Raw genomic sequence first — 72,089 nt, 5'->3', positions numbered from 1 at the left:
TCGTATCATCACTAATAAGACTACTCACAAGTAACACTTCCCAAGTGTAACATTCCGATTTTGATAAAATTTGGTAGGTAGATACTACACATAAAATAACGGAATATGTGTTTTCTTATTTTCTGCGGAAAACCGGTTTTAGGGCAAAAGCCACCATCAAAAAGTTTGGAATTGACCCCAAAAGGTAAAAACAAATGGAGCGAAGTGAACGAAATTGTGCACAGATAATGTAGACGTAAAATGAGGGAATACGTGTTTCGTATTTTCCTGGAAAAAATGGTTAGGTGGGACACGGATCCCTCCAAACCTTTGATCACAAAATATCAAAAGTGCTAATAATACTAAGGCACATGTATCTATAGGACATGAAGAATTGCAATGAAAATTTGTGTAGGGATAATACGCAAAAAATAAACGAATACGGCTTTTTTATTTTCTGCAGAGAAACGGTTATACGGGCAAAGCCCACAGCCGAAATTTTGAAATTTGCCCCAAAAGGCAAAAAGAAGTGGACCGAGGTAAATGAAATTGCGCACAGATATGGTAGAGGTAAGATGAGGGAATACATGTTTCGTATTTTCCTGAAAAAAAAAAAAAAAAAAAAAAACTTCGGTGGACCGAGACGTTGAATGGTGGAAAGAGTGGACCGAACTAAATTGTGTGTAGATATTGTATATGTAAATTAAGGCTTTCCGTGTTTTACAAGTGTCCTATCCGATTTCTTCAAATTTGGCAGATTAACAGTAAGCACAAACAGTATAGCGTATTTTATAGTATTTCACGAGGCTCCTTTAACCCTTACAATGTTTCTCCACATAAACAAAAACGCGTGTCGATGTATTTCCTGTTTGCTGTTATGTCCCAAATTGAAGCAAATCGGATAGGAACACTTGAGAATCACGAAAGGCCTTATTTTACATATACAATATATACACACAATTTCATTTGCTTCGGTCCACTCCTTCCTGCGCTATTACGGGAATATTTACTTTTTCTTTTGGAGGGGGTCTTGGCCCCAAAACTGTTTTCCCCCATGAAATAAAACACCTTTCATTTATTGTTTTGTAAATTGTCCCTTCTATATCCTTTAGGAACTTCTGACGTATACTTATTTGCACTTTCGATATTTCGTAATCAACGGTTTAGGTCTGTGGCCCACCCAATCGTTTTTTTTTTTTTTTTTTTTTTTTAAAGGAAAACACGAAAGCATGTATTCCCTCATTTTACGACTTCAGTGTCTCCATGCAGTTTCATTCGCTTTGGTTAACTTCTTCTTGCCTTTCCGGCATCAAATTTCAAAGTTTGGGAAGGTGCTTTTGCCCCCTAAAACCGTTTTTACGCAGAAAATAGAACAATCCGTATTCGTTACATTCTTTTGCGGATTGTCACTATATGAACAAAAACACCACAGATGCAAAAAGTGCGGCCAAGTTCGTCCGCCTCAAAAAGTGTTTAGATGAGGATGGATGAGCCAAATTCCTTGGCCACTGCATCTGAAACGAACACCGGAACTTGGCGCGAAGTATCTAACATATTCGAAAAAATATGAAATGAAATCTTTAAGTTTTACGTCCCACGGTTATGCCGGTTAGGCTAAAGGAGACGGTGATAATGAGTAATGAATGAATGAAATGGTGGAATGAAGGAAGTGGGAGGAAACGGGGGAACCCCGAGAAAACCCACGTACACGGTGTTTGTCCACCACAAAGTTAACTTGGCAGAGGCTGGGATCGAACCCGGGACCCAAACACCAGAGGTGAACGCTCTACCACTGAGCCACCGTGGCCCTCTAACATATTCGAATACATTAAGATGTCTGTTCCTAGTTTCAAGGCCGGGATATTTCAGCCCTAAGGCTAGTGGTGGCCAAGGAACTTGGCTCATCCATCCTCATCTCAACACTTTTTGAGGCTGACAAACTTGGCTGCACTTTTGGCACCTCTGGTGTTTTTGTTCATATTTCACTTCTTTTTGTAGTTCACCATGTCAATGTCGTATATTGGGATTCTCAATTGTGGCATATTGTTGGATGTAATTAAAAATTGTACATTTTTAAAGGAGTCATAATGTGTCACATGCAACATTAGTTCCCAACGGCTCTCCCACCGAGAATCAAACCCAAGACCCTGTACAAGAAAGGCGCACATGCTAACCACTAGAACAGCGGGGAGGATTTATTCTATTAAATATCTGTCAGAGCGTTATGTCCAAACGAGATTCTAATTCATTTACCAGAACTACAAAATCACGATCGCTAATATCTCATTTGTCATTACCTAAATACGAAGAGTATCAACAGGTCCCAAAACTCTTGATGCTGAATCCTCGCTGCTACATCACTAGACATGGCTGGTGTTTCAATATACTTAGTTGTTCTCTACTTTTGCACATTGCGAAATTACGGAGTTCATTACATGACGCGCATGTTGCGCAGTTTCATACGGCCTCGGGTATTTCTACCAATGATATACACCTTTCAAATAGCTTGTAATCTTAATTATATTTGCCACCAACACATCCTAACTGTATATAAAACTACATGAACTGACATAAATTAAAGGGGTGCTTTCGGTTCACGTGGAAAGTTGAAATGATGAAGGGTGATGAAGAATTTCCCCATGTTATTTAAATGGGTCTTTTTTGGACCTGTAATCTCATGTTTTAGGAACTTCGAATTCTAATTTAAAAAATGAAATTCCGTATGCTTGCATGTTTTCGTTAGTATTACCTAAGTAAATCAGTAAAAATAAACAATTACAACTTTAGAGTGGTTTTATGGGAACTGAAAAATCTTTCCCATGGTATTTATATGAGACACCTTTTACACCTCAAAATTATAGGGCACTTCCTCTAGGGCTACAATGATTAAATTTGACATGTTTATAGCTTTTCGAAACTAACCGGCAGAGAAATTGCCAAAAGTGAATATTTTTAATTTTTAGGGAGTCTAAAGGGGAGATGAAGAAATTCCCCATGCTATTTAAATGGGTCTTTTTTGGACTTATAATCTCATATTTTAGGTATTTGAAATTCGAATACAAACGTGAAATTCGATATGCTTGAACGGTTTTGTCAGTATTACCTAAGTAAGTCAGTAAAAATAAAAATTTCCACCTGTAGAGTGGTTTTATGGGGAACAGAAAAACCGTTTCCATGTTATTTATATCGGACGTCTTCTACACCCCAAAATGTTTAGGTACTTCCGGCAGGATTAGAATGATGAAATTTGACACGATTGTAGCCTCCCGGGACTAACCTACAGGAAAATTGCTAAAAGTGAATATTTTTAATTTTAAGGAGTCTAAAGGGAGATGAAGAAATCCCCATCTTATTTAAATAGGAGTTTTTCCGGAATACAAAATTTTATCTTTTAGATAGTTGAAATAGGAAAAGAAACCTGAAATTCGGGAATTGTGAGCTTAAGGGGTGTGAGGAAGTAGAACGATCAAAGGCGAGGGTGTGGGGGCGAATCCCCAGGAGGGCAAATTCAGGAAATATGAAGAGCAAAGGCACGAAATTCACTGTTGATGAAAAGGCTGATACGAAAGAGATTCGCACACTGTTCACAGATACAGACACGAAACATCAAGAACATTTTTACACAACAACTATGGTAACCATAATATAACTCGTGGTATCAATATATTTACGAAATCGGTTACATTTTATTGCTAGTCTCACATAAATTCGAACAATTGAATTTCTCATTTCTTCGAAAACTTCATTAATTTTAAATATTCTCACCTCTACATTATCTTGCTTATCAAATTAATTTCAATATCTATTTAATACCAATGACTGCAATAAAGGAAAAACCTTCACCGAAAAAAGAAAAAACATATTGGCTTTCCTTGTCTGGGTTTCCAACCACGAAATTTAGGGCAGTATGCACGTGTATTAGCCCACGTTTTTAAAAGTTAACTTATTCACAGAACGTGCCTCATTAACTTGCTTAACTACTTATTACTATCTTTCACTTATTTTACTCGCACACTGAGAAAAAATGTATGTGGCGTACGTAAAAACGTTGGTTACATGTGTAAATCCTGTAGTTTTTGGACTTAACGTACACTAAACGTTTTGAAAAAATATATTTTAAACATACTTTCGTATAAGTGTTCCGAATAAAGGTACTTTCCGCACGAACGAAACAACTCTATGTAGGCGGTCAGGATCTCACATACAGATGACCGTATGTAACTTATAGCTGATGTACGTAATGTACGGAAGACTGTTAGATGTCAGACATCCTGCAAAGTCATCGTGTAAAATCTAAGCGGTAAAGAGGGCAGTACGTATATAGCATATGGATAACGTATGTTAAGTATTGATTTCTGTAGTAAACATAAGGATCCCGTATATTTGTACACTATACCGCTGTCCGGATAACGGATTTTTCTGTAACCTTAGCTCGGTTTTCTATTAACCTAGAACGACAGGGACACGAACATAGAAACATCGAGGAGAGTTAAGATTCCAAAGGCTCTTCCACCGGGAATCGGACCCAGGACCCCATACAACAAAGGCTCATGTGGTAGCCAATAGACCAGCGAGGAGGGCACCAACTCGGCTACTTGGACGATTGACAACATTATCACTATGCACATGACGTGTTCAATTACGGAGTCGTTCCCGATTTCTGATTCTAAGGACAGTTTCTGGCCAATGAAAAATTTTCCATTTCATTCTCAAGCCGTTATAGGGTACTTTCATGAAGAGTTTCGCATCTTTATCTCACTAAGAAGTACCTAATTGCTATGGTCAATTTTTCGCCCATAAAAATTCCCATAGTACATTCCTTAAATTAGGAACCTTTTACTTACACAAGTCATTGGATGATATCAATAAAACGGAGAAGTTACTCATTATTCCCAATTTTGTAGTAGTTACTCGCATTGGTATCAATAAAGAGAGAACTGAGCACTACTAGTCTCGGCTAACCTCGGAGAAGCCCCGCGCTTTTGAAGTAACCACATCTCTATTCTCGAGCCGAGTAACTACTCCGCGTTTGATATCAATAAAAATCAAAGACTCCTCTGTGATGTTAGTAACTTCTCCAAATTTGCCTAGCAAGCTAAATATGTGACTCCGTGCGAAATATGGCAAAGTATATGATTCTTTTGCTACGTACAAAAACTTATAAACTGCATAGATATGTTGCAAATGGAGATTACAAAAAACATTATAGGTCATGAAAGAAAATGTAGAGTCGTTAACATAACATTTTTAGGAGAATCAACCGAAATTCGGGGTGGTGCACTACGAAATGACGAAAAGATGCGGTTCTTTTTTACGTTACTTGAATGATCCGCGATTCCAGGTCGGAATGTCAGGGGATTCTGGTGTGGCTCAAAGTACTGTGTCTATGACTACTACAAGTGTAATTGATGCGGTTATTGCGAAATCTGAAAATGGATTGTTTCCGGAAGTGTGCGTAATACGCTAACAGCAAAGGCAGAGTGGCAAGAACGATAGTTGGTAAGAAATAATTTGGCTGAACTGGTGCACCTAATAAATTCTTAACAAAGAATTTTGCAATTGCACTGGGCGACATGACAATGCCCCACTTAGCGTAGATTAAATTTAAGGAGACCAACAGAAATAATTGTTACAAACTTAAAGGGACAGGGAAATAGGGACCAAGATGGCGGCAGGGTATGATATTGTGTCCGGATCAGCTAAATCGAAAAATTCTGTTTTGCAAGATGTTTTGTGTGCAAGATGTAAAAGAATAGTAAGAAATGGTATTTTATGTGATATATGTGATCGATGGAATCACTTTAGGTGTGTAGACATACAAGAAGGCGAAATTCCTGATGAAAATAGCGAGTGGCAGTGTCCAAAGTGTCTAAACAACGATAACACAACACGCGCGGGACAATGTCTAGACAAGAAAGGTCTGCAAAAATGCTTTAAATGCCAGCGAGTGGTTAAAAATGGAAAACAATGCGTAATATGTGAAGGAATGGCTCATTTTGGTAAGTGTAGTGGACTACAAAAAGGAAACTGTCCTGAAATCTGGGCATGTGAAAAGTGTAGAAACAGTAGTGAAACAAATGAAAATCAGAGTAATAATTCACTATATTCTGATCTAATACAACATATTTCCAAACTTAACAATGAAGTACAGTCACTAAGAGCAATAGTAAAGTGTCTACAAGATGATATTCACATTCTGCGACAAAATAAATCAGGTATAAATAGCAATCCCTATAATAGCAGTGAAAGTGCAAAGTACATTATTTTGACGATACCGGTAGACCTACCTTAGTTTCGACTCAATCGCAATACATGTATAGTGAAGTGGTTAAGGGCAGAGCTGATCGAGCGAGTATTTCTCCGACGACAAGAAGTAATACCTACTGGTCACCAAGCGTAAGTAGACAAAATACGTCAAATAGTGTAAAAGGCAATCCCGGAAAAAGTGATCAACAGAAAGACTGTCTAAGGGAAACAAGTTATTTACTCTAGTGATGTGTTGCAAAAAAATCAATCTCATCCTTCCGCTAATAAAGTGAAAATGCCTAGACAAACAAAGGCACATAAAATAAACAGTAGTAGTGACACACTAATAGATTCATCTGTGTTATGTACAAATAGATTTAGTGTTCTAGCATCACTTGAAACAGACAATATGTGTAACACGGTATCTGAAATGGAAACGGAAAATAACCAGGCAATGAAACCCCTAAGGTGTTTTGATACGACCACAATAAAGAAAAACTGTATAAGGGATAAACAGAATGGTCCTCCCCAAGTCTTAATATATGCTGATAGTCACGGTAGAAGGTTGGCTAGTAAGGTGCGGGAAAATTTACAGCACAAAATAGCAGTGCAAGGGTTCATTAAACCAGGAGCAAAAACTAGTGATGTATTATCTGGTGTTAATTGTGAAACTGTAGATAAGATGGAAAACTATGTAATATTGTTTAGTGGTACTAATGATGTAGCATGCAATGAAGGAGATAAAGTAATTAAGAAAATTAGAAGTAAACTCTCAAAAGTAAAATATTCTAAAGTCATAGTAGTTAATGTACCTCATAGGTTTGACCTCATAAAAGAATCGTGTGTTAATGTAGCCGTCAAAGACGTAAATACAAAGCTAAAATCTCTCTGTGATCATTTTAGAAATGTTGTACTACTAGATGTAAGTAACTTTAAAAGAGAAATGTACACAGAACATGGCATGCACTTTAATCAAAGGGGTAAAAATTACATCTGTCAAAAAATTTGTAAAATAATTGGCGAAGATTTACATACGAAGTCTAAATTTAAAGCACCAATTTCAATGCCATGGAAAATACAGGGAAACTGACTTTCCCCGACCCCGTGAGTATGAGTAATACTACCTGGGGCCGGGTGAAAACCTCAAATATAACAAAGCCTGTTGATTTTACTGATATAAATGGTTTAATAAAAGTTAAAACTAACGGTAGCTGGATTCAAAACTGCAGCACAGATATAGGTATGCAAGCTCTACTCCTATTGCACTTAAACATACAATCCATAAGAAATAAGCTTGCTGAACTTGAAACTTTTTTAGACCTCTTTCCTTGTGAAATACTCTGTGTGAATGAACACTGGCTCACGCCTGATGAGAAGTATATGTACGTACCAACGGGATATGAGGTAACAACCATTTTCTGTAGAGAAACATCAATACATGGTGGTGTAAGTATTTATGTTAAAAAGGAATTATTAATTGAATATACTGTTCTTAATCTACACCAATTTTGCATCAATCAAAATTTTGAAGTAGTTGGTATTTTATTTAAAAGTATAGGAATAATAATTGTATCTGTATACCGAACTCCTAAATCAGATGTGGATGTTTTCCTCAATGCCTGGGAAAAATTAGATAACTATCTCAGTAAGTACAAAAATTACAAATTATTTTATGTAGGGGATATAAATATTAATATTTTACAAAATACACATGTAAAAGCAACGCTTTGTAATGTCCTTCGGTCTCATAATTTCTACTATATTAATGACGAACCTACAAGGGAATTAGCATGTTTAGATAATATTATCACCAATGAAAAAAAGAATAGCGTATCATGTGGCACTGTGCAGCCTTTACTGTCTGACCATGAAGGAGTATGGCTTTTGTTTCCAGTGAAATCACAAAAGACTCGAAACTACTGCGTTACCAAGAAAATTAGATTATTAGGTGAGACTAATGTAAAAAATCTAAGGTCTAGGTTAAAAGAAACTGACTGGAATAATCTTCTTGTAGAAAGTAGTGGCATCACAGAAGCCTTTAAAAACTTCCTGGGCACATTAAAAGAATATTTAAATGAGTGCTGTCCAGAAAAGACAAAAAAGATTAATGTTTGTTTAAATAAACCTACTAAGAGAACTCCAAAGTGGTATACGCGAGAGCTTGAAACACATAGGAATAGAGTAATTACTTTATATGACATAGCTAAGACGACGAGATCAACAAGAGATCAAGAAAAGTTTAAAGCTGCTAAAAGAATGTACAGAAAAGAAATCAAGGCTGCAAAGATTGCAGCAAATGAGAAATGGATTAATAGTTCAAAAAATAAATGCTCTGCAGCTTGGTCAATAATAAACAAAGAAATTGGAAACAATGTTACAAAAGATAGAACATGTATACCTCCAAGTGAATTTAATAAATACTTTATAAATATGAGTAGCTTTGAGATTAATGACGATTCCACGGAAAATACGGGTAACAAAATAGATTTTAGTAGTATGCTACCATTACAATGTAAAAATAAAATTAGGTCTCACTTTCAGTGGAACTTCGTAAATGCCAGAACTGTTTACTCAGTTGTCAATAAATTGAAAGTATCCGGTAGCGAAGACTGGTATGGACTTTCTAATAACTTATTGAAAAAAATTATTGACTTAATAATAGAACCCTTGGTTTACCTACTAAATTGGATGCTCTTTGAGGGAATTTTTCCAGATTGCCTAAAATATACTATAACTGTACCAGTACATAAAAAGGATGATAAAAATGAGGTTAAAAACTATCGTCCAATCTCTTTAGTAAAGATAGTTTCGAAAGTTTTTGAACAATGCATCAAAGATCAACTATCAACTTTCTTTGAAGAGAATGAGCTTTTTCATTCCTCGCAATTTGGATTTAGAAAAGGTCGTTCCACAGTTAAAGCTGTTGAAAATATAGTATCACAAGTATTAGACTGTTTTGAAAATAATATGAATGTTTGTGCAACACTATTAGATTTAACTAAAGCTTTCGATACAGTGTCACATGATATACTCCTTTCAAAATTGCATTATTATGGGGTTAGAGAAAAAGAACTGTTTCTGATTAAGTCTTATCTCAGTAACAGAACACAGGCTGTTCGCGTTGGTAATTCAATTTCAGAATTTTTGCACGTAACAACTGGTGTACCACAGGGAAGTGTTCTGGGGCCATTTCTTTTTCTAGTTTACGTTAATGATTTTCCAAGTTTTCTTCCTTTTAACAGTGTTTTGTATGCTGATGATACAACTGTCTTAACCATTGATAAAAATTTAAAAAATATTCAAACTAAAAACACTCAAATGTTAGAAGCGTGTTCAGTATGGCTAAATTGTAATAGGCTGCTATTAAATGAATCAAAGACGGATGTTTTGTATTTTCATCTTAATAACAACATACATGATTTGAATGAGTGTCATTCTGTAAAATTGTTAGGAATCCACTTGAATCCAAAGTTAAACTGGAACATACATACTGAAAATCTATGTAGAAGACTATCTAGAGTTATATATTTATTACGTAAACTAAAAACTGTTGTTAGTGAAAAAATACTTCTGTCAGCTTATTATGCTTTCTTTCATTCTCTATTGCTCTACGGTATATTATTATGGGGTAATTCAACTGGTGCTCAAACCGTTTTTAAATGGCAAAAAAAGGCAATAAGAGTGTTAAAGGGACTACGTGATAATGACTCTTGCAGACCTTTCTTTAAAGAGATGCAAATCATGACAGTGCCCTCAATGTATATCTATAGCTGTCTCATGTATATTAAAGAAAACTTGGAAAATATCAGTACCCGAAATAAAATTCATTGCTATGACACAAGATACAAAGACGACCTCGATACACCATATTTCAGGTTAAATAAAACACAAAAGAGTTATAAATACACTGCGATGAAGATTTATAATCTTCTACCTACAGAAATTCGTGGTATGTGTAATAGAAACTTCGAGAAACACTGTAAATCTTGGCTCATTGAAACAGCTGTGTATAGCGTTTTAGAATTTGAGAAAGAGTTAAAAAAATAAAAAGTGACTAGTTATGTACTTATATATTCAATGTATATATTTTGTATAATCTCTTGACGTTGTCTATTGCAACAAATGTTGTTTAACGACAATAAAAATATTCTATTCTATTCTATTCTAATATACATTTCCGGATGCTATCGGAGCACTTGACTATACACACGTGGCAATAAAGAAACCTAGTATTTTGGAGATGAATACGCTAATAGGAAGAGCTCCTTCGTGGCTAAGCGATTAGCGTACATGCCTTTAGCATGAAGATCCGTGTTCGATTCGCCCATAGAAAATTTCATAGCACATTCCTTAAACTTCGGATATTTTTCATATTCAAGCCATTATAAGCTACCTTCTTGTAGACATTCACATCTTCATCTCATTGGGAAGTCTAATGGCTACGGACAATTTTTCGCCTATAAAATATTTTCCATAGCACATTCGTCACATTTCGGACTTTTCCCATACTCAGGTCATCATAAGATACCTTTGTGCAGAATTTCACGTCTTATCTCATTCGGAAGTATAAAATCAATGTGATGAGTGAGTGAGTGAACCGATTTCTGCTTCACTAAGGATAGTTTTCACCCATAAAATTTTTCCATAGCACTTCCTTAAATTTCGGACACTTTCCATACTCAAATCATTATAAGGTACCTTTATGCAGAGATTTATCCTCTATCTCAATGGGAGTTTCCTAATCAATACTATGAGTGTGTTAGTCAGTGAGTGAACCGATTTCTGTTTGGTTAAGGACAGTTTTCACCCATAAAAAATTTCCTTTAGGACATTACTTAAATTTCAGACCTTTTTCCATTCAAAGGTCACTCAAATTATTGTAAGGTACCAATATACAGGCTTTTACGTCAATATTTCATAAACAATTACTTAATCATTGTGACGAGTGAATAAATGAACCGATTTCTGCTTGGCTAAAAACAGTTTCTCACCCATAAAAAATTCTCATAGCACATTCCCCACATTTCGGACTTTTTTCACACTCAAGTTATTGTAAGATACCTTTATGCAGAGTTTCACGTGTCTATCTCATTGGAAACTAGCAAATCAATGTGATGAGTGAATGAATGAACTGATTTCTACTTTGCTAAGGACAGTTTACATCCATGAAAAATTTCCCACAGCACATTCTTCACATTGCGGTCCTTTTTCACACTCAAGTCATTATAAGGTACCTTTATGAAGAGCTTCACGTTTCTATCTCATTGGGAAGCATGTAATCAATTTGATGAGTAAGAGGACGAACCTATTTATGTTTGGCTAAGGACAGTTTCTCGCCCATAAAAAATTCCCACAGCACATTAATCACATTTCGGACTTTTCTGTACACGAGTCATTAAAGGGTGCTTCTATGCAGAGTTTCACGTCTCTGTCTCATTGCGAAGTACCTAATCAATTTGATGAGTGAGTGAGTGAAACGATTTTTTTCCTGGCTAAGGACAGTTTTTGCACATAAAAATTCCCCTAGCACATTCCTCAAATTTCGAACTTTTCCCATACTCAAGTTATTATAGGGTACCTTTATGCAAAGTTTCAAGTTTCTATCTCATTGGGAAGTACCTAGTCAATTTGATGAGTGAGTGAGTGAAACGATTTCTTGCTTGACTAAGAACAGCTTTTGCCTATAAAAGCTTTCCCATAGCACATTCCTCAAATTTTGGACTTTTTCCATACTCAAGTCATTATAAAGTACCTTTGTGCAGAGCTTCGCGTCTCTGTCTTATTGTGAAGTACCTAATCAATTGATGAGTGAGTCAGTGGGCCTGAAAACTGCATATTTTAGAGGTCTAGTACTCGAATATGGTTGAAGGTAGGAATGTGGGATTTGGCATATGAGTACACCTCTTGGATATCTCCTTAAATTCTAAATTTCATGTTTCTGTCCTTAATAGAATCGTTTTTACAAAGCCCCAAAATCGGCGATTTTACCTAAAACTCTTGTTCGTGTATAATATGCTTACGGAGTGGAGGCCAGTTTTAATTTTCTTCGCGGAGCTTGGCTGCAATGCATTGCCGTGCATGTTGACACAAAGTTTCGTTCCAGTTCTTCTTGTCCTTTAAGCACTTCTGACATATTGTTATTAGCACTTCTGATATTTCATGATCAAAGATTTGGAGGGGTCATTGTCCCACCCAACCGTTTATTTTAGGAGAATACGAAACACGTATTCCCTCATTTTAAGTCTACAATATCTGTGCACAATTTTATTCACTTTGGTGCACTTCTTTTTGATTTTAGGGCGTCATCTTCCAAAATTTTAGATGGGATCTTTTGACCATACAACCGTTTTTTCCACAGAAAATAAAAAAACAAAATTCGTTTATTTTTTGTTTAGTGTCCCTACACAAAATTTCGTTGCAATTCCTCATGTTCTTTCTACACAACTGACACACTGTTATTACGACTTTTTATATTTCCTGATAAAAGGTTTGAAGATATGCGTGTCCTACCTAGTGATGTGAGGTGGAAAATTTTCCGGAAAAATTTCCGCTACATTCTTCCGGAAAACTTTCCGTTCTAAAAAGTTTCAGTAATCAAGTAACAATTCCTCATTAATCATAAAATTGATTGAGTTTATGTATAGAAATGTTAAAAATGAAAGATCGTTTAAAAAACCTGAAAATGTTCATGGCTCAGACCAATTTCAGTACTATGTATGAACAAGCGAAACAATTTTTCATGAATCGAAATATTTACTGTCTTCTATGGAAAAATTAAAGAACTGTTTATGAGTCGGAAAGTTTTCATCATTTTGAAGCAAAACATAAAACTTTTTGTGAATCGGAAAGTTTCATTGCTCTGAAGAAACAAGTGAAAGGAATATTCATAGATAGGAAAATTTTCATTACGATGTAGAAAAAACTGGAAAAAACTTTTCATAAGCCGGACAATTTTCGATAAAAACATACTTTACTTATTCGTACATCGTTGGTTAGCCGTAAAATTTATTGGTAACAAATATTGCCTTAAAAAGTTTCATGAAGTGAAAATCTAACGATTCTTCATTTCTTCAAAAATGTTTCAAAAACTTCAAAGAGTTCTTCCCTCAGAATCCACCTTTGATCACACAAAATTACATTTCGTCAGTTTAATACGTGTAAGATGAAGTTTTCTCACAGCTTTACTACTTTTCTAGATTTACATACTGCATCATTTATAAAGAAGTAGAGATAATATAAAGTGCCTACTGTAAATTTTTGACTATCCAAGATTCGAGTTTAAGTAACTCATGAAAACAAATACTGACTATTTTCTAGAAATAAACTTTTATTTATCCATATATTGATTCAGAAGAGAAAGTGAAATATAACTAATAAGGAAGCTGACTTGTGTAGTTGTTCTTCCAATAAAATAATACAATAAACGTAAAAAGCTGCACTATTAGCGCTGCGATCTAAAAGCAACAAGTATTATTATTATTTTTATTATTATTATTATTATTATTATTATTATTATTATTATTATTATTATTTTATATTTAAGTTTCTTTTTATATTTTATTAACGAAAAGAAATCCAGAACATCCTTACTTTTATCTGCTTAGGAAGCTATTATAAAATATATTAAATATTTTAATAATTATAATTAACGAAATTTTATTAAAATATAGCTGCAGCCTTATATTATCACCTTAGAAAAGAATAACAAAAAATCTAGCAGAATGACACCATATATAAAGCTCTAATACTACAAGTAATGTCTGTTCCTTCGACGAAAGGAAAATAGTAAATACTATTAATACAAGTAATGGTTATTCATTCGACGAAAAGGAAAAAAGTCTCAAACTCACTTGACGAAGACTCAAACATAGATCACATACTCAGATGGTCATTTTTTCCTATACACTTTAAATATTCACCTTCTGACTTTTGTTTCTATCGTCTTACCATATAACCGTTTTTCTGCTTTCCATGCTTGTCCCACTGTTTGTGTTATTTACTGTGTAAATTGCATTTGAAAACGTAATACATTTTGTTGTTTTACCAGGATTTCTCATTTAGGGAGAGCAGGAGGGGGCAATTTTCCTCCCCCCAAGAGTTTGAGGTTTACGTAGTTTAATCGATTGCCTACTAATATATTAGTACAAATATGAAAGTCTTACGTCAGTGGTGCTCTTGTCCCCCTCAAGCAAAGTCTGAAATGACGCCCCTGTGTGACAGATAATACGACTAGATGAATGGTTAGTGTTGTGATTTCCTAATCCGTCAGTGAGGGTTCAATTCTCGTCCTTCCCCTTTACACATTTTTTTAAAATGTTTCATTTACAAGGCTCAGCTCCAGTTGGATGCTGCTAAATGAAAGATAATCTCCAGTGGAGAAATTCAGTGATCCTGAAAATAAAGCAAGAAAATGAATGGAGAAAACAAGTTGGAGAGTTAATTCTGCCAATGGTTCTATATTTTATATTATCCGTTAATTTAATGCATTTTTAAGTTGTTGTTTATTGACACTATATTCTCCCTCTTCGTCTTTGTGTCTCAATGTGTAAATTTTCACAAATATTATACAAACCAAAACCCTCAGTTATATCTGGAACCTAACGGGAAATACGTTAATACGGATAAGTTCTCCAACTTGTCTGAGTGTTATCTAATTTTGCACTTTTAATATTCGCAGATAAATTTCCAATAGTTAGCATTTTCAAAAATTATTTAACGAATAGTGAAATCAACAATTTCTTCTTTCGAAATTGTATTACTTATCTATCACTAGCTCCGGAACCTAGGAGCTCACGCCCTGTTAGACCAACAACATTATCATTGGTAGTTGGGTTCTTTCCCCCAATTGATCCATCCGTACTTTTAATTGATTTATAGGTAGGATTACTGTTAATAATTTCAAAACTCAGCGCAAAGCTTTCAGTTAGTTGAAAAGAATAACCTACTACATATACCGCATAATTCATCCGTATATTATTTGATACGCACATATGTATAGTCATTTGAAGTAAGTTAACTTGTTTATATAATCCTTCATTTGAGTTAATTATAAGACTAAGTCCCCCGACTGTTATTTACTCATCGGGGCCCCTAGTATCTGTATATTTTTCAAGTACCTGTGTATAATTTTACGTATGTATCATACAAACAAGAAGTACTGTGAGTACGAGTATCCAAAGACTCCGTTTGTCTTTGATGACAGAACGTACTTACAAGACACACATATGCACGCATATATATATATGGGGATACTGGGGTATTCACGAACATTTAAGCTTTTATTATATTTGGTCTAGGAATTAATTCGTGCGGGTGGACAAGAGATGGCGCAACGAACGGAGCGTCCCACAGTTCCGTGTATCCACACATGTGTTGCAAACCCCTGTCATCGCGTATCGTTCGTAGTATAGGGCAGTGGATTAAAGCGTCAACAACACCAGTTTGTAGTTAAGTGAACATGGCGCAATTTGTGCCTGATAAAGTGTTTTTGCGGGGTGTCCTGCTGCATTACTTTAACATGCAGAAAAGTGCGACTGAAAGTCATCGTATTTTGGTGGAAGTGTATGGTGACCATGCTCTAGCTGAGCGAACGTGTCAGAAGTGGTTTTCACGGTTTAGAAGTGGTGATTTCGGCTTGGCAGACCAAGAGCGAGCTGGACAGCCAAAACAATTTCAAGACGAAGAATTGACAGCATTGCTCGAGCAGGATTCGTGTCAAACGCAGGAACAACTTGCAGCAGCATTAGGTGTTGATCAAACAACAGTCTCCAAACGCTTGAAAGCCATGGGAATGATTCAAAAGATGTCACATTGGGTTCCACATGAATTGAAAGACAGAGACGTTGAAAGACGAAAAACCATTTGCGAATTGCTGCTTCAACGACAGAGCAGAAAGGGGTTTCTGCATCGAATTATTACGGGTGATGAGAAGTGGATCCATTACGAGAACCCTAAACGAAAAAAGGCCTGGGTGAAACCAGGTGAACCAGGTCCATCACAACCAAAACGAGATATTCACTGTGCAAAGGTTATGCTGTGCATATGGTGGGATATGAAAGGTGTGGTGTACTATGAGCTGCTGCAACCGGGTGAAACTATGAATGGAGAACGTTATCGACGACAATTAATGCGTTTGAAGCAAGCTCTGGCCAGAACACGACCAGAATGGGAGAACAGACATGATAAACTTATTGTTCAAAATGATAACGCTCGCCCACATGTCGCAAAACCGGTCAAAACCTATTTAGAAAATATCAGATGGGAAGTTTTACCCCACCCGCCGTATTCACCAGACGTTGCTCCTTCGGACTACTACTTGTTCGATTGCGTGAACAACGATTTGATTGGACAGCGGTTTACTTCTTCAGAAGATATCGAAACATGGGTCTCTGACTGGATCGCTTCCAAGGATGAGGACTTCTTTCGCCACGGAATCCGTACATTGCCTAGGGCTGTTCCGATAATCGAGTAATCGATAACAATTCGATAAAATTTCAAAACCGTTTCATCGATAAAGAATTTTAATTTTATCGAATTATCGAACTTTCGAGACTCCCGAAATGTTCGAGACTCTCGAAATGATCGAGACTCCCGAAATGTTCGAGACTCTCGAAATGATCGAGACTCCCGAAATGTTCGAGACTCCCTAAATGTTCGAGACTCCCGAAATGATCGAGACTCCCGAAATGTTCGAGACACTCGAAATGTTCGAGACTCTTGAAATGTTCGAGACTCCTGAAATGTTCGAGACTCCTGAAATGTTCGAGACTTCTGAAATGTTCGGGACTCCCAAAATGTTCGAGACTCTCGAAGTGTTCGAGGCACTCGAAATGTAAGAAACATTAGACAACTTCGAGACACTCGAACTCTTCGAGAGTCTCGAATTGTTTGAAAGCAGTAAATACAGAAATATATCAATATGATCGCATTTGTCGAGTCGCTTGAATATTTTTTTTGAAAAGTTCGGGATTATCGGAGTGTTCGGAAAAAACAATGAATTCGAGGTTATCATAGTTGTATATAATATGTATTACATATATGCAGAGTGTTTATTTTAAAACTTCTCTCCTTAGCAATGAAGTGAAGGAAAAGTTTTTCCCCCACAGATCTGTATAAGGTTTAAGCAGTCTGTCAGAAGATAGAAAGAGGAAGAGAAAAGATGCATCACCTGAATGGAATTGGAATCCAAGACACCATTAGTCTACTAATAGTCACTTTGCCGATTGCGCCAATAACGGGGCAGGCAGAAAAATAATTTTAATATGATTTCGAGGGTTTAATTTAAAGTTCTGCATAGAGATAGCTACTGATATAGGTAGAGGTAAGGAAAGTCGATAAGGCTGAAGACTAATCAAACTTTCGTTTAGAAAATTAATCTCCGGCGCTCGAATGCCTTCCAGTATTTGAGATTGTCGTGAAACAAACCTTGAGAATTTTGGGTGCGAAGCTCCCTATACAGGCCGTCCTGTCTGTCTGTTTGCATGTGGCATCCGACGATAACTTTCGAACGGATTGTCCGATTTTGATGGAACTCATTTTAAAATGCTCTCTTTTGCTTTCACCAGACACCTATTGTTTTGTTTGCCATACCACAAGGGGATTTTTCCCGAATTGAAGTATTTGTTCTTACTTTGGGCGTAGGCATGTGAAAGCTACGATAACTTTCGAATGAATTATCCGATTTTAAAGAGTATTGGTATAAATGCATATGTCAGGTATCTGTTGCTCTTGGTTACTTAACGATATTTGATTTTGTGCATAAGATGCCGTGCGGTTATGGGCATTACCAACCTCAGATTCAATGCGTACCTGGGAGGGGGGATGCGGCCGAAGCGTGTGCCGACAACACCACATTCATCTACGACTGAAGGCACACTCCCTACATGCCCTCATGGCATGATGCTATGCACAAGGGAGAACTTTACATATGACAGAACGAAGACTAAAGGAAAATGAAATGAAATGAAATCTTCCAGTTTAATGACCTACTATTATGTCTGTAAGGCTAAGGGAGAAGTATGATTGAGGCAAGTGAATGATGATGGAATAATTGGTGAAATGGGAATGTGGAAGGAAACGAGAGTACGCCGAGAAAACCCACGGACACGATGTTGTCCACCACAAACTTACTTGGTCGGGGATCGAACCAGGGAGGGACAAAAGGGATGAAGGGGAAAGGGGAGAAAAAAACACATCCTCTGACTTACATTTCAATGGCTCTGATTCAATTTCCATATCAAATTAAAATAACTTCCGATCACTTCTTAAGGAAAAATAGAAAACATTATTTCCTCAAGAGTTCTCTCAGCTGCTTCGTATATTGTTGCAAACAGACTTTCAAAGAAAGATGGTCGTGCTGTTACTTGCTTTGCAGTTGTTGAAAGAAATATTAGACCCTATCTCTCTTGTTGTGTCGTGCATACAATAGACTACTTATCATTGTTTCTTTCTTTTAAGAAACAAGAAGCCAATGTCTTTAAAACCGATTACGATTACATTGCACTTCGGTTGTAATCAGATTTTTCTATGGGAAACAAGGTTATACTGCTAATTAAAGCTGAAACGGTACTGGAAAGTGTGTTCAAGTTACTGAAGTGAAAATGTCAGCGAAAAGATCGTATGGGATATTTGGATCATTTTGAAACTTGGATATTTGGAAACTTGGATACTAGTTCCTAAATAAAATCTTGACCGCACTACGGTAGATCCTATAGTATTGGAGCTATGGACCTATAAAGTTCATTTATTCATGTTTTCGGCATCCTATAACTCCAAAAGGAAGCATTTGTGCACCCAGGTTGGTCTATACTTTTTGTTTTATCTTGGTCTCAGGATAGGGTTGCCATATTTTGAAATTAGAAAAGCGGGGGATTCTAAACCGTAAGTACTGATGTGAATTTGTGTATTAGAAATACTGACGATAATTCTGACCTTTTTTTTTTTTTTAGTGATTTCTTTGTTAAGTGACCCTTCCAATGTACTTTTCTAACAAAACTAAAGTAAAGAAAATTTAGTTTTTGCCTTTAATGTGAGTCTCGAATTGTAAAGTAAGTATTAAATAAGTATTACAGTAAAATATCTCTAATAAGGATTTCTCTTAGACAAGTTTTCAAAAAAAAAAAAAAAGTAAGCGATATATGGCAGATGTTGTTCATACGGTTTTCTCTCTAAGGAATACAAAATAATTTCTAAACTTTTATCGTAAGAAAGCTAAAACATATTTAGGAGTCTTGGTCCATCTCTTACAAAATTTCTGATCATTTTCAAAGATTTCTACTTGAAATCATACTAACATACGAAAATACCACAGTTTCACAATATATGAAATACAGTATAAACATTTTAAAAGAAAAAATACTAATAATGAATCTAATCTAAACAATATGCTAAGGATCCGTAGGTTCAATTTGCAATCATTTCTGAATATATAAAGACTAGTTGAACATATAGATTACGTAACAACATAGACGTGTTCAGTTGAACTGGACAGAATGTTATCGAAGAAATACGCACCCATGAGATCATACATTAGTATTCATGGGTTGAACCAAAATGTGTATGATTATGCCAATTTTTTTACATTTTTCATTCCCTTTAACTTCCTTTAAAAAATCTCGATGGCATAAAATCTTATCATAAAATTCTACGCATGATACGTCTTTCATATTGTACAAAACCAGTAGTAATAATTTGACAGTTTTTGCGTTCATCTTGTTTCTGTCCACTCGCGATTGAGATTGACACAGATATGTAGCGGTTTGCGTTGAATATAACAACACTTTATCAACAAAGTCGTCTCAGATTTTTCTCCAATCCGAAAAAGCGGATGGTTTTTCGTGATTAAAAGATGATTAAGAGGGGCACGAATATAAGACCTGAAAATCTGGTGGTATCCGCTAAAATTAGGTAATGTGGCAACCCAAACGTTGGCGGTGTTGTTTTCAAACAATCTATATAAAATAATGCACCACGTTATTCTAAATTGATGCAAAACTCTTACGTTTTTAAAACCTACATTATTCGTCCAGGAAGCAATCTGCCTCCACCAAACGACGCTTCTGGATCCGCTAGTGTGTGGATTCACCATAATGTACAAACCAACTGTATAGAACATATGCTACACTGTATATTCACTGTCGAGGAAATAGATTTATTTCCGTTTTTCACCTTCATTAAACTTAGTGATGATTTCAAGGTTTCCCCCGCGTAGTCTTATCATACGTCCTAGATTCAAGCCCGATCCGGAAAATTGTCTGGGATTAACTAATGCCCGAAATTTTAGGGAAAATGGAAGACTGGGAAATTTCGCTGTGTTTGGTCAAGTGCTTGGCTTGCAATTCTGTCTTGTGCTGATATTTATGAAAAAATCAATAACGATAAGGTGTTCTTCGCAAGAATACTTTACTCAGGAAAATAATTAAGACAATAATATAAAAAAATATTTTAAGTATAGAAAATGAGCATAAGCATTTTAGGAAGTTAAGATTAGACTTTTCTTAACTTCTCAATAAACACACACACCATTCTTAAAAATATCCAGAAATTATGGTAATCCTACCCCGGGAGATTTTGAATACACCAAAGGTTGAAAGTAGGAAAAATACTGGTAAACCACGGTGAACATGATCAGAGATATGTTTGTGGGGAAATATTCCTCCTAAACAACCCCTGAAATCACCACTGATTTGACTAACATTTATTTTACTGAAAGGCTAAAGGAGGAGTTTGCGCCCAAAGCATCATCATATCTGATTGTGGCAATGTGTGAACTAGTAGCCATTAAGAGAAAGCAAACACGACAGAAGATAATACATTTGGCTTAAAAATAAAATTTTGCTATTACATTTTAGCAACACCGTGCATGATTAATATGGTTGAGGTGTTGGGCGTATACTATATCGTATGAAGAGCAAATTACCCTATTTGTACGTTTAAGACCGTATCTCTGGCAACACTAATACACTAGCTGTTAGCAAATAACAAACAAGAGATAAAATTCAGGGAAAAATGAACGCTTTCTGTGTGTCGGGGGGGGGGGGAAGACGAAAAAGCAATCCCTTTCTGCACGTTTTCCTTTCTCCTCACAAGTACAACTTTGCAATAACTTATCAGATAAAAAAGTTGTTTGACTAGTTTGGCTGCAAGAAGGAATCATTGCAGAGGTGAAGGAACCGAACTGTCCATCACTACTTTTGATAATACCCGAAACTTCGATAATACTCGAAATTTCGATAATGCCCGAAATGTCGATAATACCCGAAACTTCGATAATACCCGAAACTTTGATAATACTCGAAACTTTGATAATACTCGAAACTTCGATAATACCCGAAATTTCGATAATACTCGAAATTTCGATAATACCCGAAACTTCGATAATACTCGAAATGTCGATAATACCCGAAACTTCGATAATACCCGAAACTTCGATAATACTCGAAATTTCGATAATACCCGAAACTTCGATAATACTCGAAATTTCGATAATACCCGAAACTTCGATAATTTCAAATACTCGAAAAGTTTCGAGTAACCGATGACAACTCGATAAATTTTCAGTCCCGAAGTTCGATAGGTCCTCAGCCTTATCGAACACCCGTAACATTGCCTGAGTAGGTAAGGGGAACATATCTAAAGAAAATGGTAATTAGTTTTTCTAATTGAAGTCGTGAAAGAGTATGACGTATGTAATTATTTTGGATTGATAACGCGTGGCAGATGGTGCCGTTGGCGCCATTACTGTCTGGTTATGCCGCGACTTTCCTTTATACTTTTGCCGCCTGCCCGCTTTGTATATATGCCGCTCGGTAGCCGTGGACGCTAATGGTATTTTTCTTTTATAGATAATGGCACACTTTGTATATTACCGACTGCCGCGTTGTATTGAACGTTAGCTTTTCGCTGGCGCCATTATTGTCGCGAGTTTTTTAGCCCCGCCCACTTTGTATATTTGCCGCCTGCCCGACAGCCGTGGACGCTAATGGTATTTTTGGCACACTTTGTATGTGTACCCAATACTTTAACTTAAGTAAGAAGACAAGTTACCTTTGATATCACCACTGATGTTTTTTTTGACGTAGCACTCCGATGACACATGAACCGCACAGATCGTGGTCTTATGATTCCGGAGTTTTTTTTTAAATTTTTAATTATTTGTAGAATGAACTTGATTTTTTCCGAACAACTTAGAATTATTTATTGTTACAATAACATTTTCATATATTATAATTATTTAGGAACAAATAGTTGAGCTATTTAAGTACGTGGAATTATAAATACTGGAAATTACAGTATAAAAATATTTGATATTTTTTACGGTACAGCGGTGACAACGGTTTACGATACGTTGCTGAAAGAAAATTAAAGACAAACCAGCTATGCATCTTTCTTTGTGTGTTAATACTTTCAAAGATAAATTTCTCTTTGCGTATAAGGAGCTGGCGACATCATGTGGCAGATATTTGTACTACAATGAGTCGGAGAATGAGACAAGATATATGACCTGTTTGAAATGAACCCTTAGCAATAGGTTTTGGTGTGATTGAAGCGGAATATTCGTTGATATTGGAAATTTGGAACTCAGCCTTGAAAGCATGTGGAACATATTTATTTTTAAAATGTCATTTACCTCTAATTGAAATACAGCTTGTTGAAATATTATTTTTGATGGTTGTGTCTATTCTGATGTACACAAGAACTATAAAATATTTTTGAAATGAGGACGGTTGACGAGTTATAAATGTAGACAGTATCTGATTAATAGCCACAAATGTTGAAATAAATACATGCTTTGATTTTTAGTGCTATTTTCTGAACCTCTATGGGACTTTCTCTTATAGATGAAATTATTTGAAGTGATGCGACAATGACTGATATTATCTAAAAGAACCACTTTATGGCGACTCTTTAGATATTTTAAGATTTACTTATGTGAAGATATTTATGTCTGTAAGACGCCTCTAATTGTGTACCAATAGACGATTTGAAAGGAATGGCCACTAAAGGTTACTTTGATGGAATGCTAGTTAAGGAAAGAAAGTGCTATGTATACTGGGGTCATTATTTACAGAGGTTATTGCCATGTAATCAGTAAACGGTTTCCACAATTTTCTCTTTTAAGTGCAATCTTATTTTGGAATAACATGCTGGCTAGAAATAAAATAAATAAATTGGTTAACTGTTTGCTTAACCCAAAAACTAGGACAAGGCAGGAGACTGACCCCTCATTTATTATATCTGATGAAAATGCATGAGGAAATCAGATTTTATCTATTTTTTTAAAAAAAATAAGCATAATGGTAGAAAGCTGAAAGATATTTTGTAACTAATCATAGATAGGAGAAGGGAGGGCAGGTAAATGAACTTATGCTTTGACGGAATTGAGGTGGCTTTATAAATACATGACCGACCATAGCCGATTTATTATTTGGGTAGTACTGCGCTTGGTATAGAGAAGATTTTATTGTGTGGTCGTATTAGAATTTATTGGTGTTCTAGTTTTGGTGTTTGATTTCTGCAGATAGGTGTATTGACATTGAAGATTGTTTCAGCGCTTATGCAGAATTAAGGTAAGAAAACTTTAGCTAATTTTGTACATAGAAAATATAGAATTAAATATTGCAAAGATTGATTGATTCATGAAACTGATATTTCGTTTTAAACTTTGTTTTATTAAAAGAGATTTGTTTCACTATGTTGATTGTACTTAAGTTTGAGTTTATAGATCTGTTTAGCACCGATTTTTTTTTAAATGAAACGAACAAACTAATAAACAATGGAAAGCAAAGCTGAATATTACTTTGTAGGAATAAAAGAATTAATAGCCGAAGGCACATACGCTAAAAAGTTTAGCAGTAAAGAAGCTCTATTATTATTATTATTATTATTATTATTATTATTATTATTATTATTATTATTATTATTATTATTATTATTGAGCTGGAATTTTGCACATTTTGAGCTTAATTTCAAACTTGTTTTCCGTTTTGGAGATTTTTCTATTTTATTATTGTGCAGTACAGAATTGAATCAAAGTTGTAGGAAACATTATTTGTTGAAGTGATTTATTGGAGTTTACTAGTGTGAAATGCGTATTTATCACGTTGGTGTTTAAGGTTTTCTAACTAGGAATCAATTTGAGATTATATATAAAGAGAGATTCCTTCGTTTTGCGAAAAAAGGATTAATTGCAAGAATATTATCTTATTTGGTTGTTTTTCAGTGCCTTTATCATCATTACGTTTGTTTTCCTTATTTTGTAATATGACCATTAAATTATGATGTCAAGTCTAGTGAATTACATTTAGGATGTTTCCTTATAGTCATCGAATACTAAGCTTTTTATTGTTGATTTTACATACTGATAGTATAAAGTATTGACTTTATATGAAATGGTGGCATTGCCAATGTTACAGGAATTGGTGCGTGACAGAATAATTAAATTTAAAGGGTTTGAATTATAAAATTTTGTGAGTATCCAGCGAGTTGGTAGCAGTAAAAATAAAGAATGTCCAGCTAGGGACAAGTCATGAGATGTAATTGTAGAATAATTTCCATTAACATCTAGATGCTTTACACCGCATAATGAGAGGAGTCTACGCTTATTGACCGTAATGTTATTTCTTATATTAGCTTTGTAATTGAATTTTATTTTCCCACTTAGATCTTTTGGATTATAACTCATCGAAAATGTACTTTTTCAATTTTACGGTTATTGAGTAAAATTACGTTTAAAGTCCAAGATAATACATAGAGTTCATTTAGAACTGTGGCTATATGAAGTATAGCTTAGCGTTGCTTCCCCATTGGTGGGTTTCCCACAACTAGGACGTGTATGTTAATTGATTAGTAAGAAACAAGCTTTATTATTACTTTTAACAGCTAGGCTATAGGAGACACGGACCTATATTTTATTATTATATTCCTGAACCACAGGAAGTAACATGGGGGATCTCCACCGTGTTAAAGCCGTATATGATACTCCGAGAAAACTTTAATACTTTATAGATGTTATTTCTTTTGGACGCATATAAAATTAAATTTATGGGGAGCAGCTTAAATGAAAGTAGAAATCGCGTAGAGCGAAATAACAGTTTTTAATTTATTGGATGTCATAGAGTGAAGCAAAGCGAATAGATTCATAACTGCTGTAATAGCGTAATACAGTTAATATTGACACTTAACGACATTGGATAGAGTGTATGAACTAAGTTATTACTTTTTTAATGGGTGGCGAAACATAAGTTTCAAAGTTATGGCTATTTAAGACATGAACCTCCAACGGTGTAATTATATGAGGCATATATTATTGAATTAGTAGCGCCGCTTTGTTTGGTTTGAGATTCTAAAGACTGTTAGTAATTTTAAAAACGGACGGCACACACGTTTTTTTTTTTTTTTAAGTTTTGGAGAACAAATTTAAAGAATTCTCTCACTTTGTTTACTGCATTATAATGTTTTAAGTCACTTGAGGAAAAACTAACACTTATAATGATTTGAGGAATAATTCCGACTTTGCAATTATAGTTGCTAAGTTATGAAGGAAATGGTGGTTATTTTGATCCATTAAAATAGATAGAACCTCGAAAAAATCTATGGACATTGTTATAATGCCCTAACTTGCCTTTGAAGTAAGCACTCTATCACTGATTTCCCCACAATTAAAGAAATATAGGAAATATTTTGGTATGAGGACAAATTGATTAATACTAAGACTATATAAAGGAGTAGTTGTACTGATTTGGTATTTAGATTAATTACATTGTATTTTAGTTTGTAGATTACATTTTATTAAGAAATAATGATGATTACAGGGTCCGTAGACACAATTTCAGATACAACGAGTTATAGTACTCTTGAATTTTGTTTGTAGCGTACTATTTGACTTTATTGAAACTAGTATTTCCTGAAACTAAATTTGATTTGTACTCGATTGAGTTTCAATATTATTATTGGAAACATAATTTTATATCAGAATCATCAAATTAGCTATTAGTTCCGTATTTATGGAAAATAAGTTGAACAGTATACATAAATTGTTTTTTTTTAGCAGCCTTGTTTACAGTAATATTTGAATATTACCGTACCCGATTTGTTTTATATTTATTTTCGTTTGATAATACAAATGAGAAAATGTTTAGATGGACAAAAAAAAAATTTTAAATGAAATTTTTTAATTAACAAATAGAGTCTTTAGCTTCCTTAAAATATTTGATGCCGGCGAGAAATGTTATAGCACTCCTCAATACTTGTAAGGTTGATTAGTGGGATGTTCAGGACAATACTTAGAAATACGTATAGAATTGGAATTAAGAATTTTAGATTTCTAGGCTACCTTGGATAATGACTTATTTGAGGACATGCCGAAACTTGTATATTTTGACATTTAAAATGCTTAGCGTACACCGGGTTTAACTATATAGGGAACGATACCAAACATATTTAATAGAAAAGTGCCTGAAATGTTATGTAGACTAGATAAGCACTTATGTACCGCTGGATTGCATACAACCAGGGATACTACCATATCTCAACTTATTCTTTGAAATTTATTATTATACTGAGATGACATATTTTAGTTTAGCGTCCCACAATTATGACTTTCGAAAAATACTCACCAATTTTCTTTCAAATGTAAGCCAAAGGCGGGGTGGGGTCCCACCACAATTTATATAAGATTTAAAATTGTTATGAAATTACTTGATCGGACATGGACACTAAGACCGGACACTAAGATTGGGGGAGAGGGAATTTTGTATGTACTTGTTAGAGGATCAGTATCTTTCAGTTTATGGTGATTATGAGAAAATGAAAAATGAAATGAAATCTTTGAGTCCCATGGTTATGCCGGTTAGGCTAAAGGAGACGGTAATGATGAGTAATGAATGAAAAAGGTGGAATGAAGAAAGTGGGAGGAAACGGGAAAACACGGAGAAAAAACCCATTTACACGAGGCTGTCCACTACAAAGTTTACTTGGAGGGAGCAGGGTTTGAACCCGGGACCCCAAACACCGTAGGTGAATGCTCTACCACTTTTTAAACTTCCTGACTTATTTCCTACTTTAACCACTTTTCAAACTACTAGGCACGACAGGGACACGAACACAGAAACATCGAGGACAGTTAAAATTCCATCCTTGCTACTACAGAGGGACTCGATCCCCCAATTGGCTTTACCTCACAATTATTAGCCTAACGCCTCAGACCGCTCGGCTACACCCACCGGCTCACTGAACCATCGCGGTCCCTTATGAGAAATGATTTTTATATTGATTTGCTTTACAAAGAAAGCTGTTGAAATAGTATATAAAAAAGTGGCAGGAAACCCACGATTACGCTGATTGTTTACTACAATTTATACAAAACACTTGTTTTTGTCATGAGAACGCTACAGGATTTGTTGAACCAAGAATTCATAGCACTGCCCCCAACAATTTTACTATTGAGTATGGCATACATTCGAGTTAAATGGACGCAATTTTCACTATAAGTAGGATACGCATTTAATTAGAAGATTTCAATATAATCAGAGGCGAAAGAACTGTACGCTGTTAATATTCGTGAAAGTATGAGGAGTAGTCAATATGAATAATAGAAGCAGAAACACTTGTTTCAATTCAATGTGAATACTATTGTTCAAGACACTGACACATGCGAAACTAAGAAAAAATCGGTTCATTATTTGTTCAACTTATATTTGCAGATAGGACCAAGTTATTGATATTGTTAGAAAATATAGCTGATACATTGTAAAGACTCATTTTCATGCTAACAATAATAATGATTAAATTTAGGCATCCCTTTTTCTTATAAATAGTCACTAATTTAGTTCAAAGTAGAATGCTTACCCTGGAACCCTACATTAGATAAATGCTTACCCAATGAGAGTCTACGTATATGGAAACTTAATGTATATGTAACAGAAAGTATCTAATTAAAAGTAAATCTGTATTAGTTGAGTCCGCTACATATGTATTTACCTTGGGTTCTTAAGTAACTAAGTTTTGAAGTACAGATTCTTTATATATGTAAAAACACATGATCGTTGAAACTACATGAACTCCTATTATTACTACAGCTATTGCTACTCCCACTACCACTACTACTACTACTACTACCATCGCTACTACCGACTACTAGTATTACCACTGTCGCCGCCACTAGTGCCATTAGTATTTTACCCGTACTATTATTGCTACTACTACCCCCTACTACTAGTACTACTATTGCTACTCCCACTACTACTATTACTACTACTACTACTACTATTAGTACTACTGCTATCGCTACTACTACTACCGACTACTAGTATTACCACTGTCACCGCCACTAGTGCCACTAGTATTCTATCAGTACTATCATTGCTACTACTACTACTACTAGTATTACCATCACTACTGCTACTAATACGCTATCAGCACTACCACTGCTACTACTACTACCACTACTACCCCTACTACTAGTACTACCAGATTTTTATCAGTACTACTATTATTAGTATTACTCTTACTACTACTACTATTAGTACTACCGCTACCGCTACTACTACTACAACCTTTACTACTATTACAGACTAGTATTACCACTGTTAGCCACTACTGCTATTAGTATTCTACCACTACTACTACTACTAGTATTACCACTGCCACAATTACTACTGCTACTAATACTCTATTAGTACTACTACTGCTACTACTACTATTATCGCTACTTCCGCTACTACTACCACTACTATTACTACTACTACTACCGCTACTACTACTCCTATTGGTTGCATGTGAACTATCGAATATCGATTACTACTTGTTGCTTTGTGGTTATTTCTTTGTTCCGCTTGTAATCTAACCTTCTTTCTTCTACTACCATGTAAACTTTTCCATGTATGCCTCTTTTTTCTTTCTTTGCCTGTATCCCCATTTTTTCTAATCAAAGTTTCTTTTCTTTGTGTTTTTCTCTAACTATTTTCACCTTTTTGTACTATTTGTACCTATTTCTATTTTACTCTTTCCTTGATCGGCTTCTAAATTCCCCGTTTCTTTCGGTGGTTTATCTCTATTGAATATTTCTCTTTTTTTCTCATGTATGTCTATCTTTTTTAGAGAATAATATGATGAAGTAGATAAAAAACTAAGTAAAATTCCTTTAACAACCCATCTCTTACAGATTAGTATCTTCTCTTGCTTGAGTTTGACTCCTTTTTATGTAACCTATGCTATTCCAACTTATTGTGTGCTACCCTAATTTTGATGGGCTTCCAATTTTATATAAATTACATCCTGATTTGCTCTTTCTTTGGTATCTTTCCAACTACGTTTTAGCTAACATATTCTTGCTTTTGTCCACCCACCTTTACTTGTTATGTAATATATCTGTCCTTTGTTTCATGGTATGAATCGCTAAATATTTTCTTTCTGTTGTTGTACTACATGATTTCCTCTTTTACTTTGCTGCCGCTACTTTTATTCCTGCCGTTATTGTACTGAACTAAATTTATTTTATTGTATTTGTGCTTTGCCTCAGTCGTCAATTGCCAATGACTTACAATACTTAATAAACGCCAATACGGTCATGATCTGAATAATTTGTTTTGAATTATTTTAAACTTTAAGATCTAGTCTGCAGCTAAGCTTTAACTAACTCTATGGTCTATGGAACCCGGAGGTTCACAGAAGCTCTCCACTGACTTTTATTCTTGCATCAATTTTTACTTTGTATTCCAATCTCTGGGAGATCCATCTTAATATTTTCCTCCCATTTGCGCCTAGAATTTCCGAATGGTTGTTTTGCCGACTGGTCTTCCAGTCAAGAGTTTGAAAGCGTTTTTTTCATTTTAGCTACATGATTTGCTCGCCTAGACTTGAATTGACGATCATAATGTTGGGTAAAACCGTATAAATTATGTAGTTCCTCGTTATAAAGTTTCCGCCATTTTCCATTTCCGAGGACTGAATATTCGTCTTAGGATCTTGTTTTCAAATACTTTTTAGTTTATGTTCTTCCCTCAGAGTAAGTGACAGTGTTTTGCAGCCACACAGAACAACAACTAAGCTTTAAATGTTTCCTAAACTCTAAACTTAAGCTCATGTTCTGCTTTTACTTGCTAACTAATTAGTTCGCTACTTCTTAATTAATGCTAAACCAGTACGGATTTTAACTATTGCATACTCAAGTTTTTTCATATCCTAAACTAAGCTTAAGCTATTTGAAAAGTTTTCTGCCTCCCTGTTTGCTATTATATGTCTGTTACCAATTCTATTATTAGATCTCTCTTAGAATTTTCAATTGTGCTCCTCTTTGTAGATGATTATAAGATTGGTGTATGGGTTCCTTATTGTGCTAGCATTATATATTTCTTAATCTGCTTGAGTACTATTCTATTGTGTTTAGCATCCTTTTTGCTTGGCTTCTACTGGTATTTACTATTATTAGCACTACTACTTGTATTTTTCAAGATGTTTGTCTGTTATTCTATTATAACTTCTTTAACCTAACCCAAACTATTTGACATTAGCTATCATATGTCTTTTATCTTTCTGTATATAGCAGAAGCTTTCTGTTTGTGTATAATCCAAATTTGTTGTTTTGTCTTTATGCATGTTTTCTTCTTATGCCTGCCATTGTTTTTTCTTTGTATTGTTTTTTGTACTCTGTTTTCGTAGACGTTTTTTATAAATGTTTCCTTTAGGTTTCTCGTAGCTTATCAAAACTCCATTGACATCTCCTGTATACCTTTTATTGCCACCTCTTCCTAGTATCTTATAGTACTGATATTTGAAAATTTAATTCTAACAGAACCAAATGATTTATACATATTTCAGAAATATATATCTTTAGATACACTCAATATCTATCTTATATAAGGCATACCATATACTATACTAACATATAAGATAGATATAGATATATCTCTAATATAAATATATATCAATAGATAGATATAGTTATAGATATAGATATAGATACATATAGATATATAGTTATAGATAGATATAAATATAGTTATAGATATAGATAGATATATATAGCTATATATAGATATATAGTTATAGATAGATATAGATATAGTTATATCTCTAATGTAAATATAGATATATAGTTAGGTATAAGTTTTAATACTACAACATATGCTCTAACACATGTTATGTTATATTTTAGGTTACCCTTTTGTGGCAATACCATTATTACTGGTGTAGTACTAAAAGTATCGAGAAGTACCAACCAAAAGTACCAGAGGAGCAAGATATTTTCTGCTACCAAAGGTATTTTTTTTTATTCCTTTGTACTTAAATAGACCATTTATGTTGGTGCAAGAATATTATTGAAAATAATACGAAATAGTAAAATAAGAAATTTTTGTAAGTTTCGCAGCGTAGCTGCTCTGAGCTTGTGTACCAAGCAATCAAATTTAAGGTAACAAAGAGTTTGCACAGCAAACGAACGAATAAAATGATCGCAGCATAGCTGCTCTTACGAGTATTCTCTGGCATACGAACCAATAAAAAAAATAAGATTTTTTTTGTAAGTTTCGCAGCGTAGCTGCTCTTACGACTTTCTAATTTTAAAAAACGAGCTTAGTTAGTATTTTCGAAACAAATAATTAACATGGAACTTCTAATGAAGTGATTGAACAAAAAAGCAAATGATCCAATAAAATAAAATAACACGAACGAATAAAATAATCACACTGTAAGTGTTCTTAGGAGTATGCTTTAGCATACGATCCAATAAAAAAGAAGTTTTCGTAGAAAACGATCCGTCAAAGTTAAAAAAGAACATTGAAAGAACAGGTAGAAATAGTTAAACATATAAAAAAGGAACATTGAAAGAACAAGTAGAAATAGTCAAACATATAAGAAAGAACATTGAAAGACCAAATAGAAATAGTCAAATATATAAAAAAGGTTAGCTTAAGTTATGTTGAGTTAGTTTGATTAAACATTCTAATATTCACAGTATAGTTGTTCCGAGTAATTTACAAGTTCTCAAATTAAATTTGTTCTTTACAATTTTAAAAAACGAGTTTGTGTAACAGACGAGAGAATAAATAATTAATATTTCGGAACATCTTTAGTATGTTCACACGAAGTGTTCGAGTAATTTATTAGGAGAGGTTAAATGAATAAGGAGCTTCTTATGGAAGCGATCCATTATTAAAATTACGACTTTCTATAAGAAAGGAGAATATAAAAATAAGATACGATCCAATAAAAAATAAGAAATTTTTTGTAAGTTCACACTGTAAGTGTTCTGAGCTTGTGTACCAAGCGAAATAATAAAAATAAGATACGAACCAATAAAAAAATAAGAAGTGAATCATAAAAAAAATGATTAGGAAAATAAATTACAAGTGTTACTTAGTAATGTTTCATTGTTTCAGGGCAACTCATTGGAGGCAGCTAATTGCAGTAAAAGTGGCAGCGGAATTAAGAATTCCAAAGTATCAAAGTTCACAGAAGTAAAGTAAGTATCATTGACAACACTTAATAATTTATGCTTAAGAAATTTTTTGTAAGTTCACAGCGTAGCTGCTTTGAGCTTGTGTAGCATGCAGATTACTTTTGAAAGAATTATTTTGCATTATTTCATTTGTCATAGCGTGCATTATTTGTAACATGCTGATTACTTTATGAAAGAATTATTTTGCATCACTTATTTTTGAGAACCTAAATTTCTTTTGCGTAACGTTTTTTGTTAACAGCTGATACATTTTTTCTTGCATACATTTTTTCTTTGAATTTATTTTTTTCTTCACATGTAAGTTTTTTTTAGCATGCAGTTTTGTTAACACCGCTTAAAACTTTTTTTGTAGCACGCAACATAGTTAAATTTTTGCAAATTAATTTCTACAGTTTAGTAATACACATTTTCAATTTTTTTATACTGAAATATAATTTCATGTAAAGTAATATTGTCTTTCTTTATTATTACAGCATTCAAGTGTTTCATCCTCAAGTGTGAATTTACCACTTCTCGACATCTAAGAACATTTAGATAAGGATTTCTTGTTTTGCCAGCGGCGGTAAGTGTTCATATACATTTTTTTTGTTAAATAGAAATAAAAATATTTGTTACTTACATAAATGAATTAATAAAAACATTATTTTAATCTAATGAAAAATCAAATATAAAGAGTATATAAGAATTATTACACAAAAATAACATAATTTTGAAGAATTGAATATTACAATTAACACTTTCATGAACGTGTGCAGAAAAAAATTTTTTCAAAACATTTTTTATTTTCAAAGTTACACTTTTTGTTTACAAATTGCATTTTTTAATTTTAAAACTGCATCTTTGTTTTTTAAACTTGTATTTTTTAATTTTGTATAATGTAAATACGTATAACAATTTCAGAGTATCGACACAAGTAAATTAGAAATATGAAAAGTTTTACTAATACAAGACATTTTTCATTTTATCAGTTAGAATATAAATGGCTATCAAAGTAGAAGATACAAATATTATTAACACTTACTTAATGAAAACTAACATTACAAGTGAATAATATTTTTAGTAATAAATAAATAAATCATGTGTTACAAAATACATTAAAACAGAATTTAAAAAATTGTATTATAAAAAACTACATTATCAGAAAAATATTTAATGTGTGTTACTTTTGTTTACTTATACATTTGATGTTACTTTACAATTTTAATTCGTACGCTTCCTATAAAGTGAAACTCTGAACAATCTATGATTCTAGTTATTTTATTCGTTCACATGTATAACATGTTCGAACAATATGCGAGTGTACTAAAATAAACTTAGTGTTAATTATTTGTGTGAAAAATAATTGTTAAATGTTTCGAAACTGGTTAAAAGTTGTGAACTGCTAAATAATTTGTTTAAAGTAAATGTGCTTTTTCCTTACCATTCTTCTTTTTTCTTATTTGGTTTCAAGTTTGTTTATTCTCTGCTATTTTTATACTATTGCTATTCTATTAATTTCTTTGTTGTTGTGTTATGTTGCTGTTGGTTGGCCTTTAACTGCGATTTGTAATAATGAACTATCCTAATGCTATCTTTTGCTATTCTTTGTTGAATAGAACTACATTATCTTTAAAATCTGCTATTTCTATGCTATCATTTGTGTAATAATTGGCTTAATTAAACATACTTTTTTCCTAACCTATGTGGATTAATTATCTATATTCTTTAAATCTCTGCTATTTTCTTTGTCTGATAAAGTTCTGATGATTTGGGTCATAAACTGTTCTAAACCTTTTTCTAACCTTGTTTCTTATTTGATTTTTGCTAAACTATTTCTTCTTTGATATGTTTTGTTTACTATGTTATTTATATTAATTTGTGTTTCTGTTTATTACTACTTTGATTTTTTATTGCCAATGTTATTTTGAAATGATTTTTATTCATTGGAATGTTCACATCAGATATGTTCATTTTTTTAAATATGAAAATATTAATGTCCGTGAAAAAATAAATATTCGGAAACATTCGGTTAAGCTCGGAAATCTTTGAAAATGTCACATGACTTTAAATAATACATGTCTGTAAAATAACATTATTACTTTAGAAAATATTTTATGTCGTCTGGGTACGAGATTACAAACTAAATTATTTGGGTACGAGATTACAAACTAATTATTTGGGTACGAAACTTTAAAGTAAATGTATCTGGGTACGAGATTACAAACTAAATGCATTTGGGTACGAGATTACATTTCCGAAAGTATAAATACGGCGCAGCAAGCCGCGGCGAATCAGTATAGAAGACGTTCCTGTTTGTACGTTGTGTGCTGCAATTGCAAAACAGTTAGATAAATATTACAGGATTTTGTCATTTAGTGTTATTGGAAACTGTGAGTGGATTTGCCGGTTCTGTAAAGTGAAAAACTTACGAAGTTATAGTTATCAGGATCTGTCGATAAACATTTAATTATATTTTCAATAAACAGTGTTAGTATAAGATTGATATTTTTCGGCATTCTTCGGCAAACTTCGGAAAATTTCGTTAATGTTCGGAAAACTTCGTGTGGAATTTACAATATTTTCGTGTATATAAGACAAGTAAAATTGAGCGGTCAGTCAGTAGTGAAGAATTATTCAAATTGTAAAGACGTTCCTGGTTTATACTACGTGGTGCAATTAGCCTGAAGAGAATTTTATTACGGCAAACTGTAAACGGGTGATAGCGGAAACTATTGAAGAATTTACCGATAAACTTAGAAATATATCTTCGGTAAACTGAAAGAAAAGTTACGAGATTTATTATTATAGTTAACGGCAAATATTAGTGCAATTATCGATAAGCTTTCAAGTGTATTGTCGGTAAACTTGAAACTGAATTTGTGATTTACAATTATCGTTGTGCGTGAAAAATACTGTGAATTTAGTTGAACATATATTTGATTACAGATGGCACATATGGCATTAATTAAGGAGGCAGAAAATCCGTTGGATCTTCAAATGCAATTTGGATTTGAGGCACCCGAAGTTACATTTTATACTTGGACAAGACTAATAGAAAATTATCATTCCAAGGGGATGCGTGTGTATAATGAGCAATATGATAGGTTATTACGTGCGCTATTACACCATTTTAAGGGTGTGCAGAATGTTATTTTAGCAGGGTGTAAATCCGCAACCGATATCAGTGATCTTTATCGGATAGGATTTTTCCGCAAAGATGATATAAAAAATCAGGCTTGCGAAAAGTTCAAGCAGTTGATATTAGCAGGTAAGACAGATGGCTTATTTGCTGAAGCTGCTGCTGAACTATTAGGTGATCCTGTGAACTTAGCAGAATCAAGTTCTATGAGTTCTGGGGAACCTATAAACTTGCCAGGGCCAAGCTCTGCAAGTTCTGGGGAACCTATAAACTTAGTGGGATCTGGTTCTGTGAGTTCTAAAGATGTGCCTAAGACATTGGATGGTACGGGTGTGCCAAATTTTAAGATTGTAAGGAGTACATCCCGTAATTATGCATACTTCGGGCTAAAGGGGACAGAGCTAACTATTAAGTGTATGGGTTCAAATGGAATCGAAGATCCGGAAAAAAAATATATACAAAATCTGATTGATTTTGTAACGACCCATACATTAAAGGATGTTGACAAGAACACCTTTGTTGGAATAACTATCGAGAGCAGTGCCTCGAAGTTAAATAAACCAATTTATTTGTCATGGCGCAAAAAATCGGAATTAAACCCTGAGGACCTCTTTTCCATAGTGGAAAATACCCTCAACAGTAATGAGGAGTTCCTAATTGGAGGTGACGTTACGTTTAAGGTGCATACTGTGCATCTCCGAAAGGGTAGAGGAAGAAAACGTGAACGAACCATTAAGAAATATCTTCCATTGGGTGAGTTCTTGGAAGATAAATTACTTCCTATGGAAAAGGATGTATACTGCCTCCCAAAGAGTGTGATTCTGGAGATGGCAAGAGTTGATCAAAAATATGCTCAAGTATATGAATTGAAAAAGAACCCAAAACGATTGTTGAAACAGGCAAGGAAATTAGCTATAAAACTAGGAATAAACGCTGCAGATCAAAATGGATGTACTCTAAATGACGTGAAAAAAATACAAAACCACCTTGCACCTAAGTACCAGATCATTCTGTACGAAAGAAATCAAATGACACGGGAATTTTAAGTGATATATCCGGGGATTAATGGTGGTAAGCAAATTTACATTTTATATGAAGATAATCACTACCAACTGATAACTAGTGTACGTAAGCTTTTAGGAACCGACGGATTTTGTGATCATTGCTTGCAGGGGTACAATAAATCCGGTATTTTTCATAAGTGTGAATTTAAGTGCACATATTGTGAAAAGTACCACGAGTTATCGACCTCTGATATGGAACGAAAATGCGATGATTGCCATAGATTGTTTCCGACAAGTGAATGTTTTGACAATCACAAAGATGTAAGTGCACGAGGCAAGAGTGTATGTGATACGGTTAGGGTGTGTGATGAATGTGGTGTTATGTTTGATTTGAGACGCCGGCATAATTCTGTGCATAAATGCGGGGAACGTTTGTGTAAATCATGCTATAAGCATGTTGAACGTGACCACGTATGTTATGTGCAGAACCAACAACTTACCCGGGTAGAAAAGTATTTGTATATAATCTTTGATGTAGAGACTATGCTTCTAGATATGAATACTGAGGACGAACAGGAGCATATAGTAAATCTTGTTTGCGCGCAATTGATTTGCTACAAGTGGAAGGGTAGCAGTTTAGACGAACCATGCTTTGAATGCGGAAATGAAAATGGAAAACGTGAGTTTTCTTTTAAGAACATCGATGAGTTTATTAACTTTGTGTTAATATCTCGTCCGAAGTTCGAACGCACAATTGTACTGAGCCATAATGGATCACGCTATGATATCCATTTCTGTCTTAAAAATCTCATTGAAACCCCACATTTTACACCATCAATGACAATGACGGGGCACAAAATTACCGAGTTGCGGGTCGGTAATCATTTAATCTTTCGCGATACATTTCTTTATATGGGAGTGAAATTATCAAAACTCCCAAAATCATTAGGTCTTTCTGGAAATTTAAAGAAGGGAGATTTCCCATACTTGTTCAATACACCAAGTAATCAAAATTATGTAGGCAAAATTCCGGACATTAAGTATTTTAATCCTGAAAATCGTGCTCCGGAAGAACGACAACAATTAATCGCCTGGCACCAAGAACGTGCTGCAAGTGGCGAGCAGTATGACCTGCAAAAGGAAATGTTGAAGTAATGCCGCAATGATGTGAGAATTTTAGCAGAAGCGGTTATCAAGTTTTCGGATATGGTAGAGGAGAAAACTGGCGGAATCCAGTGTTTCATTTCATCCGGAACCATAGCCAGTCTTGCTATGCTTACATACTGCACTTTGTATTTACCCAAAGAGTCAATTGCGATTATTCCACCTCTTGGATTTGACTACCGCGATCGGCAAAGTGTAAAAGCTTTGCAATGGTTGCGGTATATGAGCAAAACAAGAGGTACTGTAATTCAACATTCAGGAAATGGAGGCGAAAGACGATTTGGAAAATACAAGGTGGATGGGTATGAGCCATCTAGTAATACTGTTTATGAGTTTCATGGGTGTTTTTTCCACGGGTGCCTAACCTGTTACCCTGATATGCGCTACGAACAGCTTGACGCATCCTCACCCCATCGTACAACCATGCAGCAAAAGTACGAAGCGACCACTATTAAATCCCAATATTTAAAAGAACGTAATTTCAACATTGTTGAGAAATGGGAGTGTGAATGGGATAACCAGGTGAAGTCCGACAAGTCCATTCAGGAGTTTATTAAAACTCAGTGTAATGATCTTGTTGATCATTTGGTTCCCAAGCACGGATTTAATGGCGGACGAACTGAATGCTTTAATGCCTTGTATGAATGTACTAATGAGGAGTATATTCAGTATCTGGACGTTACTAGTCTCTACCCCTGGGTAATGGCTCGTAAACCGTTGCCAGTGGGCGCGCCAAAAATTCATAGGGGGCCGGACTTTCCAGAAGTGGAAAGTATTCATGGTATAGTTAAATGTACCGTTTTGCCTCCAAGTGAATTATTCTTTCCGATCTTGCCATATGTTGCACATGGTCGATTACTTTTCGGTTTATGCCGCACATGTATGGAGGAAGAAAGTGTTAGCGAGTGTTTGCATTGTGAAAATGATCGTGCTATTACTGGCACATTCTGCACCCCAGAATTGCATAGAGCACTTCAAAACAGATATAAGATACTCAAAATAAAGGAAGTTTGGGAATTTAACCTGGTTGGCGGTGAGGAAGAAAATTCGCGTAGTCTGTTTAAAGACTATGTGAATTCTTTCCTTCAAATGAAGCAGGAGGCTTCAGGTTTTCCTGCCTCATGTCAAAGCGAAGGAGACAAACAAAAATACATTCAGGAGTATCATGCCCACGAAGGCATACAGTTAAATTACAATAATATTAGAACGAACCCGGGTCTGAGGTATATCTCCAAGATATTCCTCAACTCGCTTTATGGAAAATGGGGACAGAGAACCGATCTTCCACAATCAAAAGTCGTTGACACTCCGGAAAGACTTTTGACGTACCTGCTGTCACCGCAATACGAAGTACAAACAGTAACACCCATTGGTCAACGTCATCTCCTAATCACTTACAAAGACATTGAAAGCGAAAATAAACCATGGAAGTTTTCAAATGTCGTGCTTGCTTCGTTCATCACATCGTGGGCAAGACTTCGTCTTCATGACCTATTGACTGCTGTAGGGCCTGAAGCCATATTATATTGTGACACAGACAGCATTATGTTTATACAACAACGAAATAGAGAATCCAATCTTACAATCGGATCCTACCTGGGAGAACTAACTAATGAAGTACCAGAAGGGTGGGAAATCGATATGTTTATTGGATTAGGGGCTAAAAATTATAGTTACCGTATGAAAGAAATTGGGACGGGAAAATTTGATTATGTGTATAAAATTCGGGGTATCACTTTGGACAGTAAAACGCGGCAGGAAATTAATTTTGATCATTTTTACAAATTAGTTCAAAACAAAATCGAAAAAAAAGAGTTAAAGTTTCCAGGGAGGATTGTGCGTAAGGCTGGGTTTTCTATTGTCTCTAAAACACAGGTAAAGACACACCGTAAAGTAAATAATAAACAACAAAGACTAAACCCTGACAGTGAAAGAGATTACCGTAGTATTCCATACGGTTATCGAAGGCAAAGTCTTGTTCTGTGAGGAGTGTATGAATGAAAACAAGAGTGAATGTGTTGTAAATATGTAAATAGTATTGTAAATAATGTATATACATTAATTGTATATACATTAATTGTATGAATGGTAGGAAATGACTATGGCAATTCCGCAAAACATTGCTATACTGCCTCGGATATAGCATATAATTATTCACATCATTGATTTCTTTCTTGCATTCACAAGTACTGGATATTATATCATCTTTATAACATATCTGCACCCCTCACATCGCACCCTCATTTTTTGTAAATAATATATTATATATTGTAAATAGATTTTTTTATACAAATTTTGCTAATAGATTTTTTCATATTGTAAATAGTTTTTTATATATCGTAAATAGATTTTTCATATTGTAAATATTTTTTTATATATTGTAAATAGATTTTTTCATATTGTAAATAGTTTTTTATATATTGTAAATAGATTTTTTCATATAACGTAAATACCATATTTCAAATATTAAATTAGTTTTGTTAATCAAGTTCAAAGAATCAATAGAACACTATATATATATATATCATTATATTAATCAATTGTTATATATCATTATATTCAAACACTTGTTATGTATTCTACAATTTTTATTTTTATTATATACATTCATTTTTTTATTTTTATTATATACATTCAATTTTTAATTTTTATTATATATTTTACATTTTTATTTTATTATATTTACAATTTTTTTATTATATATAATATTTTGTCATTATTTTTACAATAAAATTTTTTAACTATATTCATGCCTTTAATTTCTACACCCTATAAAATTAAAAAGGTACTTCATACAAATAGTATGTGTATTCTGTATAAGATAAAGGAAGAATACATATGCTTCATATACCATTATATAAACTTATTTACGTACATTATACTAAAGTATGTGTATTCTGTATAAGATAAAGAAAGAATACATATGCTTCATATGTATAAAAATAGAATATTAATAAAGGCACAATATTTATACTTTTCATAAAATTACAATATCAAATTCATATATTCACTCAATGAATTATTATTTTATTAAGTTTAATAATAATCTGAATCAAAAAAGTCAACCGAGGTTATAAATATATCCTAATACATGAAATTACAAAATGCGGTATCGCAATATTTGTTTGTTCGCTCAACAAGTTCTTCTACGTCATAAAAAAAGATTGACATCATCAATAAAGCAGTAGCAGCAACCAGGAAATAGGCAGCGGCAAAATATTATCAAAGGTAAGTACACTTTCTCTTCTTACTTAAGTTAAAGTATCGGGCAACATACAAATTGTGCCGGTATCTATAAAGGAAAATACCATTAGCGTCCGTGGCTGTCGGGCAGGCGGCAAATATACAAAGTGGGCGGGGCTAAAAAACTCGCGACAATAATGGCGCCAGCGAAAAGCTAACGTTCAATACAACGCGGCAGTCGGTAATATACAAAGTGTGCCATTATCTATAAAAGAAAAATACCATTAGCGTCCACGGCTACCGAGCGGCATATATACAAAGCGGGCGGGCAGCAAAAGTATAAAGGAAAGTCGCGGCATAACCAGACAGTAATGGCGCCAACGGCACCATCTGCCACGCGTTATCAATCCAAAATAATTACATACGTCATACTCTTTCACGACTTCAATTAGAAAAACTAATTACCATTTTCTTTAGATATGTTCCCCTTACCTACTTGCCTGACAGATGGGCGAAAGTGGTGGCTAGCGATGGACAATATTTTTCTTAAGGTATTTATGTATTTTGTGTTTGTACTACAGCTTCAATGTGTGCGTACCAACCGCACGAATTAATTCCTAGACCAAATACATAACTCTTATTTTTAGAGATATAATTATGATTTCTTCTGTATAGAAAGCTTTCAGTTTTTCCTGTTTACTAAACTGCAAAGGAAAGTCAAGAGAAACATTTTTCAAGAAATCAATAAGATTTTTTAAAAATGTTCCCGTGCTCGGGATTGCCCCAGTGGTTGGAGTAATCCCGAACATACTGTTTACATTAAATTTTCGTTTACGAAAGAAGCGAAATGCATTAAAATACATTAAAATTGTACTGTAATTTAATATTTAAATCTTTAATACGAGTTATAGTTACAAACATAACTCAAGTTGATGAAAAACATGATCAGATCTCATCATCTTAGAAACTGTTACAAATGAAAGCTAATAGAAAACAGGCTAAACAAAATGTACTCTTGTGAAACAAATTCAGAAATAACTGTACATTAAGTAAAATATTCATTAAAATGAAAACATTATTTGGAATTGTAGAAATCACGGATATATACGCATTAATATTTTGCTCACAAAGACAGTATTCTTTATTACTCTAGTGTTCAAATGCGGTTAATAGGATAAACAAAATTGGCAAATTGCTAATGGACGCTATTAGACTAAATAAATTTTTAAAACACTGTGAATCATACACAGAAAAATGCAGCCAATGATGAAGGATCAGATCTCTAAAATAGGGTTTTTGATTATAGAATAATGAAGTAGGCTACTAAGGGCCTAAAATAATAAATGTAGCAAACTATTCTAATTAATAAAGGTAATAACGCTTATTACCAAGACCGATCTATTTCTCAAACCAATTTCATTAACTTATTACTCACTTTCCAATTAAAAATTAACTATTTAAAAAAATGATTTATTTCACACCATGGGGCAATGCTGAACACTCCGTGATAATGGCAGATATTATGTCTGGCATTTCCCCATGAGACGCCATTTTATTGTTAAAGTTGAACCTAATGCTCAAGTATAGGGAATTATATAGCCTTATCTGTAACAATATAGATAAGATAACAGCCAACTGGCCTTGCCCAGATTGTTAAATCAACGTTATAAATGAATCGGCAAAAAACAATAAAACGTCTTCTTCCCGGCAATCCACTCAACTGACTGTCACCAAATTTATACTACGATGCTGAAAATTATGCCATTTGCCGCCAATAGGAATTGATAGCCATCGTTTCGCTATAAGAAATTGCTATTTATGTACTGTGTACGTGGCAAATCTATAGGAACAATGGAATAACGTTTGTCCTAAGAGAAGCGAAGCCAAATAGTCAAGTTAGGTGAGGTCAAAGGAAAGATGGGTGACAGATCGCACTCATCAGAAAGTGTTGGCCTTGAGGCGGACACCCAGCACTGTGAGGACAATCAGGAAGCCATTTAAAAGAATGAAGTAACACACTCCAGTCTAGAAAATCAGCATTAATGACGAGGAAAATCTATATGCTAATCAAACATCACTCAAACACACATATTCAAGAAATCAATCCGCAACAGAGCCTTAATCAGCTACTAATGCAAATAAATCTTTGAAACTAAAAAAAAAAAAAAAAATGTTTATTCCAATATACATGTGCCGGATCTTCTGGTTATTCTTCTTAAATCAGGAGCGTATCACGAATACCTCTACTGGGAACCATCTACAAAATGTTAAATGAAAACAGAGGTTAATTTTGCCCCCATTGAAACAATCGCTACAATTTGAACAACTTTGAGAGGAAACATTTTGCCATATCTCTTTCCATTTGGCAGCTACAAGAGCTTATTAATAGGTCAGTGCGAGGATTTACGCATGCAGCAACTCAAAAGGGATAATAGAGAATTGTTCGATACTAAAGCGAAATACAAAAGTGCTTACGCGGAAACAAACGGTGCAGTTTTCGAAAACAGTGGCGTTTCGGGTAGCCTATACCTTTATTATGGGGCTGCCAGCTTCAAAATATCAAATAAAGACAGGTGACGATTTTGCTTGCATTGAGAGGAGTGTTAAACATTGACCCTATTCCATAAGCAATATGACATTTGGCAACGTATGGTTGCTACAAAAGTTTGGTTGTTGAGTAAAAGGTAATGAGATAGGACCTACGATGCTATAACAAAATAATTAGGACACGCTTCGTCGAAACGAAGCAAAAGGTAAACAATCTGTTGTTGCTAAAGGATTGAACCATACGTGTGGGCATGAACCTGATGATTTGATACAGGGGAATTTCAGAAAGATTAACAAATAGCTAAAGAATCACCTTATCTTCTCCTAAGTGTAGCTGATGCAAATGCTTTATGTCTATGAACGTGGTTCAATATTTACTGCTTCTTTCAACTGAAGCAAAATCGACCCCCTGTTTCTATTTGAAATTTTGAAGTTGGCCGCCTCCCAATAGATGTATGTCCGAGATGCCACTGTTTTCGAAAATTTCACCGTTTGTTACAGCATAAGCACTTTTGTAGTTAGCTTTAGGTTCAAACAATTCTTTATTATTTCTTTTGGGTAGCAGAATTCATAAACATTCCCATTGACCTACTAATGAGCTGGTGTAGCTACCAAACGGTAAGAGATATGGTAAAATGTTTCCTCCCAAAGTTATTCAAAATGTAGCTATTGTTTCAATGGGGAGAAAATTAACCCCTGTTTTTATTTAAAATTTTGAAGTTGCCTCTTTGGTAGAGATATTCCCGAACCCCTTGATTTCAGAAGCATTTCCACGTAATTCGGAAGATGCGCATTGGTATTATTTTTTTCGTTTCAAAGATTTCTGTGCACTGTAGCACAGATTTGTTTCAAATATTTGTAGTAGCATCGTTAAGGTCTTATTATGAGCTTCTTGAATCACTATATGTATATGTATATATAGCAAGTTATACCGTTAAGAAACTTATTGTATCTATTGCTATTCCCACAACGATGATAAATAGCCTTTACGCACATACTAGTTGTAATATTTATTATTTCCATTTCTGCCGAAAATGTTATACGTTGCAAATTTAAAGGTGCTTTGTAACTTGCTACGTAAGGAACGAGATTTTAAAAGAGGATGCTTATTTGTATGTATAATAAGTAAAAAAAAAGGTTTATAACTTCTCTGATCTTAAACCGAAGTCTGTCGGTTTGTTAAGTATTTAAACAAGTTCTGTCTAATAAATTTTAAATAAAAGCTTTAACCAACTTTGACAGTTTCTTTTGAAGTTCACTCTTGGAAAAAGAAAAGTTTGACATATTTCTGTATAAATGTTTCAATAAGACTTCTGAATTTCATAGATTTGACTTTTTATCATTTGCTCCATAATTCACTATGTCACGTTTGACATAATAAGCTAATGTAAGTTCGTTAGACATTAGTTGAATCAAGTAATAAAAAATAGGGAGAAGACATTTCACTTCTTACTAGGAAGCATCGCCGCAACTTTAACTTGCTTTCTTTTTGCTTTTATTCTTTCCCTTCGGAATCATTTCATCCCACTAACAGAAGACGTAAAAAACGAAGAAGAAAAAGAAAGAAAGAAATCCATTAAAATTTTCAATTCCAATCAATTTGTTCCCAGCCTCTCGTTTCATCATCATGTCTGTTTTTTCTGTTACTTTCTTCTCCCTTTTCTTTACCAGAAAATTAGACAAAGTGAATAGATTTTTGAATGAATTCTTAAAGAAAAAAGTTTATTTTTTGATTCACTGTAAATGGAGCAAGTAGGAAATAGTGGAAGATAGAAAACTAGGGAATTCAGAAGGATTTTTATCCTCTTTTTATTTCATGTTCTTGCCTTTTTTTCTATCAAGGTTGTTTCGTGTAGGAAGGCATCAAACTGGAAAGACAACTACCAGAATGAATTAATTATTCATAAAGTTTTACATGCTTCTGAGCTTTTCTGAGTGAGAGGGCACAAAAAGAAAACTTCTTATATTATATTTTGTTTCAGGTTTCCATTTCCTTGTTGACAACTGGAAATTTGATTTAAATTTCAAATACTTTTCGTGTATATTGAGTAACTAGTAAACAATATATAGAATAGATCTACTTGTTCTGTAGAATTATGTTTATGTTACTGTACGTTCTGCACCAGAGTTTTGTAATATGACGATTCTGAAACTTCGCACGTAGTTCGGTAATGTACGTTTTTCTAGAATTACTTTGTGTTGCAGAGCAAATAAATACCACACACGAACACGACACAAATTATCAAATAAATATTTGAAGCTTCATTATGTGTCATTTGTTATTTGGAGTTTAATATTACAACCGATAAGAGGAACCCAGAATTTTTTGTCATTTTATTATTCTGTTTCTTAAAGTACTCTTGCAAAATTCACGATTTCAACATTTTCCTTTCTATATTAACATATCTTTATAGGAGTTAAGATTAATTCTTAAAAGTGGACTACCGCGTCAGTGCTTGATCAGGTATGGAATTTAAAAGAAGATTCTATTATTATATTATACTCGGTCTCATAGGACGTTAGGTCTCACAGAATTTCCGAGATGGTTGCAAAATATCACTTTTCTCATATAATCAATCAGTATCATACGTACCAAAATCCTTTGTTCGTTTGCAGAAGGTTCTAATTCGTTGGTAGTCCGAGGAATCGCTGACTGACCATTATATAGAGCGTAACGTAAGAAAACATCGTCAATATGGATATTCCGATTTCATTAACGCAACTGAATGCTGTTGAAAGGTCGTAAGCGAGCGAAATTTTCTTCCAACATTTGACGATACGCGATTGCTGTTAAGGTACAATTTATTAACAAGGAACACATAACACGGGTCTCTTTAACACCATCATTTTTTCAGGAATGTCAGCAGATGCCACACACAAATGGAAATTGGTGTCCGACCAGTAGCGAACATTCTGTGTTCATCTCACCTGAAACGTAAAGATTCGCCTCATGTGTGAATAAGACGTCATAGACAAAACGGGATTTTGGCACATTTACTCTGTTATTAATTCCGCAAAGTTCACATATCGATCAAGGTCATCCTTTGAGAGGTACTGAGGCACTTGTAGCTTGCATCTCCCCATTTATGCATGGACAAAACACTCAGGATGGATGTGCGACTAACACCACTATTCTGGGACAAACTACGATTTTTCGATTCGGACTCCTCCTTAATCTGCCGACACTGCTATTGACGTTGTTTCATCCATCGCCGTGCATGATCTGCCTGACTTGGGTTTGTTAGCCACGGACCTTGTTTCTCTGAATTTATTGATCAACTTGCTTGCTGTTGTATGGCTAATAGGTGTTCTATCTGGGTAACGGTTTTTAAGATAATAAGCAATGACTCTTTTGCATTACTCTTCTGACATAAAAATTATCTTATTGTGTTTTGCCCGCGTAACAGCCATGTTATCTTCGGGACGGAAAGGGTACAAGAGGAGAAACACATACAAATAATAGAACACTAATGATAGTGTCAAATCCATTAGTTTGTTGGGTTCATAAACTGATTAGTGACAGTTTCGATGCCATTCAAGTTCAAATTCAATCTCTCAGTGAGGGTAAATCCACTCTTGAACAACAACGTAGAGTGAGAAGAGTATATGATTTAGAAATACATATGATCCAGAGTTGAATTCTATCGGCGCAGATGATTTTAGAGAGAAAGGTGGAAGAGCGAGACCTACCTGTATACCACATCTCTCTCTATAAAATGCGTTGCGAGAATAAGTTCCAATTCTGAAACATGATTATTTAGATAGACAGTGAAGTAGTTCCTCTAATATTTCTTTAACCGCCTTTGATATCTCTCTCAGTTTTCGAGTTAGGCAGCCTCAAAGTTACAATCTTCTTGATTTGAGCATCTCATAACTTAGAAACAAAGCGTTTTCGCCCTATGCTTATATAAACTTTTTCTTATTGTTTACGTATGAGGATTTCATCAGTGAATTTTGGCTACATAATAAAGGAACACCCTATGTATATATATATATATATATATATATATATATATATATATATAATCTTTCTCTGAAGTGCCGTCTTCTTTAGATATGTCTTTGTTGTTTTGTCGATTGCTGTTTCTGGACATTTTCTTCGCCAAAATTAACACCACTACTGTCTCTTTTGTTTCGTTCTAGCCACTTGTCTACAGCGATTTTCGAGTCTTTCTCTGAATTAATATCTTGTTTAGATTATTCGCCTTTGTTTTTTGGAGGGTTTCTTTGTATATTTTCCTTACCAATATTAACACAATTGCCTTTTTTCCACTTTAACTACTATTGTAAAACGTTTTCCGACATTCTGAATTGCAAAGTAAATTCTTATTTTGACACTCTAAGCACATCTAACTCAAGCAAATCTCTTGAAATGCTCTAATTGATCAAACATCAGATAGCTGTGACATAGTCGCAAAGATTTCTTTTCTGTAAGTTAAGAAAATTAAAATAGCTGCTGAGCATTTACTGAAATCCATTAATAGCCGCTGTCTTTAATGTCAATTGCAGCTAGAAGTGAATGGTATTAAACCGAGGTTTCTTGTAATTAATCTTATTGGGAATGACGAAGAATGATTCAAAATAGAAGATGACAGGTCACATGTTTTGTTATTTTCATCGATGTCAATGGTTTCTTTTTTCAAAACGTCTCCATTCCCTCTTAACACTTCAACTAAAGTAAAGTAATATTTTTTTCAGAATTTCCTTTTATCATTAAAAAGGAACTGATTCTTTTCAGTATTGCCTGGTTCAGTCCGGAAAGGCTTTGTGTCAAAGAAGTGTGTGAAAACTGTGGTCATTGCTTTGTCAAACAGTAGAACAATAACTTCAAGGTCACCATATGCATATAGATCTTCACTCTCTTTTTTCCTTCCTTTGAATAGCAGGGATTCCTGGAAAACTCGATTTCCATACTCCCCAAAATGCAAACATTTTTTAAAGAATAAAAACGACGTTGGCGAACACAGCTTGTCTAAGAACTGTTTAGTGACATAATTTCTTTTCAAATAGAGTACATGAAAGGGAATTGCTATTTCTTCTTAAGAAAAAAAAAACATACAAACATCAAAGTACCACAGTACATTGGTGGAACCCTTTGGGAGAGCCCGGCCCCCTGGGCCCACCCCTTTCCTACGCCATTGATTAAAAGCGTATTATGTGGCGGTACGGTCTTTCAATATTTATGTAAAATATAGAAGGTCTGCTGTATTTTTTCATTAAACTTTCATTAAAATAAATATTCTAAGGGGACAGAAATTCAAATATTTCTCATAAATTTATTCTCATCGTTCGAAGGGCGAGCATTTCAGTTTATGTAAAATAATAACAGTTAATGATATTTTCTTCACGTGAATGGTAATTTTTTTTTGTAAGAGTTTATTATATGTGTGGAATTTGTAACAACATCCGATAGGACCTGGAATAATTGATTTTATTTCAATTAACTTTACAATAATACGGAAAAATTAACACGAATAACATTTCAAATCTGAAATAATCTGGATTCATGTTAGTTTTATTTGTAAATTACATTTTATACATTAAATTACTTGAAAAATGTCTGTTTTCAATAATCAGGATGGTGTGTAAATATACATTCAATGGGGGCTTTGTAATATCAATCTAATCAGCATATATATATATATATATATATATATATATATATATATATATATATATATATATATATATATATATATATATATATATATATATATATATATATATATATATATATTCTCTAGTAAACAGAGTGTGAATCAGTCGAAAATGGCGAAAGGTGTCTCGGATAATGTGTGTATTAAAGATCTACATATAGATTGAAATTTTACGTGACAAAAAAACCACAGAAATTCTCACTGCCTTACGTAAAGTTTGTGGTGAGATAACAGTGGACTTTAATACAGTTTCTCGCTGGGCTACTCGTTTGTGTAATGGTCGTGTGAGCATAAAGGATGATGCAAGACCAAGAAGGCTGAAACCATTAACCGATGAAAATAAGTGTGCAACTGGCGGCAGCTGCATTTGAACAAGATTACCGTGTGACATGTGAGAAACTTCCTGACATCACAGGGATTCCATCTGAGTTAGTATGCCGAATTCTGACAAGTGATTTACAGAAGAGAAAATAATTCTCCCTCATGGGTCTCCCATTTGTTGACTGTTGAACAGAAGAGACAGGTCTGGACAATGCAACGGTGCTAAAACAAAGATTCAAACGAAGATTCAAAGGTTCAAGGTGAGCAGTTTCTGCATCGCATTATTGATATTGATGAAACGAGGATCATAGTTTGAGCCTGAGTTCAAATCACAATCCAACAAGCGGAGATATCTATCTTTTCCAAGACCATAAATGTGTAGCCGATCTCAATCGCTTTTGGCTACGATCACCAAGCCATTATCATAAAGGACCGAGTTCCATGTAGAAGAAGTTTCACAACAGCATATTATTGTGAATTCCCGTTGAAACTGCGCACAAAATGCACAAAACCCGATCGTAGTTGCTCAGAGCGGGTCCATTGATTCTCCACTACAACGTTCACCCACACACCACTAATGATGTGCGTCAATAGTTTCGTGAATACGGTTGGGAAATGTTTCACATGCTTCCTATAGTCCGGACATGAGCCCACCAGACCACGACTTGTTCCCAAAGCTAAAACAACGTATGAGTGGACGTCGGTTTATATGCCTGGAATAACTTTCTGCAGCTGTTACTCGAACCATTCGACAGCTACACAGAGGTGGCATTCTTCATGGAACACAGAAGCTACCTGAACAGTGGATTTCGTCATTGCCAAGCAGTCTTGTAAAGAGATCCTCTAGGAAAAAGAAACGTGTAAGTCCGAAAAAAACAGTGTGTGTCATGAATTAGTTTCTCATTGTACTGTGTAGTAATATTTGTACATGTTTAAGTTCGATCTCACTTTCAACAGTCTTAGGAAGTAACGTAACGGAAGTAACGTTACCAGTAACGCGTTACTTTTTAAGTAACGTTTCTTAGTAACGCGTTACCTTATTTCCAAAGTAACCGTAAGTGTAACGCGTTACAAATTTTTAAGTAACGTGCCTAGTATGCGTTACTTTTTTCGCAATACATTTCGGAAGAGTAACTACAATATATGTATATATTTTTTTCTCAAACAAATGTTTCTTTCCGGTAAGTGGATTGCTCAAAATGGAACAATGGGGCACGAACTATGTATGTCAGCGACCGACAGTCACTTACACGCAGAGACACAGATATCTAGCGCCACTTGCTGTTTTCGGAGGATTACAGCCTCAGGGATAACACAATTAGTATTGCAAGCACCTAGAAGATTTTCTCAGATTTTGACAGCTCCAAATCAATACGTTCAGTGAGTACATTGATAATAATTCTAAAAAAAATGTGACAGCTAACGCCGTGCAGTTAGGATACCCAATATACACCTTCTTATCCCATAATCGTGTCAGGTAAAGAGACCCCTCTCTCTCCTTTTTTCTTCTCTTCCATACTAAAATTAGCTAACAACATGAGCGCAATTCTTATTTTAAAATACACATGTATTAGTTTGGAAAAATGAAATAACAAAACCAAAGCGAAACAAGACTCATAAGTTGACGTAGGGAATAACCGAAACACAAACAATGAAAAATTGAAACCAAGAGGTGTCTATTACACATAGATTCAGAAATGAGGCAGAGAGAGAGAGAGAGAGAGAGAGACAGAGAGAGAAGAGGACAGATGAGGGAAACAAAAAGGAAGAACAGATAAAAATGTGGAATTCGAACGTAGTAAGAAAAGAACATAACATTATAAAGTTCCGTTTCCAGAAATACAGCAGTAATATAGAAATAACGTTAGTTTTTACACACTTTTTAAAGAACTATTCGAATATATAGAGGATGCTTTAAACATTCATTAAGTCACTTTCATAAAGGATAGCATACTCAATTTCCAGTAGAACTGTAGATCTCCAAGACACATCTAGAATAATGTCAAAAGTTTAACACACATCCTTTGCTTCCGCTTGGTTCGATTGCAAATTCCTTAGTGTTCATTATACGTACTGATCCAAAATACAGCCTAATAACCCAGTAGGTAGCATTGGTCATATCCTCCATTTTAGACTACTAATGCAAACTGAACAAAAGAGACGAAAAGAAAGCAGAAAGAAAGAAAGAAAGAAAGAAAGAAAGAAAGAAAGAAAGAAAGAAAGAGAAAATTGAATGAGTGCTATTTAACTGTTCAATTTCTATCAGAAATACCCTATATTAAAAGTCCAAATTGTGTAGTAATGAAAAGTTACAAATATTCGAAAGGAAAAATTTATGTTCCTTATGGATGTAGCATGTTTCAAATTTCAACGTGAATAAAACACATACAATTACAGGATGGAAACAAATTTTGTGTCGAGCTAGTATAAATAAAATTTTGTTTTCAAATTACCAAAGAGATTACAATTTTCTAGTCTTTTCCGAAGATTTATCTGTTCCGATCATCCAGCATCGATTTCCTCTTTTGCGGATATAACGTAATTTGCACAGATAGAATGAGCACGCTAGAGCTGAAACAGATCATTTTGTCAGTTGGATGATGTTGGTTAGGATATAGACCACAACTGGGTCGAGGATTCAAACCCGTAATTACCAGTAGTGACCTGGTAATTCGACTGAGACTCGGTAACCCAGAGAATAAAAAAGAGATTATACTTACTCCCTTGTGTTTAAACAGTATTTGTGTCAGAAATGATCAGGACTGGAGATGTTATCCCAAGAGCACGAAAAACACGACGCCCCATTTCGCGGTTAATTAGAGTTTCTTGCTCCGTTCTAAATTTGGTACACGCACACACACAAGAAGTGCGTGTGTATGCGTGTGTGTGTGAGAGAGGGGGGAGAAGTGTATGATAGAAAAACGGGATAGGGAAACGTCAAGAAAGACGGAGAGAGAAGGGATTAAATATAAATATGAAGCATACTTATCATCACAGCGTGTAATATAGAACGCACAAACTGTTTATTCGAATTTTTGTCAGTGATGCCTTGTAAGTTATCCAATAGAGGATGAATCTCTGTTCGCAGCCATGATTTTATGCGAAAGAAAATCATACTACCTGATGCGAAATCGAACCGAGATTTTAGATTTGGAAGTCTAGCGTTTAATCACTACACCACCGATTTCTTTATTCAACCCTTATTTAACAAATTGCGTAGTGCTTCTTTTTGAGAACGATAACGCGAAAAGTGTATACTGCAGATCAATGATGTGTTTGTGATGTCCTAGTAATTCAATTGCCCTTTCCCAACCAACACTCGTAAATCTTCTCTGTCATGATAGAGGTGTTTGCTTTCACATTTTTAAGTATTGCTTGTCCAGTACGATAAATCGATTCTTCACAATCACTTTGTGAAAATAATCAACCTTGGCGTGAAAAAGATAAGAACCTGTGTAAGTTAGCTGTATTACTCATAAGGCCATTACGTTAACCCTACACTATCATGCCATCTTAAATTTAAAGCTAAATACTACTTACTTTAGCTCTGATCTTTGGAACGAACCGGCTTCTTCCTGTAAGGTTATTTGCAGCAAAATGCACAACGAAATTCGTTTACTCGATTGCCTAGAGAGAAACTAGTGCCCACTAATAAAGGAAAAACATACAATCCCCAAAAAATTACAGAAATAAAACATATTATGCAATAATTTCGCAGTTCAAGTTCAAAAGTACGTGAATAATAATAATAATAATAAATGTTCACATTTACAGTATAGTTGCCTATTCTTCTTCTTCTTCTTCTTATTATTATTATTGTTGTTATTATTAGCATCAATTACCGGTTTCACTGGGTAAAATTGAGAAAAAAAATATGTTCCGGTACACGGTCACTTTTTACTATTACTAAAGCGATTTTTGATATCTGTCATTTTCTATGACTTTTATATATCCCCTCCCCAACCCTATGTTGTGAAACATAGCATCTGCGGTGTCATTGTTCATCTCAGCAAGGCGGAAAACTATGAATTCTACAATGATATTGGTTGTTTCGATCATTTTTATATAAATCCCCCTCCTCCAAGTTGCTTGGCCGAATTTGGATTTAAACAGCATCAGATGTGTCATTGTTAATCTCAGCGATTCCAAAAATTATAGACTCGCCAATAATACAGGTCATTTATTGTACTTTGTTAAATGTCGCTAACCCTCTCTTAAGTTACACCGACAAAGTGATATTACAGAAACCATCTCAGGTTCGAACTTCAATTCGGTTGAAAATTTTGATCGAGATTGGTTTGGTTGTTTAAGAGTAATTACGTTTTATTTATGTTTATATATCTCCCTCACCTAATCCCCTTCCCAAGTTCTCCCGTGAAAGTGAAATGATAAAAATCATATCAGGGTCCAATCTCATCTATGTCAAAAATTTGATCGAGGTTAATCGTTTGGTTCAAGAGTTACCAAGTTTTATTTATTCTCTTTTAACTCCTCCCTCCACTCACAACTAAGTTATATCGTAAAAGTAAATATATAAATACCACTTCAGGCCCGAACCTTATATCGGTCGAGTGGTTCAAGAGTCATGAAGTCACAAAGACAGTCACTTCGTTTTCACTTTTTTAAACATATATCTCCCTCTCTCCGACCCCTATGTTACACCGTCAAACTGAAATGATAAAGTCATCCCAGATCGGAACCTTATATATCTTCAAAGTTTGATAGAGACCAGTCTGGTGGTTCAAGAGTTGTTATTACGTTTTATATAATTTCATATATCTTCCCTCCTCCACCTCCTAAGTTCTACCTTTAAAATGAAATTGTAAAAAAGCTTCCCAGGCCCAAATCTCATCAGTGTTGAAAATTTGATCGAAATCGGTTGGTTCAACAGATTAGGAGCCACATAGTTCCTTTCAATTCTATAAGATAGGTTATTATTATTATTATTATTATTATTATTATTATTATTATTATTATTATTATTATTATTATTATTATTATTATTATTATTATTATTTGCGAGCATTTAAACTTGCATACGGAAATTACTGCATAATATGTTTTTATTTCTGTAATTTTTCCTAGATTGTATGTTATTTACCTTATAAGTGGGCACTAATTTCTCTCCGGGTCGTCAAATAAATAAATTTCGTTATAGACTTACGTGTAAATAACCTTACAAAAAGCATCCATTCGTTCAAAAGATCACAGCTGGCTTGTAAGTAATATCTGGGTTGCACTTACGCGTGATATGGTGGTTTAGGGGTAAAGTAATGAATCTAAAAATAATACAGCTTATTAACATAGGTTCAAATCCAGTTCACACCAAAGTTATTTTTTATCACAAAGTGATTGTGAAGAATCAATCGACTTCTCATACTATACGAGCAATACTTCAGAATTTGGAAGCAAAAATCTGTATCATGATAGAGACGATTTACGAATGTTGGTTGGGAAAGGCAATTAAATTACCAGGATATTCCAAACACATCATTGATCTGCAGTATATGCTTTACGTATTATCGTTTTCAGAATGAAGCACTACATCATTTGTTAAAAAAGGCTTGGATAAAGAAATCGGTGGTGTAGTGGTAAATTGCTAAACTTCCAAATCGAAAATCTCGGTTCGATTTCGCATCAGGTAGTATGATTTTCTTTCGCATAAACTAATGGCTGCGAACAGAGATTCATCCTCTATTGGATAACTTACAAGGCATCACTGGCGAAAATTCGAATAAACAGTGTGTGCGTTCTATATTACACACTGTGATGATAAGTATGCTTCATTTTTATATTTATCCCCTTCTCCCTCTGTCTTTCATGATGTTTCCCTATCCTGTCTTTGTATCTTTCACTTCTCCCCTCTCTATCACACACACGCATACACACGCACTTCTTGTGCGTGTGCGTGTACCAAATTTAAAACGAAGCAAGAAATTCTAATTAACCGGGAAAAGCGGCATCGTGTTTTTCGTGCTATTGGGATAACATCTCCAGTCCTGATCATCTCTGACACAAATACTGTTTAAACGCAAGGGAGTAAGTAAAATCACTTTTTTATTCTCTGGGTTACCGAGTCTCAGTCGAATTACCAGGTCACTACTGGTAATTACGGGTTTGAATCCTCGACCCAGTTGTGGTCTATATCCTAACCAACATCATCCAACTGACAAAATGATCTGTTTCAGCTCTAGCGTGCTCATTCTATCTGTGCAAATTACGTTATATCCGCAAAAGAGGAAATCGATGCTGGATGATCGGAACAGATAAATCTTTGGAAAAGACTAGAAAATTGTAATCTCTTTGGTAATTTGAAAACAAAATTTTATTTATACTAGCTCGACACAAAATTGGTTTCCATCCTATAATTGAATGTGTTTTATTCACGTTGAAATTTGAAACATGCTACATCCATAAGGAACATAAATTTTTCCTTTCGAATATTTGTAACTTTTCATTACTACACAGTTTGGACTTTTAATATAGGGTATTTCTGATAGAAATTTAACAGTAAAATAGCACTCATTCAATTTTCTCTTTCTTTCTTTCTTTCTTTCTTTCTTTCTGCTTTCTTTTCGTCTCTTTTGTTCAGTTTGCATTAGTAGTCTAAAATGGAGGATATGACCAATGCTACCTACTGGGTTATTAGGCTGTATTTTGGATCAGTACGTATAATGAACACTAAGGAATTTGCAATCGAACCAAGCGGAAGCAAAGGATGTGTGTTAAACTTTTGACATTATTCTAGATGTGTCTCGGAGATCTACAGTTCTACTGGAAATTGAGTATGCTACCCTTTATGGAAGTGACTTAATGAATGTTTAAAGCATCCTCTATATATTCGAATAGTTTTTTAAAAAGTATGTAAAAACTAACGTTATTTCTATATTACTGCTGGATTTCTGGAAACGGAACTTTATATTGTTATGTTCTTTTCTTACTACGTTCGAATTCCACATTTTCATCTGTTCTCCCTTTTTGTTTCCCTCATCTGTCCTCTTCTCTCTCTTTCTCTCTCTCTCTCTCTGCCTCATTTCTGAATCTCTGTGTAATAGACACCTATTGGTTTCAATTTTTCATTGTTTGTGTTTCGGTTTCTCCCTGCATCAACTTGTGAAACTTGTTTCGCTTTGGTTTTGTTGTTTCATTTTATCCAAATTAATACATGTGTATTTTGAAATAAGAATTGCGCTCATGTTGTTAGTTAATTTTAGTATGGGAGAGAAGAAAGGAGGGGGAGAGAGGGATCTCTTTACCATAAAATAAATATCTAATAGCACAAAGTTTCAGTTTTGTAAAATCTTTGAAGCTTCAAGATGTATGACAAGACAATAACACAGGTTTCACTATCAGTAAACAAGACATTTTAAAACGTTAGTGCGAGTATTGCAGAACATATCAAGAATCATCCTAGTATTGCCACTGAGAAGAAAAATGGAAGAAATGTTATGCTCTCAACAATCAACGTCAATAGAAGGCAATATAAAAACTGTCATAAAGAAAATTTTGTTTTTAAAAAGTCACAAACACTCCTTTTGTTAAAAAGTCCTTATTAAAGTCGATTCAATTTCATCTTTTACATCTTTGCGTACTACGTGAGTTACTCGATTACACTCGAAGTAAAAAAAAAAAAAAAAAAGTTGCGATAATTGACATGAAAGATTAAGAGCCGTAAATGTCACTTTAGAGCGATATAGCTCGAAATCACAAATACCCTTATTGCGTGTTCAACTTCTGAATACTAAGTGTTCCATTTCTAATTATGTTTTCAATTAAGTCCACAATATTAAAAATATAGTGTACTCAGAACAAGAAGTAAAAGCGTGTCAAAATTCCTTTTGATATATTCATACCCTTAAGGATGTCGTTATCTTTGATTTGCCTCTAAAATGATACATCACGTTCCATTTCCAATATAATCTTTCTTCCGCTCCACGATTTTCTATCTATTCACGTTGTCTTTCCTTCTTTGTTTTTTCTTTCCCTTCCTTTTATTTTTTTCGTTCCACCGTTTCCTCTTTCGTTCATCTCTTTAACCTTTCGGATTAGCTTAGTTGCAAGAACAGATGCGAGTTTTTCGCTGCCATGGGAAAGGGATCTCAGGCAGATAAGATAACAGCACGATGACAGGAGCGGAGCAGAAGCAAGAGGTTGAAGTTTTTGAGCCAGACTGGGCATTCTCTAAACCGAGAATCGAGACTCCCCAAAACGACTGGGCTAGTCAACGAGTTGGATGGGATGTCTGCCTCAACATTCCTGCCATCTATCTACATCACCTGTTGGATTCTATCACAAAAGTTTCATGAAAATGTTCTGTAAGTGCCGAGGAAGAAAGATAGAGAAGCTAAAAGAAGGCAAATGTAAACGTTTTGGTAGTTTTATTCACTTAATTCTAAAAGGGTTACATCTATACAGTAGAAACAGACTTTAATAGATTAATTTAAGCGTTACAGTTAATTTTTGGTTATTTTATTATTTTAAGTCAAATTAACGCTCAAGGAAACTGTAAACTTAACGATGCAAAAAGAGGGCCTTCTACTGCATTGCATTCTTTTTCTAATCAAACTCAATTAATATTTATTGTAACACCAGTCAGATTTTATTTTATATTATCCTCGTGTTTCCTTTCTGGCCTACCTGAAACCCTTGCCCATACCAGTTTTCTACTAACACTAAATGTATTTAAACTAATGTCACAAATCCCACCCATTTCATTTGTTTCACTTCAGTTACTTGTAATATGCAGAGTGCAGTGATTAGTAAAAGAGAATGTGTTTGAAAATAATCTTAATGAAGAACAAGTGAAATCAGCTTACCTCGGTTTATTCGAAGTAAGAATTTTCCTTGTTCACATGAAGCTTTACAAACTTCAGTAAGTCATAAAATAATTTCTTGAAATCATTAGGTCACTGCTTTGTGGATGGTGAAATATCATCAGTAAAGCAAAATTTCAATCATCTTAATTTGCGGAAAAGAAAATAATCACATGGGAACAGATATAGCGAGTATGCGGGGGTGCAGTAACACACAAATACATTCTTGGACTGGAAGCTCACGAACGCGAAAAACGACTGCCTTGTGTGTTGTGGTACTGTCATGCAACAATTTCCAATGGAGTTCAGTTTGAAAGTACGATCTCACGTGTGATTCTTCACAGCGGGCGTTTGAGAACTTTTATTTCAAAGACTTCAGTGACAGTTTCGTCGCTGAGTACAATATCCGAATGGACAATTCATTTGCTATCGTATAAAACAATGACCTAAACGTAAGAACGTGGAAAGTTAAACAATATGATACTCCTGATTGAGTAAAAAAAAATAAATAAATAAAATAAATAAATAAATAAATAAAGGCGTGTTTGATCTTTGACTTTGGACAATGGGTTGGGGAGTTGGAGTGAATTAAAACTCGTTACTCAGCACTTTGAAGCTTGATATCCATATCATACTGGAATATTCATGTTTCGTACTTTGTTATGATGTTTTGAAAGAAATTTGACTCCTTTTCAACAGCAGCCATCAGTTCCTTGTAGTGATTCCACTTTCCCAAATTCTGCTCTTCTGTTAAGGAATGACACAAAACATACGCACAGATTCCGTTCAAACTCCATTATTTCGTTCATTATTTAAATCCTCAGTTATTATTTCATAACCAGTCCCGTTATTCTCCCCCATGAAGTCTGATATTACTATGAGACTTGTATTTCGATCATTCATAAAGTACATAATATCCCAAGCTTTGTCAATCTTTCCACTTGGTCTAGAAATTCAACTTTAACTTGGGTGCTTGGCACTGAACCCATTTTGGCACTGAACTTCTTATGCTATTCAAAAATACAGAAACAAGTTAGTTGTCGCCATAAACCTTTCTCGACATCTCAGACGTTCCCACTGTAGTTTTCCCTAAGCGCACCCATAATTTGACATTCACTCTCTTCCATTGTTGAAAAAATGACGAGGTACCCAAACAACAGTTTGTACTTAGCTGTGTAATGCACTACAATAGTGACTGACAGAGCTAAACAGATCTTAATGTGTTTCCAAGATTATAAGCAAAATTCACCCTTACGAAAAAAAAATCCATAGTAAATGTAAGTTCAATGAAAAACAAAACTTCTACTGTGTATTCAGCGATTATCACAATATAGAAGATCAATTGTGTATTTTTCTTCGTTCTCTCGTTTGGGTGATTAAATCGTTTCTGTAAAATGATTTTATATATGTATTTAAAATTAACTTTTCTTTATTATCTAATATAAAGTCACACACTTGTATGTAAAAGCGATTGTGGATATAATAATTGCCATAACAGACATATTTCCCTGATGCTTTTAAACTGAATTTGAGTTTAGCGTCTCTTCAGCATCTAACGCCAGAGCCTACAGTTTAACTTGGGTTACGAAGCAAAAGAGCTCCAGCTGGGAATCAAAATCAGGTCTTCCGCGCTGTAGACACGTACACTAGTCATATACCCACGAGAGACCTCCTAATACTCTTAATCTTAGCTGTTTTTTCAAGTTTTCTGATCACGGAAGAGATTTTGCTTTGTACGGTGATTTCAAATCATTGAAAACCATAGTTTAATTTTGATCTTTCACTAAAACATTCAAAATGGTGACTGTAATGTTTTGTATTATTTGTTCTCTTCTTGTATTCTGCAAACAAAAATGTATTCTGCAAACAATGTACATACTTCCAGCTTATAAAGCATAAGAGTGAACAAAACAACAAGGTGAAAGTTTATTTTTTTAAAAATTCTATATCGTAAAGGAAGATCTTGTTCCCTACAATTAAACTGAACATGTACAGTGTTACGTAAAATTGTAAAAAGAGAAAGAAGTATGAATGGGTATTTAACTCAAAACTGCTGGATCAATTTTAATGAAATTTCCATTAATATTTTAATCATAGGGCCACTGTTAAGTATCACTTTTCATCACAACATATTCTAGATTGCAGTACATTAATCAACTGTACAAAAGATGAAGCAAGGTTTAATAATATAGTTAATTTCAATGTCTAATTCTTTTTCAATAAAAGCGGGTAAATATGTCGTTTTCGTACAACAATACGTTTAGCTATGCATCTCCTCTGAAAGAGCGTATTACATTTACCTAATTAGAAACATTCATTTCGAAAGAGGGCAACAGTGATGATTTGCCCAATGATAATCACAAATACTCTGAGTAAAGTTATTTAGATGAGGCTTATAGATGTCTGGAACTCTGTCAATGATTTTCTGTTGGTGAAACTACAAGATTGCATAAAAAAGAAAAGACCAACTAACTAATTATGGAGAAGTTTGAGGTCATGTCTACTAGAAAACTGTCAGCTCTTGTAATTAATGTTTGGATAGAGAATGCATTAAGCTTGCGAATCTATCCAGGAATTCCCATTGCCCCCTTCAACGTTGCTTATTATGAATAGGTGTCGTACTCCTAAGCTAGATTGCATAATTAAATGAATTAACTTTATTTGCTAATTAATTTTCATGTTTGTTTCTTTCTAGCATAAGAAAGTAAAAAAAACTTAATCGAAGACAGGACCAGCAAACTAATAAATTTAAACCTTGAGCAAAGTTTCAAAATATATAATCAATCTATACATTAAAGAAAATAAAGAAACTTACTCATTTTCGTTTTGAAATGTATTACTTAATATTTTGTATTTATAAAATTGAAGATTGCTTTTCTATCTGAAGCCTTCTTTAAATCACTTCTCGTTTCTATATCAACCAATTTAGTATATACAAAAGCGACGAGAGCCACAAAATATCCGGGTACATTTATGCATATTTTCTAGTAAAATACAAATTATTAATATACTGATGATGGAGCTTATGTTACTAAATTATAAAGTCAAAGTTCAATTACTTGTAAACAAATATGTGTGCAGCTGTGTACACTTTAATTCAACTAACTGGTTAAAAAATGTTCATGTTTATCATCCATCTCAGGTGGTTGGGGTAAAACTTCGCAATCGAAATTTCGCGGCTAGAGCCTCACGGACCACAATATCGCCTCACCAAAACTTCACCGTCTTGGGCCAAAATCCGGAAGCCAAAACCTTGCCTGACCAAAACCTCGCAGGACGAAATCTCGCGTAGAACGAAACCTCGCCGTCCAAAATCTCGTGGGAAGAACGAAATCACAGCACAGCGACTTCTTCTATATGTTCAAAATATATATTAAATGCTTGTTTCACTGCGCATATACAATAAATTTACCATACACAATGAAGCCAGCACTAGTGAACACCTCTCTAATGCGGACATATTTTTTTGATCAGAAACATCTGGATTACTACTGGAGAAAACCCTGTTTTACTCCCTCTCTCATTTACGGACACGTGGCAAGTGAAACGCTTGTTCTATACCTCTCACTCGACAAAGTCCCGTGTCTAGAACTAAAGAGTCAGCGTTTTCACGAAAAGAAACAAGTTTATCATATTTAATTCATTCTTGAAATTCAAGGTATTTAGAGATGATGAACCATCATTTTGTAAGTTTTAACGACTATGTACTGTTGACATAGCGAAATGCGCTTTCGTGGGATATCACTATCATTGATATGAAAAAGTCAAATTTGGTGTAACATAATTTATTTATGCTTAATGTCGAACTCACCGTCGTCACAGGCCCTGAAATTTATTTTCGCCCTAGGTTCCGCAAATTAACAGAATGGCAATAGGTAGAACTTTCATTAGACTCATACCTTAAGTATAATTTCCTAATTTAGAAAAAAAAACATTAATTGCTTTTTTGGTGTGTTGTTAAAGAATAGCAATAGTATTGATTGGTTCACTTTAAGGGGAGAAAAAGAACAATGAACTAAGATATATTCACACACAAACAATAATGAAAACTTTCCAAAATAAAGTATGAGCACAGTAATTACCTTTCCATATTTTAAAGTATTTGTGTTGAATTTAATTATTTTTCATTCGAGATAGGTAGCTATGGTGATTAGCTGAAAGAAAAGAACTTATATAATTTATAAAAATAATAATGCTTACCTTAGGAAGATAACGGCAATATATGTAATGTCGTAAGAAGTTTTATACAAGGCAATGAAATATAATAGGTTCATTCCCTTACTTTTTTGTTTCTTTTATCTTCCATTTTCGGCTCTCTGCTCAATAAACCCAACTCCTTAATAAGTATTTTCTCACAACGGTTACGTTTCTAAAGGGAAGAAGTAGAAAAATGAGATAGCGGGAGTAGGAAATCTTCCGGAAATTCTCTTTTTTCAGCTTTTAAAGATGTAACATGGTAAAGTTAATTACACACTTGGAATATATTGCTGTAACGCGATGAAACGCTCTCTCCTAGTTACCTCAAAAATTCCTACGCTCATTCAAGTATTGCTTTTTCTCCTAAACACTTAACTCCTCCAACCGACCGCCTGTGAAACGGTAACGATGAGAAAAGAATTTGCTTGTTTGCTTCTTCCCGTTGTTAGACTTGTTTTATCCTTCAGAAGTTGCTTCCTTTCTTGTTTTACCTTTTACTACTTTCTAAGATTTTTCTGCTGAAAGAGTTAACTTTGATATTTTAACCATATTATTAAGTAATAAAATACACATGCATTAATTTAATGGAAACATCTATAAAGTGTATCTTTTTAGATTAAAATGCTGTTGGACCATCTCCCACCCTTAGAACATCTCTGATGTCACACGAAGTGGAGTCATAAAGGTAGTGAATTGTAACGAGTATACTATTACACAATTCCTCGTGCAATGTAGCACTCAGTTCCGCGATGGCGCCGCGGGGGCTCAGTGGTAGAGCGTTCACCTCTGGTGCATGGGTTACCAGGTGCATGGGGTAACGTATTCCCCATGACACCTAATGTAAATACTTGGGTTTTGCGTTTGAGGGGCTCGTTTTGAAATGTTTTCTCAATAACACTCTGAGAAAATTTCCTCCTACTTATTTCTTTGTTTTCAGGAAAGGGTAAATTTTCGTTGTATTAATTTAAAGATACATTTATTTTTGTAGGAGAAGCGTTTATTGTGAAATTGTACGGCGGAAAAATAACTAATGGACTCGAGAGAAAAAGATTTAAGAGCTATATCCAAACTATTGCGAGAAAAACACCGAATTGCATCATTAACCTCGCAAGCCTCACTCCAAGTTCAGCTGCAGCGCGCCAGCATAGTTTTCGAGTGTACCATCAGATACAAGAGTGGAAGAGAAATTTCCTTTAGCCTGAGGAATGTTGATGGAAAATAGAAGCGGGACAGTACGTACCCGTGGCATCGACTTTGCCACCAGCGCCAGATAATCTACAGCATCTTGTACGGTGTGGATACAAAAGTGACTGTTCCAGAAACTGTGAGTACCGAAAAAGAGGACTCCACTGCACATCAATGTGTGGAGAATGTGCGGCAGAATCATGCACAAATAAACTAGTATTAAATTCATTAGAAGACGACGATTATATTTGTGATGATATTGAATTAACTTCAAAATCGCCATCTAAACGATTCGGAAACTTTAATGAATGAAACAGTTAAAAGGCATTTGTAGAGAGCTAGGTTATTTAGTTTGTAATGCAGTAAATGGTTTCCAAATTTTGATTAACTATGTTATATTGTTAAACAAAATTTTAAATATGTGTTATTTTATAACACTAAAATGTTTAATATTTGTTATTTTAAATAGTAATTTTGTTTGATAATATCATAATCTAAAATACAGACTTTTTCCCATTACAAAGCCAAGTAAATTAGCTATATCAACATTACTTTAAAATACTGACAATATTTCGTATGTATGTATCTGGTAGTTTCATAGTAATCTCATTTGAAACACATAAAATGAAACGGAGTAAATTAATTTTTAAGATAATACCCAGTATATTTAAAAATGACAGTAAAACATAAATACGATATTAACTGAGATCATATGAATCATTTACCTTTAATTTCGCACCAGAACGACGTTCTTATCTTAGTTTTGTGATGAGATATTATCGTATAAACATAAATGAGTGTATTCGCATGGCCGCTATATTGATGACGTCATTTTAGGTGGATTCCTGTGTGCATTTTTTAACAATTTTCTCAATAGTCTCAGCGGATTAAAAAATGTTTTAAAATTGGTTTTCCAAACGTTTTTCCGCCTTTAATTGTAAAAATATTCTCAAATGTTTAGTGCAATCTAAGTGCTGAAAATTTAACATTTTGCGCTACAGAAAACGGACTAGTTCGCTTAATTGTTAAGATACAGAAGTAATATTGGTATCTTTAGAAAGATAAGGCTCTGCTCAATAACGTTTACTTTATGACGTTTTTCCGTATACCTGATAGTTTCATAATAATCTACATACTATAAAACAAATAAAATGAAACGGAGAAAATTCATTTTTAAGATAATAACCGCCATATTATAAATGGCGGCAACATATAAGAACGATATAAGCTGAAATCACTTAAACAATGCTTTATCTTTAATTTGGCACCAGAACGAAATTTGTATCTCAGTTTTGTGATATTACTGCATAAGCGTAAGTAATCGTGTTTGCGTGCCCGCCATATTGATGACGTCATTTCAGGTGGTTGCCCATGTGGGATTTTTGGAGATTTTTCTATGGAGTATCAAGGGAGTAAATAGAATGTGTTAATTTTTTTTTATTTTTTTCCAACCCTAATTTTCCTATACTAGTCATTAACTGGAGACAACACCTCGATCGTATAATGTACAATCCTTTAAAATGGCTATATAATCAGTGATGTGACCAGTAAGCTTCGTTACAGGACTCACTTAAAACTAGGATATTGCGGGCCACACTATAACAGAGCGACTGTCATCTTTCATGGTTGGGTGGAGAGAACGAGGATCATGCTTCTTTGGTCGCCCGACAAACATAAACACGACCTGCGCATTGAAGTAAGATGAATTACGACTCATTCGACCATATACACATTTTCAGAGGCCGTGGTTATAGGTTCGCCGCACCATTGAGGTCGTGCTAAATCGTTATGATTCTTTATCAGCAGTTTTGCCCATGCAACCCGACCCGTGCGTTTATATTCTGCAACTCACGGCCGACTGTTATTGTTGAGTAAGGCTGCCACTTCCATCACCTTCACACGACGGTTGTGAGTGACAATTCGTTTAAACCTCGGCAGGATCTGTCACTGAGGATTTCCTTAAGATAACTGTTTTTCTTCACTAATGGGGTTTTGCCACGAGTCTTGTAGATCATAATCAATTTTGGAGAGTGTTCAATGCGACACACTCAAAACACTTGCATTTTTGTCACGCTCGCACCATACAGTCAAGCACCAACAACTAACCCTCTTTGGAAATTAGAAAGGTCGTATATTTTACGCTCACTGCTCAGTTCACTGCGCTCTACCGTTCTACTGCTCTTTATGTAATGGATTTCCCCTAACTGATCATCAACAATCCGGCGTTGCGATTGCCGTCTAATTGTTACCTACCCAGATGTTTGATTTCTTTTCTACCCAAGACAATCCCTTTCATTAATAACTATTATGTATACAACAAATGAGGATAGTTTCACAGTGTGATGCTACGGTGGACTTCAAAACATTTCAAACAAAATACTCAAATCTGAAGTAAAATCTATAACTACTGATTACAATAGGGAGTTAAGATCAAAGACATAATCTGTTCCTTCTGAATCCATATCTGAGAGCCATTATTCGCTTTTCTTTACTATTTTTGTTCTGTAGAGAGTATTAATATTTGAAACTGGAAGTGCTAATTGATGTTTATCATTTCCAGTTGCAATAGATGAAAACATCAAAGGTGGAACATATTCATGCTGTAATGAGTCTATATGAAAAACTGCTTGTTGCTACCTATTTTCGTTTTACTCGTTATGCAGTTAGTATTGTAACTAAAAAATAAATTTTCACTACTTCTGGTTGGAACAAGTAGATAGAAGTAGAGACAAAACCTATTCCTGGAACGAGAATCTGTCAGAAAACAGCTTTTTGTCTCTTAATTGTTTCTGCAACATGAAAATAAGCATTGAAACTGGAAGTATTAATAAATTTCAACTACATCCGATTTTGGTACACTGTTGCTGTGGTGGTGGTACGTTCTCTTGAGATTGAATCAATTGCAAAAGAAAAAAATATATTAATATCTATTCTTACTATATATTACCGTTTGTGTTCTATGGCGTCCAACGTTAAAACCGAAAACGATTGATTTCTTCTACTTTCATTTGAATAGAGAGTTAACGGGTTAGATTAAATTTATTTTTGAGATGTTAAATTGATTGCAAAAATCCACTTTTCAGTAGTTTTTATCGTTTATGCTCTATGGGGATGAGGGTTGAAACCGAAAATTGTTGATTTGTATCATTTATTGTTTAAATAGAGGGTTAACGGAGGAGGTGGAATTTATTTCTGGAACGTTCAATCGATTGGAAGAAACTGCTTATCGGTATCTCTTACCATCTCCTCTCTATTGAAATCGTTATTGAAACCGGAAGTAGTGATAAATTGGAACTATTTCGGTTTAGACAGTGTATCACAGGTGCTAATGGCATGTTCTCTTGAGACGCTAAATCGATTGAAAAAATGCTTCTTGCTATCTTTTATGGCTTTTGTTCTATGGTGATATAAGTTGAAAGCTGAAACGGCTGACTTCTACCACTTCCGATTTGAATAGAGTGTTAACGGAGGATATGGAGTCTATTGTTGGTTTGGTGAATCAACCGCAAAGAAAACCGATTCTCAATACATTTTACTGTTCGTTTTCAGCATATGAAAATCTACATTGGAACCGGAACTACTAATAAATTGCAACTACTTTCGGTTTTGATAGAGTATTGCTGGTGTTAATGACATGTTCTCTTGAGGCACTGAATACATTGGGAAGACTGATTCTTGCTATTTGTTACTCTTTTTGTTTTATGGTGATATACGTTCAAATCGTAAATAGTTGAATTCTCCAGTCTGAATACAGGATTAATGGAGGATATGGGGTGTACTCTTGGACTCTTGGATCTACTTAAAAAAAAATAACGCTTCTCAATACATTTTCTCTATTTTCAATGTATGAAAATCAACATTGAAGCTGGAAGTAATAGTAAATTGGAACAACTTCCAAGTCATGATATTTTGGATTGAGATTCAGAATCGTTTACATTTAAAAAAATAATAGAATAAAAACGTTTCTCTCTATCGGTTCGCTTTCATATCCGTCAATACGGAATCCTAACGATATTTATCATCAGTGAAAAGGTGAAAAACTGTTAAACGATTCACTAAAAATTAAACCCTTGTGCTTTCTACAACATCCAAAATAAATCATTCCGTTTTATGACTGTGAATGCTTCGTTAATTCTTTACCCTAAATTAGTTTTGCAAACATGTTTCTGAAATATATTATTGGAACATTTTTACTTTCTTGCTACTTATATATTGAGTGCGTATAGCAGATTAGCCTGTTTTACGTATATGTTGAGATAGCAATGCAAACTACAACATATTTAGAACTTTATATAGTTGTTACCGAAACCGATGACCGCTTTTCACCTTGCTGGTATAAGATTAATCCTACATATGGATTTGAGTAACTATTATAATGCAGTTTTCACAGCCACCGCTTCATCAAATATTCCCGTACAATGGATTTCTGCCACATGCTAAACAACATAGTCGATTTGTAAGGACCGACTAAGAAGAATAAAGTGGGCGGGGTAAAACTTTCCAAATACTTTGATGAGTGATGACAGCAGCGTATGGCCCGGCAATGTCATAGTAGTGTTTGACGAGGCATAGCCATTCGATTGCAATGCTGCTTGTCTAGTTGTTCACAGAAAAAGGTAACATTAATGTTTCGATTATGATTCAAGACTTACTAGTAAATACTTGTTTATTTGATAGCTGTAACCATATACGTATTTATAAACACGTTGTTTGGATGAAGTACTGTTTTGGACGTGGATGGCGGTTATTCAGGAACACAACACAGTCTTGCGACGCTGTACGTCCCGAAACATAATACATTTCTTCTCGTCCGTGACAATGGGTGGCAAGAAGTTATCAGTTTTCTGTGGGATAGCAAGGAAACACAGATCGCGCCTCACTCCTTTCACGGAATTTCATCAGATAAGATGATCGAATTCTGGGAACCTGACGCCTTTCACTAATTTCACTAGGTTAGGTTGCGGTGTTTCTTATGGCTTGGTCAAGATCATCAACGGAAAATTTTATGGACGGTCGATCTGTGAGTATATTGATAGTTTCTATCTCAGTCTATGACTTCTCAAAACCAGTGACTAGATGTGCTAATGTCAACTGCATTTGACGACATACGTGCCGAATTTTCCGACAGACTGCGCGCTACAGCCTTACTCATAAAGCCAGAATTAAGCAAACACAATATGTTCTATCTTTATGGAAGTATAAATGACCTTTTTTTTTTTAGTTCTGTTGAGTGTAAAAATAAAAAGTTATTACAGCTTCTGTTACGTAAAAATAGTCATCTAGGTCTTCTTCTTCTCGTTTCTTTTTTCTTCACAATGCTTGGTTTTCAAAAATATTACTGACATTTTCCGTTCCTTCTAAACATTATACTTACACAGGTTCCAGTCCTGTAGTTTTCAGCATCACCTTTTCCTCTGCTTTTCTGTGTATGAAGTGGAAAGTTCTTGCAGCCAAAGGAAGAAATGGGCGTCGCTTGTGTGTGTGTTAGAGAGAGCTTGTAAGAGCTAATCACAGAAAGTACCTCTTTATAATGTGGTAAAAGCCTTTATGATCCAAGTGAGCTCTCCATCGCAACACGCCTTAATTGGCATCATTTAATACTCGGCTGACACTTTGGGTCTTGAAATTAATAAAGAGATGCTTTTGGTGGTGGGAGAGAGGAGACGCAACAAGCGACCATCTTCCAATGACAAACACTGAAGGAACTTTCAGTTTCCATCTAGGAAAATACAAATGCAAAGTTGCTTGTTTATTTATCTACCAACATACTAAATACAAATACTGCCACTTTATACTTCAGTGGTCCTAAAGCTTTTAAAATTAAGACCATTTAAAGAAGATGCTATACTCTTAATAAGCCCCTAGCAAAGAAAACAAAGTCGCAGCACTATATATATATATATACTATAGACTATACTTCTAGTTTAATCCGCCTACGGCGTAGATAGAAGGACGGCAATAATGTAAGTTCTTAAATTTCTTTATTAAATAGAACGGAACCTGGTTAATTGAATTAGGGTGGAAGTGTGTCAATTGATTTCTCATAACTCATAACTGACACTAGAGCACACGAATTTAAAGTAAAGATTAATTTGGGTTACTTAAAATGCCCTACTACTAATATACGTAATATATATATGTGTTAGTTACCATTTTTAAAATTGTTGCATAGAACCTAAATGGGTTCATAAAAAATTCATTTAGAATTAAATAAAACGCATTTAGAATAGGCAGGTTTTCCATTAGGGAGGTATAGTGGGTCAGTGCTAAAGCGCTTAGTTTTGATGTGAAGAGTCACTGGATTGATGCTAGTCCATGTGAGTTTATGGTGGAAAACAACGTGTTATTCGATTTTATGACGTTTTCCTGTTTTCTCCTGCATTCTAATTCTACCAATTCTTTCACAATCATTCACCTTCAATAGTCACCTGTCCCCTTCAACCTATGGGTATAAACAAATAATTAAAACTTAAGCTTTCATTGAATTTTTATTCGTCATCTCACAATCTTAGAAGTGCCATAGTTATATTGAGTTATTTAAGTTTCAATATTGTGAACGTTATGTTGTTAAAGCTCGAAATGTTAGGTTGTCTATAACGTTTAGAGCATCTGGAGATCAAAGTTGAGAATATGTCTATTGTTATTTAGGAATAACGTTATGATAGCAAATATGTACCATTTTGTTTGATAATCTATCAGTTTTTCGACAACACCGTAATTCCGTCGATATAGAACTTTCCTGGTTTCTGATCAAAATTTGTGACACTTGGTTTCCACAGGTCTCTTTCAAAACTAAGTTAACACCATGCAGGAAGTTCTGAAGAGAAAGTAACAAATAATAGTTTGGTAGTATCCGATTCGACCAATACAGAGATGCATTGAAAGCTTGTAGCCAGGTTTCTCCAAATGATTTCGAGCTCTCTGATGTTTAAGCGATTTGCGTACGCACCTTTGGTGTGGTAAACCTGAGTTCGGTTTCCTGTGGGAGCTTATGTAGTTTGGATTTCAAGCGGAGTTATAGGTCCACATCTCAGTTAGCCTCTCTGCTCAATGGGACACTAAAACTCAAAAATGATAGATTACATCCTACTGGAGTTCTGGAAAATACTACTCGGTGTCTGGCCTAACCGCATTGCAAATAAATCGCGGATGATATAAATAATAATAGACTATAATATTTCAATGGGTACATAGTACATCTTTCAAATTAGAAAAGCATTGTTCGAATTTGAAAGATGGAGGATATATATATTCGATCGGGTTTTTACCAGTGAAAAGTAAATTTCGGAGGAGACACTGTCATTCCGATGGACACATCTTTTGAATGTATGACTCATGAGAAATAATGAAATATGTATGCTAAGTGGGAGGTTGCTTTCTTTGTAACTATCCGTTTCGGGATACAAAAATTTACTGCCCTTTTAAATTGTTTACTAAACCGCTTCTTTCCCTCAACCGCAATTGCCTTTCATGAAATTAAATCTCTCGATGCCACTTTTAAGAGTCATTCTTCAGTAAGTTCCTGTATCAATTTCTTCATAATTTAAAATACTTTTTGGGAAATGTTTTACAGACTAAGAAGTAGTTATTTTGATCAGTGAAGCGTCTACACAACTTAGTTCACTATTCTTGAATTCGTAGATCTTGTAGAATTCACCTTAATACTGCTACTAAGTGCTGGTGCTGTACATCGTAATGTGAAATACATTAATGAAAGGCGCCTAGTAAATATCCTCACAGATTAATATCTATACCCTATCAGATATAAACTGAAAGGAACTGTGTTATTTTTTCATGTAGTCCCCTATTACTGGAAACATATTTTAGCCATCTGACTATGGGCTTCTTTAAATCGGAACCATAGAAATGAATATACCCATCCTTCCACCACTGAAAACTACATTAATTTCTTCGATGTGGGTGATACAACTAATAAATCAAATATATACTTAATACTCATAAATCGAATCTACATGATGTTTCTATACAATATTCATTAAATTTGCGTTTTCTTTAGAACTCTATGTTCCTTTTCTTACTGGTCTCATACGATCCTCTTCTTCCTTGTCTTATCTTGTTTTAGCCACAAGCTGAATGCTTTTTTAATTGTCTACAAGGTCTTATAAGGGAAAACGATTTCCCTCTACAGTATATCTTCAATATGGACGAACCTGGCATAAATACGTTCCTCATAAAGTTTCAAAAATGTTGTCGACTAAA

At 34.4% G+C, this 72,089-nt stretch overlaps 2 protein-coding genes across 2 annotated transcripts; both read left to right on the top strand.

The window, feature by feature from the left end:
* Positions 1-23,661: 23,661 nt before the first annotated feature.
* Positions 23,662-36,844, top strand: LOC145666046 (uncharacterized). The gene is made up of 5 exons (XM_081733145.1): positions 23,662-23,792; positions 31,379-31,482; positions 32,601-32,683; positions 33,154-33,242; positions 35,606-36,844. The coding sequence occupies exon 5, from the start codon at positions 35,606-35,608 to the stop codon at positions 36,842-36,844; it is 1,239 nt and encodes a 412-aa protein (XP_081589271.1). The 5' UTR covers positions 23,662-23,792; positions 31,379-31,482; positions 32,601-32,683; positions 33,154-33,242.
* Positions 36,845-38,008: 1,164 nt separating this feature from the next.
* Positions 38,009-63,881, top strand: LOC145666045 (uncharacterized). Its single transcript, XM_081733144.1, has 2 exons — positions 38,009-39,644; positions 63,673-63,881. Exons 1-2 carry the CDS (start codon positions 38,009-38,011, stop codon positions 63,879-63,881), a joined length of 1,845 nt encoding a protein of 614 aa, XP_081589270.1.
* Positions 63,882-72,089: the final 8,208 nt, after the last annotated feature.

Source organism: Thermobia domestica, chromosome 12, assembly GCF_964235325.1.
Source record: "Thermobia domestica chromosome 12, izTheDome1.hap1.1, whole genome shotgun sequence".
Taxonomy (NCBI): Eukaryota; Metazoa; Arthropoda; class Insecta; order Zygentoma; family Lepismatidae; genus Thermobia; species Thermobia domestica.
This window is presented reverse-complemented; position numbering and strand designations above follow the sequence as displayed.

Bases quoted from the DNA above. Each gene is read 5' to 3' on its own strand.
- LOC145666045 (XM_081733144.1), top strand. From the start codon at position 38,009: ATGGTAGAGGAGAAAACTGGCGGAATCCAGTGTTTCATTTCATCCGGA. The intron at 39,645-63,672 runs GTATGAAAGAAA...TTATTTTTGTAG, and splicing joins GGCTAAAAATTATAGTTACC to GAGAAGCGTTTATTGTGAAA.
- LOC145666046 (XM_081733145.1), top strand. From the start codon at position 35,606: ATGGCACATATGGCATTAATTAAGGAGGCAGAAAATCCGTTGGATCTT.